Source organism: Brachypodium distachyon, chromosome 2 (assembly GCF_000005505.3).
Source record: "Brachypodium distachyon strain Bd21 chromosome 2, Brachypodium_distachyon_v3.0, whole genome shotgun sequence".
NCBI classification, from domain to species: Eukaryota; Viridiplantae; Streptophyta; class Magnoliopsida; order Poales; family Poaceae; genus Brachypodium; species Brachypodium distachyon.
Genome location: NC_016132.3, coordinates 37,945,203 through 38,013,211, shown reverse-complemented (window position 1 = coordinate 38,013,211; position 68,009 = coordinate 37,945,203). Strand labels below are relative to the sequence as shown.

Genomic DNA, 68,009 nt, shown 5'->3' with positions numbered 1-68,009 from the left:
GCGAGGAGGAGGCGCCGCCAGCGACGACACTTCCGACGGCAACAGGACGACGATGTCGAGGTGCGCGCGCGGGGCGGCCATCACAAGGGACGACGAAGGCGCATTCCGCTGTGAAGCTCTCGTCGAGAGGCTCCGCTATATGGACAAGGACGTCGCCAAGCTTCTCCTGGCCGCGGCCAATCCGCGCCACCATCGCCGCCGTGGCCAGCAGACAAGCAAGCAGCCGGCCCCTGCCGCCGCCGAGCGCGCGTTCAAGCCGGGCTCGGAGGGGCCGCCGCAGCTAGCGGAGCTTGAGGCCTTCACCCAGTGGAGGCGCGCCCCAAGCCCCCTCAACGTCGCCGGCAATGGCGGCACGGAGGCAGCCACGCGGCCGTCGGCAAGCCTTGCCGCTACCAAGAAGACAGAAGGATCAATCGGAGGAGACGATGCTGCTGCTGCTGCTGATGATGATGATCGTGCTGGCCCATGGAGGATGATGAGCTGCACCAGATCAAGGGAGAACCCAGAGGCCTGCGAGATTGGCGATCGTGATGAAGAACAACTGGATGGTCATGATCTTGAGCCGTCTTCACCAGAGCAGATCTCGACCAAGATGTTCAAGAGAAGACTGCAAGTGGGGTGGAAGGACTTCGTGATCGTCGTGCAGTTCGTGGCCATCCTTCTGCTCGTGTGCAGGCTGATCCAAGTCAACATTTAATCCTGCTGCAGAATTTTGGGCTGAAATGAAAACACAGCTCCTTCATATGCGGTTCAAATGAGAAGCTAGAGTGTATATCTTTGTCCTTTTACGTCTGTGATTTTTCTCTTCTTTTTTTCTTCTTCGGTATGTGATTCAGATTAGAAAAGAGTATGTTCTTTTTGTTGTTGTTGAATGAACCTTTTTATGTACTCTATTTATCATTGTTTGCCAACTGAATTGGTGCTTCAAGCCTTGAAGAACAGAAGAAGAAGAAGACCAAAATATATATAAAGAAAACTGCAGAAGGAGAAGCGCGTACGTGTATGCATTATCAGTTGAACGAACATGATAGGAACAGTAAATGGTCATTTATTTCAATTTCGCAGCGACAACAATAAAAGCACAATCTTTTTCAGCTTCAATTGAACATGGCAGAAGCAAGTGTACTAAAATGGCTACAATTCATAGCCACACCAACTCTTGATCACAAGCGATTGCATCTGCAGGGATCAAAAGTTTCTCCTTTGCTTTTGGGTTAAAAGTTGGTAAGGGCTGTAAAAACCATTGAATCAAGGGTTAATTGGATTTATGCCACTCTCTATTCCACTAGGTGGAGATATGACTTTAAAAAAACTTGACTTGGAGAAATGACACTCTAACTTTCTTATACTTCTGTCAATGCCATTTTGTCCAATATCTGCATGTATATTGTCTAAATACGTATAGACATAGTTCTATACGAATAGTTTTTTTTTTCAATCCCAAGTCAAACAGTTCTATTCCTCTCAACCCGACGCGCTCCTCATATCCCGTCCCTAACTGTATTGCTAAACATATACTGTCTAAATACGTAGAGACATAGGCATAGAATTTTTTGAACCTTTATAGTGCCTTAAAGACTCGAACGTACTGCTGAACGTTGTAAATAGGGGTATTATGGTAAATACAGTTGTACACGCTGAAATACTTGTATTTTATGAACATTTATTGGTCTTAAGTGGACATAATGGCATTGATAGAGGTATAAGAAAGTTAGAGTGTCATTTCTCCAAGTCAAGATTTTGTAATGGTATATCTTCAACCGGTGGAATAGACAGTGGCATAGATCCAATTAACCCTTGGATCAAAGATTGGTTTTCTGAAGAATAAGATCACATGTTTTTACAAGTGTCACTTTTTTTGGATAAAACATTGTCAAGTGTTTATGGCATGGTGGGAAACTACATGATTCATTGGTTTTCTAGAAAAAAAAGAAGAAGATTTTGGTTACAGGCAGAGATCATGCATGGCAATTGGCACCTTATTATGAACGTGAAGAGAGGTGCTGCTAGTATTTGAGAGAATTGAGATAAAAGATCATGGTACAATGGATCTCTTTCCCAACAATCAACAACAGCTGCTGCTGCTGTTGCAGTTGCAGACAATGAGTTCAGACTTCAGAGGGTGTCAGTTTCTACCATGCTTTTGCCTCCTGGCCTTTCCTCCTTTTCTTTCGAAACGGATTCCTATCGCTTCTTTCTTGCAAATCCTTTTTGGCGGTCTTGCAATCCTGCACTGATGAAGCTGCAGCAGTTTCAGTTTATATATCTTGGGATAACGTTGACGTGCGTATATAGTTATAATAAAACCCAAGGATTTGAATTTGAATTGGAATGTGGAGGAAACGTTAGAAGGGGAAAAGAGACGACAGGTGTCACTATGTAATAAGAATAGCCTTGGTTCATCGTTAATCATGGACTAATGGTAAGATGAAGATAAAAGATGAATCTTTTTGTACCAACCAACGGCCATCTCCAAGCTGTGTATCTGCTGCTTCAGAAGTTCGCAGAAGAGGATAGGCAAGCCTTTTTTCTTCCTTGTCTTGTTGCTGCAGGTAAAATAGAAAAGGTGTGTTGTTTTAGACATGATCTGATCACGAAGGTACAAATTGAAATGCATATCCACATTGACATCTTTATGCTACAGGTACTCATTTACAAAGAAGAAAAAACTCTGTTTTTCCAAGCTATGAATAAAATGAATGGAGGTAATTCCTATTTTTTTACTCTTTTGAAACTTGAATGAGTTGAAGTTGTAATTGACAAAAGAAGAAAAAGAAAAGCTGCAGTACAGACAAGAAAGAAACCATTTGAATTTACTTTTCAGGAGAAATTCAAATGAGTGGCAACGACATACATGACCAGAATCGGGTTTAGAAAAGGAACCAAACCACAGAGATCTTCTCATCTGTGTGTGATATTCTCGCCCTCCTGCTAAACCCCAAACTAAACCCCCACCCCACAGTGTTCTTCTCCGGCGAGCTCTCTCCCTCTTCTCCAAGGCCATGAATTCGGACCGCATGGCGTCGTCTCCGGCGCCGGCGTTGCCGTACGCCGAGGGGCAGCGCGGGAGCACGGCCGTGGCGCGGTCGGCGAGGCCCCGCCGCGTGAACCCGGACGTGTCCGCCGTCTTCTTCCAGTCCAGCGTCCGTCGCCGCGGGCCACGGAAGCCGCCGGCGCAGGCGGCGCTCTGCGAGCGGCGCGCGCGGTACGGCTGCGCGTTCGAGGAGGAGGACGGCGCCGGTGGCGGGGGGAGGTTGGCGCCGTCGCGGCTGGTTTGGGCCAAGGTGAAGAGCCACCCGTGGTGGCCGGCCCAGGTGTTCGACGCCGCGGACGCCTCGGAGCTCGCGCTCCGACACCGCGGGTGCCATGGAGCTACAACCCTGGTGGCCTTCTTCTGGGACATGACCTTCGCGTGGGCCGAAGCCGAGAACCTCCGGCCGTTCAGCGACGGCTTCCCGCTCCTCGCCGGCAACGGCAGCATCACGGTTGCCTGTGCCGTCAACGCCGCTCTCGCCGAGGTCGCGCGCCGCGTGGCCGCCGGCCTCTCCTGCGCCTGCTGCCACCCCGGCGAGAAGCAGCTGCAGCAGGTGGTTGCGAACGCCGGAGTCCGTGAAGACGCGCGCGGCGCCGCGGTGGACGCTGGCTTCGCCAGGGCGGCGTTCCGGGGCGAGGCGTTTGTCCAGTACGTCTCTGCTCTGGCGGTGGCCCCGGATGCCGGAGCTGACAGGCTCGAGCTCACCGTCGCCATGGCGCAACTCGGGGCTTTCAACCGGTGGAGAAGCCCGAGCCTGCCGGAGTACAGGGCCGCCTTTGGCATCGTCGAGGACGGCGCCATGGAGGCCGCTGCGACGGCACCGGCAAGCCGCGCGACGACGACCCCCAAGAGGAGGAGGAGGAGAAGGGCAAGGCGAGGAGGAGGAGGAGCCGCCGCGAGCGGCGACGCTTCCGGCGGCAACCTGACGACGACAATGTCGAGGTGCGCGCGCGGGGCGGCGGCGGCCATGACGAGGGACGACGGCGGCAAGGCTCTCGTCGATTACGTCTTGGCGATGCCTGCCGGAGCCGGAGCGGGAGCCGTCGACAGGCACGAGCTCAAGGCCTTCACCCAGTGGAGGCGCGCCCCAAGCCGCCTCCCCGACCTCGCAGGCACCATCAACGTCGCCAGCAATGGCGCCACGCCGTCGGCCGCTACCAAGAAGATAGGAGGATCAATCGGAGGGGACGATGATCGTGCTGGCGCGTGGAGGATGACGAGCTGCATCAGATCAAGGAAGGATTCAGCAACCTGCGATAGTGACGATCATGACCATGCCCTGGAAGAAGAACAAGATGATGATCTTGAGCCGTTTTCACCAGATCACCCGTCGTCTCATCAGATGATCTCGTCGAAGATGGTGAGCAGCAAACTGGGATGGAAGGACTACGTGATCGTCATGCAGTTCGTGGTTATCATTCTGCTCGTGTGCAAGCTGATCCAGTTACATTAATCTTGTAGAATTTGGGCTAAGCTGCTTCATACTTGGTTCAAATTATAACAGAGGATGCACTTTTTGTTGCATGAACCTCTTTTTTTCTTTTTCTTAATCTCATTTGCCGAGTGAATTGGTGCTTCAAGCCTTAGAAGAAAAGGAAGATCAAACTATAAAGAAAAAACTGCACAAGCAGCAATACGTACGTGTATGGACAATCTTTTGCTCCATCATTTGATAGGAGAAGTAAAAGTGGTTATTCATTACAATTTCACAGACACAACAATAAAAGTACAAACTTTTTCCGCATCAATTGAACAGGGCAGAATTAAGTACTACGTACATGGCTACAATCCACAGCCACAACAACTCGTATGGTTTTCATTCAATCCACAGCCACAAGAGATGCTGCATCTGCAGCCTGTCCATTGCCTTTAGGTAAAAAAGGAAACAGAAAAAGGAAGAATTCATTCTGCGGCATGCATCCGTGCAGCAATAGTCCCATGGACAGATAGAGCGGCAGTGGACAATACAGATCCAACTGGGAGCAATGCCAAGTTGGTAAAGGCAGTAAAAACCATTGAATCAAAGATATGGTTTTCTGAAGAAGAAGGTCGCAAGTTTTTCTTATGTGTAAGGATTTCCAAGTGTTTATGGCAATGGTGTAGTAAATTAACAATAACAAGGGCATGGAGGTTTATAAACTCTAAATTAAGCATCACCTGCTGTTGTTCACCATCGATCGGTTACTGGCATAAGATCATGGTAGATAGTACTATTTGGGAGAATTGCGTTCATGGTACCATGGATCCTTTTTCCCAACAACCAGCAGCAGCAGAGCTGTTGTTGCTGCAGGTGCAGACAAAGGGTTCAGAGGGTGGCGGTTTCTACCATGCTTTTGCCTCCTGTCCTGCTCTTCTTTTGAAACGGATTCTTATCGCTTCTGTCTTGCAAATCCTTTTTTTTTTTTTGCCATGATCCCTCTTGTTATGTGATCTTGCAATCCTGCCCAGATGAACCTGCAGCAGTGCAAATGCATGTATCTTGGGATAATGTTGACGTGCGTACTTATAAGCAACCCAAGTATGGAGTATTTGAATTGGAATTGGGAGGAAAAGTTGGAACAGACAGAAAAAAAAGCAAGCTAGAAAGAAAGAATTCTGCTGGATGCATCCGTGCAGTAGCAGTACCATGGACGGACAGAGCAAATAAGCATCACCTGGGTTCATCGTTGATCATGGTAAAGATAAGATAAAGACCAAAGAAAGATGAATCTTTTGTACGAGAACAACCTCCAGCTGTGCGTGCATCTGCTCCTGAAGAAGTGCACAGAAGAGAAGAGAGGCCAGCCAGGCTTCTTTCTTCTCTTGTCTTGTTGCTGCTGCCGGTAAAAGAAAAGAAAAATAGATGTGTTCTTTTACTTTTGGACGTGAGCACGAAGGTACATAGAACAACTCTACCCTTGGAGCAAAAATTGAAATGGAGATCCTCACAATGACATCTTTATATGCTGCAGATACTCATTTACGTAGAGAAAAGAAAAGATGAACACAACAAACTCTGTTTTTTTTTCCAAGCTGCAAATAAAATGAAATTTGTTTTACTTTTGAAGCTTCAATGAGTTGAAGTTGTAAATGACACAAGAAGAAGAAAAGCAGTAGAGTCCAGACTCCAGACAAGAAAGGAACCTTTTCTCGTTTAACCCCTCCATTTTCCGGTCTTCTCAATCCCACCCTCGCTCTTCCTCTTCTTCGTCTCCTCCTCCTAAAACCCCAACCAAACCTCTCCGTCTCCGTCTCCAAAGAGTTCCCTTTTTCTCTTCGTCTCCTCCTCCTAAAGGTCTTCTCAAGTTGAATGTGTTGCTGTTTCAAGTTTCAACGACGACAAGGCCATGGAGGACTTGCGTCGGTACACGCGCAAGCTGATCATTTGTTTGTTTACAGGTCCCATGGCCATGGCGTCGCCCGCGGTGGTGCTGCCGGAGGAAGAAGGCGCGGTTTGCGAGAACTTCGGCGATGGCCGCCCAACGAGGCTCCGCGTCGTGCGCCCGGACGTGGCAGAGCTTCTTCTCCAGCGTGGCTCCCCGCGTCCTCGCCGCCCGAAGACGACGAAGGAGAAGCAGGCGCAGGCCGGGCGCGCAAGGTACGGCTGCGCGTTCGAGGAGGAGGACGGCGGGAAGTTCGCGCCGCCGCGGCTGGTGTGGGCGAAGGTGAAGGGGCACCCGTGGTGGCCGGGGCAGGTGTTCGACCCGGCGGACGCGTCGCCGCTCGCGCTGGACGAGCGCCACCGCCGCCGCCAAGGCTCCACCCTCGTCGCATACTTCTGGGACAAGACCTTCGCCTGGGTGCCACCGCCGTCATCTTCATCGTCGTCCTCGGCGCCGGCGCGGGCGCTCCTCCGCCCCTTCCGCGACGGCTTCCCGCGCCTCGCCGCCGTCGACTCCCGCGTCCACGTCAGGACGCGGACCGGCGCCGCAACCATGACGTTCCTCGGCTCCGCCGTCGACGCCGCGCTGGCCGAGGTCGCGCGCCGCGTGGACGCCGGCCTCTCCTGCTTCTGCCCCGGCTGCGACGGCGTCGCGAGGAAGCAGCCGGTGGAGAACGCCGGCGTCCGGGAAGGCGCGCATGGTGCGATGGTGGACGCCGCCTTCGCCCGCGACGCGCTCCGCGGCGACGCCTTCGTCAAGTACCTCTCGGCGCTGGCGCTGGCGCCGCTGGCCGGAGCCGACAAGCTCGACCTCACCGTCGCCATGGCGCAGCTCAGTGCCTTCACCCGCTGGAGGGGCACCAGAGGCCTCCCTGCGTACACGGCCGTCTACGGCATCGACGACCTCGCCGACGGCGGCGCCATGAAGGCCAAGAGGAGAAGAGCGACTGCAAGAGACAACGATGCTTGTGTTGCCAAATGGAAGATGTCAAGGTGCAGAGCAAGAGAAGAAGAAGATGATGATGATGCCATGGAGCTGGATGGCTTCGAGCCAATGGTGCCACAGCCCCTGTCTCAGCAGATGTCCACGAAGATGGGGAAGCTCATGAGCCGGGCGGCGCAGCAGCTGTCGCAGTCACCGGCAGCAACCCGCAAAGCGAATTGCAATGATCATCATCATCATCAGGTGAATTCAGGCCTGAGGATGATGGAAAGGGCTGCTTCTGCTGCTGATCACACCATGACTGCTCCTTCAGTGAAGCTCCAGCACGGTGGCGAGCCTCCGGTGGCAGGGCTAGTGCTGAATTTCACCAGCCCGGGCGCCGTGCTTTCCATGACTGACCTCGTCAAGATATTCAGCCACTTTGGGCCCGTCAAAGAGATCAGGATAGAGAATTCAGCTGCTGTGGTGATGATCTTCAAGAGGAGAGCGGACGCCGAGACGGCATTTTCGGGCACGGCCAAGATCGGCGCTCTCAGCGCGAACCTCGTCAGCTTTCGCCTCACCTACTCGCTGCTGTCGGGTGCCACACCAATTGGTTCTCCAGGGACCCCAGTGAGCACTGATGAAGAAGATCACCTCGAAGCTGCTCAGTAGTTTGGCCTATGTGTTCTGGGGAGTCACTGAGGTTTCTTTCTCCTCATTCCTGACAATGTACTTCTCTTCTTGTCGGGCCATAGTCTTCTTGTTCTTGTGTTACTCAGGGTCAATTTTTTTTTATCTTAAACAGGTTGTTATGGAAATGAGGAGGCAATGAAGAAGAGTTCAACCAGACATCAAGCAAGAAGCAGGAAATATTCAGAATTCCTAGGAACTATAGTTACAGTTTCAAGTTACTTTTCTTTTTTTTAGATTGTGTGGTGCCTTGGCTTTTTGGCTGTCTGAATTATATGATGATGAGGATGAGTTAGTTACCTGTGGTGCAAAAACATCTAAGTTGATGACACTTTTATATCAAACATTTCTGGATTATGGATTCATTATGTTATGTCCTCTGATTGGTGGTGAGTGAGGGGCCATTACATTTAAGCTATGAAATTTGCCGCTTAAATGTATGTTTATATCGATGATCATGATGTTTTTGTTTTGCTATCTGAATGTTCCTTTTTCTCTTTTTGGTGCACATAGATGTCAGACTACAAACACCTGAATTGGATGTATATATAGCATGTTCCCGTTCATCATAAATTCTAGCAATCCTCTATCAAACATACCAGTTTCAAAGCAGGAGAAATCTTCTGTATTCTTTGATTGTCAAACAGTACAAATATAGTCATAGCTAAGACTTGGGGACGCCAAGTCAACACATTACATACATGTAACAACTTGAAAGAGTCAATGCCGGCTGCACAAAATTAATCAAAGGAGAGGGAATAAAATTGGAGTTGCATCTTTTGCAACTGATCCCCAGCTAGGAACATAAACGAAGCAAACAAACAATAACCTAAAATCAGCTCTGACATGCGATTCCTTCGGAACCGTCGATGATGAAAAAGCCTGTCTACCCTACCTAGTATATGTACATTGTTTGTCTATCCGTCTAGTACCCTTCTGTTCTTGTCATGACAAGTGGAAGGAGCCTAAACCCTCTGCAAGGGCATATTTGAGCTTATTTCTCATTATTTCCTGTGAACCAGAAACACAAACACGTAAGACGTCATCCACAGGTTTGCATCATTGTAGAAATATAAATATGCATGGAAGTGTATTATCATGGTACCTTCGAGGAGTAAGGAGGAAGCTTAATGAAGTGCCGACAAGTATTGACACTTGGCAATTCATTGTCGACATTGCCATCACATTTCTGTTGAGCACGACGCATGTTCAGATCAGTTTCATAAAAAATATTAAGCATCTACACCGTTGACTAGTTTCTTATGTGAAAAAGAATTGCAAACCTTTCGCACAACGGTGAGCTTTGGATCAAGCGAAGCGAGGCCACCAAGTGGGAGTTGAGGAGCTCCAGTCGTGAATTGGATGAATGCTCGCTGCTCCTCTCTTCCAAACTCCCGCAAAATCTCAAGGAACTGCAGTATTGCATTGCATTTCAGTTCCTTGTTAGCTTCTCTAAAGATAAAAATATTTGAGATAGATACTTTGGTGTCTCCTTTGGACTTACACAAATTATTGGTTGACTGTTTACTTCATAGCCATGATCAAATTGGATGTGATCCTCAAGTTTGCTTGACTGCAAGAAGCATACCAAGTAAGAAGTAAGAACCATGAAGCAGAAACTCTTTTGTTCTTTTGTAGAAATGAAGGTCAAAAAGAGCGTAGAGAAATACACATACAGCCCAAGCATCCTGTTTGCCGCAAAGTATACGCTCAATCTCCTCCTCGTTAAACATTCCAAGAGTTTTAAGAGATAAAACCTGCAAGTTGTCGAAACAGGTCAGCGCCTTTTATAAAAATAGACAAGATACATTTTGATCTAGTGTAAACTAACCTCATTAATTGCAGACTTGAAAGCTTGTATCTGTTTGTCAATCCCACTCTTCAAGGTCGCATCAACAATCAAATATACATACTCCTCCAAATTGTCTAGTGTCACCATCTTCTCTGAGCCTCCAGGAACAAGCTCATATTCAGGATTTCCAGGAAGAGTAAAGTCAAGGCACAGATCCTCCAATCTCACATTTTTATAGGACAAATATGCAGAGGGATTGGATGCCCTTTCTGAAGATGTCTCCAAGAATTTCTTCCTTTTAACAAGTGCTTGAAACTCTAGCACAGTCTTGCCCAGCTCGGGATCAAACGTTGGAATGTCATATATATCAAGCTCCTGAAACCAAAAAACAATCCATGATAAGAACAAAGAGAAGACAATTGAGAAAAGAAGGGAGGAGATAAACAGTTATTGGACAACTGTTGAAAATCTACCTGTCCAAGCATGATCTTGTAGAATGCTTTTGAGAGAGGGATGTCCAGAATCCTTCCATCCAGAACTGCTCTCGCTACAAGATGGCCAAGAAGCTTGAATTTTTTTACCACATCAGACAATTCAATCCCCCGTGATGAAGAGCTTACTGAGGACCATGGCTGCGGAAAAAGACCAAAAGTAGCATGAAGGAATACAGTTTCTCCTTCCGGTTTTCTAGCATTATCTCCTCTCCACATCCCAGTCCCAACCCTCTGAAGTTCATGACTAACTGTAGTATAGAATTCAAAGGTCGGGCCTCGCCCAGTCCCAACCTCTCCTTCAAATACCACCTCAAGGGTTTCGTTGCTTGACGCATGTGTGCTCATCATTGATGCAGCATCTTCAAGTATGTTACCTCGCATTACTTTGTGCTTCTTAGTTCGTTTCGCAGTACTTGCCTCATCTGCATCAGTACTTGCCTCATCTGTATCACTACTTGTTTCGTCTGGAGGGGTACTTGCCACATCTACAGCAATATTTGCCTCTGTGTCAGGACTAGCCTCATCTGGAGGAGTACTTGCCTTGTCTGCCATGAACGAGCGATGCACAGTCAGGCAGAAGTACTTCCACCGTGTGCTGAAGGACAATAAGAAGGGGCAAGTTTCCACCAGATAGACACACCACGAGGGTATCAACCCATCCTCAAACAAGCTCTCTTGCATTTGCAGCTCCAGCTTATTCGTCAGAAGGCTACTCAGGAAATAATGCTGTGGTATTGGAGAGATTGTCACCTTAAGGTCATCCAAATCTCGGAGGCAGCCTTCAGCAAATTTGGATATCTGTTCATCCATTGATAGTTGATACGAAAAACGGTTGAGCCCTTCAAGAACTTTCAGCGTGAATAACAAATCATAGGATGGATCAGATTCATCCACATCACCAGGAAGCTTGCCAAGGAATATGGTACAGAAAGCTGGGTCCTTTAGCCATGACTGCTCAAGTTTCTCATGCATGGCAGATAACTGAGTATTATAGGAACTCCAAGAAGAGATTTCCCTGCTTACTTTTGTTCTCTTATACGAGATTTTGTGTTCTTCATCCCAGAAAGATGGGTCAATCATGACATAAGATTGCCCCTTATTCATTAAACGGACAAGTGACTCAAAAAATGTTGCGGATGGCTGGAGTTTTGTGCCTTTGTAAGAAAACATCAATCTTGAGGAGCTCTGCCCGTCCTCTGTAGATTCACAAATCTCAGGCCAGAGGACAGCTTCAATGTCATCCGGCTTTGAGTAAAGATCAACGGGGAGAACATCATTATAATTGTGCAACTCTTTCTCCCTGCATGCCCTGACAAATTTTATATACAGTGATCCTGATTCCTCATTTCCAGAATGCCTCAGTGGAATCATAGTGCTGTCACGAGTACGCAGTTCATAATCAGATAACATTACAGGAAAACTGTCATAACACATGTGCAGAGCATCTAGCAGCTTCTCCACCAAGATCCCAAGGGGTTTCTCAGAGCTTTCGTTGGACACCATGAGAGCCAAATGAGTGAATTTTTGCAGCCGAATTTGCACCTCCTTAAGCTGCTCTACGAAGCTCTGGCAATTATTGAGATTTGAATTGAAGTATGCGCCGTTAGAGAGATAATCCGCTAAATGTTTGGTCGATCCGCTCTTCACAAATGTAAAAGTAGAAGTACTTGGAAGTTGATCCGATAATAACCTCCTTGAGACATCAGATAACTCTTTGCAGAGATCCGGATTTCGGGTGCGGGTTGTAATGGTATAACCATTCAACTGAGCAAAAAAATCTCTAATGGTTTTAATCACACACCCAAACCGATGGGGAGATTTGTTACTTGCTTTGACAAGCAAGAAACTCTTCTTGATCTCTTCTGCTAGATTGAGAATAGCATTGTTCTCAATCTTGCACCCATCTGCTGAGGAAACATCCGAGTCTAGATCAAAGCAAACACAAGTTTCTTGCATAGTGCTATTTCTTTTCGACTTGTGATTTTCTTGTGCGTGTATAGCATCAACTGTCTGCTTCACTCCCTCCTTGGCAAAGGCCTCGAAGAAAAAATGATGATGCTTTTTCAAAAGGGTCTTTGAAACTTTAAGTGTTTCCAACACAACATGGCGGTTCTTCCGGGCCAACAAACAAGTAAGAAAGCTGATACAATAACAAAAGGATAAACATGAGAAACATGCAAGATGACAAACGTCATGTTTAAGACTACCATATCCAGTAGGAGACAACAAACTGTGGCAAAATTCACCTCGAGAGATTTGCTGTCTTTTGTAGTTCCACCAGGAACGTAGGCGTGCTTAATTCAACAATGTTGCCGATGACAACAATGCATCTGTAGCAAACTGATGATACTGCGCCACACTTCGCAACCTACGTTGGAGAGCAGAAATATGTATGTCAAGGGACAGTTCTATGGACACCTCGTTTTCTTAGGAGAATGTAATGTATGTCAAGGGCCTCCTCATACCTGTATTATAAGGGTCACAATGCCAGCAAGCTGGTCAATGTATGTACTTTGTTCTATGATGATGGCATTTAGCCCTGTCCGATGGTCAGATGTTTCAAGAGGTCGCATAAGCTGATAGATGAACTCTACAAGCATCTGCAACTGAAGTTTGGAACTATATGTCAAGACATTTTTACCAAGAGGTTCACAAGCAGCATGCATGGTCATTCACATATCTAATGTAGTGGGGCATATCAGACACACATCCATAGTAATTTTTAAAATATAAAACCTAAATGGAAAGGTTTGTACCCTTCAAAAGTACATAAAATATGTTCTCTGATTTATCATAAAAATGTGGCACATGAAGCTGACTACATATAAATGCATAACTTGATGAGAAAACACCACTGTAAATACTCCAATCTCCTTGTGTGTCCAGAGATAGATATACTGATGCAATTGAAACAGAACAAGTATAGTACCTCATGACTGTCACTGTGCGAGCGGCTGTAGTAAGTTATCATCTGCTTGAGCAGATCGCAAACACGCAAGTCAAAGAGGGACTTCACGGCCTTCGTGGAGACGGAAGCAAGATTTTTTAACAGCCCAAGGATGTCCTGTCACAAATACACAGCCAATTCATCCATGAGTCCTCACGGGTTAATGATAAGACAGAGAGCAGCAGTAAAACGTGAACTGGTAGTGACTGAGGAGACATGCAGAATCATGCCACATACATATAGAGTCTGGTCATCGAGGCTCTTCCACCCGTCATTCTCCAGCAGTCTCATGGCCACCTCGACCACCTTCGAGTCGCAAAGCTTGTCCATTTGTACGGCATTCCCGCGGGCGCCGACGGCGATCATCGCCAGGCAAGAAAGAGCCGACTCGAGTATCTGGCATCCACAGAGATCGCATCAGAACAGCTGGCCGTGTCGTATCAAAAGGGAAACAAGCGACCAAAACCCAAAAATCAGCATAAAACAGGCGGTACCGTCTTGTCGGAGGACTGCAGGAGGGTGCAGAGCGCCGGCGCAGCGTCCATGGCCTTGGGCACGTCGGTTCCGCCGCAGCCTTCGATGACGGTGGCCACGATGTTGAGCGCCACTTTCTGTCGGCATTTCCACAAACAGGTGGTGAGCACGGCGCGCGCGCGCGCAAGGCGGGAGAAGGCAGCAAGCAGCGGCGGCGGGGGACAAGAACAGGAGGACGCAGCTGACCTGTTTGGCGGCGGAGAAGAAGTCGAAGAATTGCAGCACGGCGGCGGCGATGCCCAGGCGGAGGCACTGGGCCGGGCATTGCGTGGATATCGCGTCCAGAGCTCGCAGGCACTGCAGAGCAAAAGCAACGGGCAATGCATAAGACAATCGACCAGATAAATAAATAAATAAATAAATATACATGCTTGTATGATTCAATTCGTCCCGCTTTGCTTTTTTCCCCTTCAACTGATCTGATAACAGCGCATGAAATTTTGATGTACTTATAAATTACACCCTCTCCGTTTTCAAATATACATACATTTAAATTTGTCATAAGTGACCGAATTTTATAGAAACAAAAAACACTAATACATACAACACCAAAATAATATAATTTGGATTCATAAAAGTATATTTTTTTCATATTAGATTTGTTGGATATCATATGTGTTGGTAATTTTTCTACAAGTTCGGTCAAAATCGACAAAAGTTCGACTTAGAATAAGAAACCGGGTAATAGTTCTTCGACTCTTACATTTTTTTATTAATAATTACGTATTACTAATTAAACATGCATGGTTACTATACTCGTAAACGGAGCAAGAGCGATCGCAATGCAAAACGTTACAGTATCTTATGATCGACATGCCACATCGATCAGTTAGCATAGAATTAAGATATTAACTCCTCAATGCGCCGTATCCCGCTTTATTGGCTTTACTTTACAACATGGGTCGTATCCTAAATAAGACACGGTAATCTTCTCTTCCTTCTTCTTAATTATCACTCCACGTAAGTACAAAAAGCCGACGTACGTGCCAAATTAAGATACGAAGTACAAGTGTCGGGAATGGCCTAACAGTGGGATTAACTGATTAATGGTCTGTTAATCAACAATTGATGAATCAATTGCCTATACGATCGACGATGTATAGCGTACGTGATGATGATTATGTGTAGGGTTTAAGCGGAGGTTTAGGATTTAGCTAGTAGATCTCGATCAAAGCTGTAAGCTAGGCGTGCCAATTTAAGAACGAATTAAAGGAGCGAAATTACGTCGCTTGATTGGAATCAAATAAATTAACAAAGCATGTAGTATTAGACACACGCGCGCGCGCGCGCGCACACACACACGTACCTCTTCGGCGAGGTCGATGTTGTCGACGGCGAGCAGGCGGTGGCGGAGCGCCTCGACGGCGCCGGCCCTCTGGAAGGAGCGGGCCCACTGCGGCAGCGCCTCGCAGGCCTCGGCGATGGCCCGCGCCGCCAGCAACGGCACGTCGCTCTCCATATTGGTCTCGATCTCCCCGTTGCTGGGCTTGGGCTTTATTAGGGCCGGGAGGCGGGCCGCGAAGAAGTCGACGGGGAACGCGGCGAGGAGCATGTCCGTGTCGGACATCGCCAGCGTGTCGCAGAGCGCCGCCAGCGCCGCCGCCTGCGCGCCCGCGTCTTCTTCCCCGGAGGACTGCAGCGCCGCCATCACGTACCTCAGGATATCCGCCATCGGATCGACGATCGGACGGCGCGTGTCGTGCGTGCCGAGCGCGTCGAGAATTTTGCTTGCGGAAGAGGGGTTTAGCGAGCCAGGGGGATTAGGCTTTTATTATGGGCCGGGGTGGCGGCGGATTAATTAGTTAACGAAGATCGAGTAGGGCTAGGAGAAGGAGTCCATCACGGTCCCGCCCGAGTCGGCGTACGTGCGTGCGTGGTAACGTGCCTTTTTTTCTTTTCCGGTTTTGCTATTCATAAGTCGCATGTTTTAACTAGAAATCAATCAACATGTTAGCCATCGGATCTTGATCCAACGATAGCAAGTGAGAGATGAGAAACTATGGATGACCCTCAGATCTTCATCCAACGATCTCTGAAACATCGATTAATATTTAATCCTCATTTCTTAAAAACAGGCGACGAAAAAATAGCCACATCTTTTTTTTTTATCTCCTCCGGGTTCTTGTGTTCTGGACAAGGGTTAATGGGTCGGTTAATTAGTTGTATTTTTTTCACGCAGATACTTACATGTGGACCTCACATGTTGAATACACAGCTAAACCCACTATACACGGAAAGTTTTGGGATATTTGAGAAGCCACAGCTGCCTCAAGAGTTTTGGTTCGGTGAGAAAACTAGTGTTAACTGTCCTTCCATGAACCCCCTCCCTAACCATAAAATGTGTGGTTTCTGTATCAACAAACACTTGTCTCCTGTACTGTGTTCAGCTAGCATATATATACTTCCTGTCCAATGTATATACCTCTTGACATTTGTGAAACGTCAATGTCACCCTCTGTCCCAAAATAAGTGATTTTGATTTGTATAGATTCTTATAAACAAATACATGTCACTTATTCCTGGTGGGGAAATGGGGGACTTTGCCCCCCTCTATCTCCGTCCTTGTATATATGAAATCTCCATTCCAAACTAAAACCATGTACACAAGTGCGCGCGCCGCACGTATCAAATTCATTAGGAGGCTAGGACAGGCGGCGGATGCGTGCCCGCCGCCGTCTCCATCTTTCATCTCCTCCGACGCCGGCGAGCTCCAGCGGCTCATCGATCGCGAGGCTGACGGCGGCCCTCGTCGTGGCCCGTCGTGGTCGCAGTGGCGTTGCTCGCATGGATGGCGTGCGGCACCGTCGACTTCCTCCGGCAATAGCATGCGGCACCGACGGCACCTTCCGCGCCCGTTTGGAGGCCGACAGCTTGAAGATTAGCACGAGTATTGCCGCTTTGTAAAGATTAGCTAGCATATATATGCTTCCTGCCCAATTAATATACCTCCTGACATTTGTGAAAATGTCAATGTCACCCTTCGTCCCAAAATAAGTGATTTGGATTTGTATACATTCTTTATAAATCCACGTCACTTATATCCGGTGGGGGGGGGGGGGGGTGGAGGGCTTTGCACCCCTCCTTCCGTTTATACACGCAATCTCTCTTTGAAACAACTTTTACACAAGTGCGCGCGCCGCACATAGCAAGTTCATCAGGAGGATAGCTAGATGGCTGCGCTCGTCGTCGGGGCCGCCAGGCAGGTAGTGGCGGCCTGCTATAGTCCCCTAGCGCCGCCGACTCCGTGCATATCGCCTTCCCCCTAGCGCCGGCCGCTATGTGCCCGCCGCCGTCTCCGTCTTTCATCTCCTCCAGCAACGGCGAGCTCACGGCGGCCCTCGTCGTTGCCGCCATGGTCGTCGCAACGTCACTCGCATGGATGGCGGACGGCGTTGTGGACTCCTTCCGGCAACAACGTGCAGCGGCGGCACCTTCTGTTCCCGTTTGGAGGCCGACAGCTTGAAGATTAGTACAAGAATTGCTGCTTTGTGAAGATTAGCTAGCATATATATGCTTCCTGTCGAATGAATATACCTCCTGACATTTGTGAAACGCCAATGTCACCCTCCGACCCAAAATAAGTGACTTGGATTTTTATAGATTCTTATAAAACATCCACGTCACTTATTCCTGGTTAGGGGGGGGGGGGGGATGAGGAAGGGGGGCATTGCCCCCTCCGTCTCTGTCCCTGTATATATGCAATCTCTCTTCCAAATTAAAAACATGTACACAAGTGCCCCCCTCGGTCCCATTATATATGCAATCTCTCTTCAAAAAACTTGTTAACAAGTGCACGTGCCACACGTACCAACTTCATCAGGAGGCTAGCTAGATGGTTGCGCTCGCCGTTGGCGTGGCGGGGCAGGCGGTGGCGGCCTGCTATTGTCCCTTGGCGTTGCCAGTTCCGTGCTTGCCGCCTTCTCCCCAGCGCCGGCAGCTGTGTGCCTGCCGCCGTCTCCGTCATTCATCTCCTTCGGCGATGGCGAGCTCCAGCGGCCGGTCGACCGCGGGGCCGACGGCGGTCCTCGTCGTCGCCGCTGTGGTTGCCGCGGCGTCGCTCGCATGGATGGCATGCGGCGCTGTCGACTCCTTCTGACAACAGCGTGCGGCGGCGGCACCTTCCGCGCCCGTTTGGAAGCTGACAACTTGAAGATTAGCATACATATGCTTCCTTTTGAATGAATATACCTTCTGACATTTGTGAAACGTCAATGTCACCCTCCATCCCAAAATAAGTGACTTGGATTTGTATAGATTCTTATAAAAAATCCACGTCACTTATTCCCGGTGGGGGAAGGGGGGGGGGGGGGGCGTTGCCCCATCTGGCTCCGTCCCTGTATACATGCAATCTCCTTCCAAATTAAAAAACATGTGCACAAGTGCACGCGCCGCACGTACCAAGTTCATTAGGAAGCTATAGGCGGTGGTGGCCTGCTATTGTCTCCTAACGCCGCAGGCTGCGTGCCCGCCGCCTTCACCCTAGCGCCGGCCGATGCGTGCCGCCGGTGTCTTCGTCTTTCATCTCCTTTGGCATCGGCGAGCTGCAGCGGCCCGTCGACCGCGGGGCTGACGGCGGTCCTCATTGTCGCCCGCTGTGGTCGTCGTGGCGTCGCTCGCATTGATGGCATGCGGTGCCGTCGACTCCCTCTGGCAATAGCGTGCGGCGGCGGCGGCACCTTCCGCGCCTGTTTGGAGGCCGACAACTTGAAGATTAGCACAAGTATTGCCGCTTTTGTAAATACTATCTAGCTTATATATGCTTCCTGTCCGATGAATATACGTCCTGACATTCTTGAAACGTCAATGTCACCCTCCCCAAAATAAGTGACTTGTATTAGTATAGATTATTTTACAAATACACGTCACTTATTTCCGACGAGGGAGCCTTCATATATGCAACCTCCCTTCAAAAACACGTACCAAGTTCATTAGGAGGCTACCTGGATTGCTGCGCTCGCCGTTGGTGCCGCCAGGCAGGTGGTGGCGGTCTGCTATTGTCCCCCGGCGCCACTGGCTACGTGGCCGCCGCCGTTTCCGTCTTTCATCCCCTCCGGGGATGGCGATCTCCAGCGGCCGGTCGACCGCGAGGCTGACGGCGGCCCTCATCGTCGCTGCCGTCAGCGCTGCGGCGTCACTCGGATTTGTATAAATTCTTATAAATGAATCCGCGCCACTTATTCCCGGTGGGGGGGTAAGGGAAGGCTTTGCCCCCCCTCTGTCTCCGTCCTGGTGGGGGGGTAAGGGGGTGCATGGACGACGCTCGGCGCCGTCGACTCCCTCCCGCAACAACTTGCGGCACCGGCGGCACCTTACATGCCCGTTTGGAGGCCGACGGCATGAAGATTAACAAAAGTATTGCCACTTTGTGAAGATTAGTTAGCGCTTATCTATATATATACAGAACAGAGAGACACACCATTCGTCCATGCCTCGTGATTCGGACGCTGTGACCATTTCTCTCTCCTCTGATTTTCCACCGGTTTCTCAACTGTTTTAATCGTTCGATAAAGCGACTGCCTCGCCTGCCCCTCTGCACCGTGCAGAGCCCCCCAGCCTAGGCCGTAGCATGTTATCGTTGGACCCTCAATTGTTTGGCTCAGCCGGCGGCGACCAGGGATTCCACACACCACCAGACCACCCCTCCCCATTCCCCACCCACCCACCCCTCCCCCACGCAGATGAGCCGCGGCGACGGTAGCGAACGAGCCGGCGGCGGGGGTTCTGCTCTTCTTCCCCCCCTTCTTCGTCCAAGGAATCCACGAACGTCACGCAAGAGGAAGACGTACCATGCCCGGGAGCTGCGTGTGCGACGACGGGAGGAGCTGCATCGTCTTCAACAAAACCATGCCCAGGAGCTGCGTGTGCGACGTCCTCTCCGGCTCCGGCGCGTCGTGCGGCACCGGCCGCGGCTGTGTGGTCACCGGTAGCTGCGACGCCACGAGGGCACGCGAGCTTGTAGTTTCGCGTGGAGCAGCAGCGGCAAAGCCAGCCAGCATGCCACATACTTCTGCTGTTCTGCATCTCCAATTTCTTGATTTTTATTTTGTTCGATTGGTTCTTCTATTTCCAATGGTGATTAGATTCGTTGCCAAGCCACATACTTCTGCTGTGCTGTATCTAGTTTTGGTTTCTCTTAGATGTATTTTGATTTTGCTTAGCTCAAGCACAATTTTTGCACGTCACCTGTTCGATGAAATGGTAGACACCAGTCCCAAAGTTGAGACCTTCTTCTGGCTTAAGGCGTCTTTTTCTTGATTGATTTGTTGTTGTTCTGGTTTTCCCTCTCTGGTGATATTTCTTAGTTCAAGCGTTAGAGCTGCACGGTACATGCTCGTGAAATGTCTGGCAGCTCTATGATTCCATTTTACTAGTTCGGTAGTTAGTATCTCTTGATTGATGTGAATTTATTTGGTCTGGGATATTTTAACAAGGGATTTAGGTTGTGCTTGTTCGAGTTCTATCCTTCAGTAGGGGATTTCTTATCTAGATTTGGGAGCAATCCTTGTTTAATCCTTGAGACTTCTTTTCTTGCATAGCTCTAATTTGGGAGAAATCCTTGTTTAATCCTTGAGACTTCTTTAACCGCCATGAGGCAATTTTAGTTAGTCTTTTTGGGACTTCATTTCTTGCATAGCTCTAATTAGTGGAGGTGCACTGCACCTATTTGACGAATAACAGGGGCAAGAAATGGCCACGACTGTCCATGGGGAGGTGCAAATTGATGATCAAGTGACTGCAGTTTGATGAACCTGCTGTTTGCTGAAGCCTCAAGTCTTCTGGGCCTATTTTATCCTAGGTACCGAGTACCTATTTTATTAAGGTACCGATTCGATGAATTCCGGGTACCTAATTTTTTTGATCAAGATTAAACTTGTCTCGACACACGTGATTATCGGTTGTTGAATTTTCAGATATATTATTGAACAACCGATTAGATGAATTTGATGTACCAAAGATTTTTGTTGAGATTTTACTCTATTTAATAACAATCGATCGGGGTACGGATAGTTCCGACCCCGATGGATTGTTATTATGTAATACATCTTTTAAATTTACCTATAAAAAATTGTTCCAATCCAGATCGAATGCCAAAGTTTTATATTGGGCACACTAATATTTTTTGTCACTCGACTTTTAACCCCGAGCAGCGAAAACATGTTCATTGAGGAACCGAGTCGTTTGGTCTTGGGTACCGAACATTTTAATGGGTAGCCATAAATATCAGAGGATTATTACTATGCACTGTTATTTTGACCCCGGGTACCTAACACATATCGATAAACTTACCGAACAATTTAACACCGGGTACCGAAGATTATTGCTAGGTAATTAAGTCCTGACATGAAATAATTGGGTTAGGTAAAATTTTAGTAAGCTCTGCACGATTCTTTTAAAACACGGGCACCGGATGCTGCACGAGTCGTTTAATCTCGGACACCGAGTCGTCTTGTGAATGATGAATAGTCATCGAGGCATATTTAACATGAAATAATTTAATTTGTCGGGCATCGAATTTTTTTACGCCTGGCACCGGAAGCATCCTCATGGAGGTACTGTCAGGGGATGACCTCGGATAGGGTCATGGCAACACAACTCTAGCCGAGATAACGGAGGGAAAGCCGGCACGGCAATGTACGCCGGCATCATAAAGTCAAACTAGCAATGAGCTGGCATCCTGGGCGTATGCCGGCTTAGTTCTTTTATCTTGTGAGTTTGCAAGATAAGGATGAGCATGTTGGTCTCGACAGCTGCCAAGATCCCTCAACGGTCTTATCCTGATCACGCGGTGAAAGAAAAGCAGCGCCATCATCACCCCAGGGAAAGCGGTCAGCGCCTGCATGCCGATGTCAGGTGACCACGCTAAAGAAACACCGAAAGAGAATCTATGACGGAAGCCGGCAGAGGATAGCTGTACCCGCTGCCGGCTGGCAGGAATAGTAAAGTTGCCTTGTCCCCTGCGGCGCTGCTTGGAGGGAATCGAGTCGCGTGCACAGTGGAGCCCAAGGATGGTGACGTTAGAGTCGGCCCACATGGCAATGTACCATGTGCGACCTATAAATAGAACCTTACCCCTTTGTAGGGAGGGAGAGAAGAGAGCATTCTAGGGTTTTCCCCTTCCTTCTTCTTCTTCCTCAAGAATACAGCTCAAGGAGCACCATTGTAGAGCTTGTCTATCTCGGCTAATACAACGAAGCAGGAGTAGGAGTCTTACCTCGACAAGAGGGCTCCGAACCTGGGTAAATCGGTGTGTTCTCGTGTGAATTGTACGTGTCTTCACGTCCTCCCTCCTCCGGTTCCTCCATCGTCCATCGGCCCCAAGTTAAGCCATCTTATGGCATCTGCCGTGACACCACCACGACAGTTGACGCCCACCGTGGGGCCAACAGCGGCGCTGGCTGGAGTTTTCATCCGGACGGGAAGCTTCCTCGTCATCGGAGAGCGCGTGGTCTCCGGTTTGGTCCAGAGATTCGGCTCTCTAGGTTTCATCGACAACAACGCGGGCTGCTTCAACAACGTTCCGCTTCCCTGCGCAGGCCGCTTCATCAACTTCGGCATGCACGAGGTCTATGTTGCTACTGACAGCCCTTGCAGGTACCCAGAGCAGGTGGTGATGGCTGAAGACCCTCCTGCCCTCCGCACGGCTCGTGGCCGACATGTCGACTGCCCCGCTGACCGAGTGGAGGTCATGGTGATGGCTCATGGCGCAGATGCTGGAAGGGACGCTGCGGGAAGTGGCGCAGTCCCAACCAAATCAGGCAGAACGGCGAAGCTCCCCTGGAGAAGCCGGAGAACATCGCTGCTCAAGCCGACCCAGCTTCAGGCCTCCATCGAGCTGTTAACTGCGCCGGTAACGTCGAACGCTAACCCGACCCAGCTGCAGGCGGAGTTAGAGTTGGAGAGGCAGAAGTTGCTAAAGGAGGCAGTCAACGTCGCCAGCGCTCGGCGACAGCTCGAGATCTCGCTTCGTGAGTATAACAGAGCTCATGGTCTTAGTTCTACTGCGCTTACTAACCTAGCAGAGTGGGAGAGGTGCGCAACCATGGCAAGAACTTGAATGCCGAGATGGCAAGAGATGGCAGGGGTGTGTCAGCTGTGTCGGTAAGTTTTGCCTCGGCACTTAAGCCGAAGTACAATACCCCAGCCAAAAATCTCAGGGCTGCCGAGGCTGCGGCCGAAGAGTTGCCGAATCTTACGGGAGAGGCACTTCGGCAGCAGCAGCTGCGCGTAAAAGAGTTGCTACAAACAGCAAATGAGCAGAATGAGGCATACATGAGAATGCACGGTAAACCTGGTGCATCACAGGTCATTCATTCGGCCGCAGACGTTGGTGGCCGGGTTGACAAACAAGCGTCCTCACCTGGTGGCAAACGGGACAAAAGCGTTAACTCTGGCCGGAATAAGCAGTTGGAACGCTATGGCCCGGCGCTGGCCGAGAAACAAATGGTCAGAAGGGTTGATGACAGCCAAAGTGGTCTGCATCCCGGTGGCAACCGCCGAGATCAACAGGAGCGTAACTCATATGATCGGGGGCACCGATCGCAAGATCCGGCACCCAATACTGCTGCGGGACAGCAGGGTGTCGGGTGCGACCCCATGTATCGAGGTGAAGATCGCCGTTATGACCGTTACAATGACGGATACTCGGCCATGGCTGACGAGGGTTATATCAGGCGAGAGCGTGACAATCTCGATCCGCTCGGAGGCCGAATTGGGAACAGGCAGGTTTCACCCCTGGATGCTCGACACCGGCTTGATAGAATTTATCTATCCGAGCTTCTGGAGGAGCAAGGCCTTCCGGGACCACGTTGTTTCGCACATCGGATCACGAGGGAAGACCAACCCTGGGTTTCCAGCTGCCCAGGGGCACGAGAATGTATGACGGCAGTACTAAGCCGGAAGATTGGCTGGAAGACTATGTCATGGCAGTAAGCGTGGCAGGTGGTAATCGCAGATGGGCAGTGCGTTACGTTCCCCAGATGCTTGTAGGACCGGCAAGGATATGGCTGAACAACTTGCCGGAGAGCAGCATCAACAGCTGGATTGATTTTGAAGAAGCTTTTGTCAGCAACTTCACCAGCACTTACAAGAGGCCAAATCGTCCTCAACAGTTGTCCATGTGCAAGCAAAGAGACAACGAGACTGACCGGGATTACCTGACAAGATGGAACAATCTCCGCAACTCTTGTGAGGGGATAGTAGAATCACAAGCCATAGCGTGGTTCGCCCAAGGATGTCGGCACGGCAGCATGTTGTGGCAGAAGATACAAAGAGAGATGCCAGCCACTCTGTCGGAGATGATCAGGATCGCCGACATGTACGCGCTTGGTGATCCGACTCAGTCATTGCTGATGCCGGCAGAACCACAAAGGGAGCAGCCGACATACAATCCTGCTGGGGTTTTCCGGAGGAATGATCATCAAGATCACCGCAACAAAAGAAGGGATGACCGGCAGGATTACCGATATGGGCCAACCCATGTCGCTGCGATTCAGGATCGACCTGATGTCGGTTCCAACCAGCGTCAGAAGACGGGAAATCAGCAGTGGGTCAAGAAGGGAGAACAAAAGAAACCCTAGCAAGATAAGCTGAAGTATACCTTCTAAGTAATGTTGGATCAGCCTTGTCGTTTCCACACGACTAACCCCAACAAGCCGGCAAATCACACAACCCGACAGTGCAGCTGGATGCAACGGGCCGAGAACGGCGAGGCAAGCCATTTACCCCCACCTCCACCCCTCACAGGCGCAAACGCACAGGTCCAAGGACCCCCTCAGGCAAACAATGCGGTCAATCAGGTGGAAGGACAAGAAATCCCAGGGTATGCCGGGAGAAACGTGTACAAGGAGCCTCACCAGAGCTACATGATTTTCATCACTGAGCCCACTGACAAGCAAAGTCAGCGCAGGCGAGAAATGGAAGTCAGTGCTGTTATGCCGGCAGTTTCAAAGTTCATGTATTGGTTGGAGCAGGAGGTCAACTAGAACCGGGCAGACCATCCCAAAGTTATGCCCAACCCTGGTGGATATGCCCTGGTGGTCGATCCGACGCTCATTGGGCCCGACATTAACGTCAAGTTCACTCGGGTTCTCATTGACAATGGGAGCAGCATCAATATCCTATATCGGGACACGATGCTTAAGCTCGGCATTATAGATAACATGCTTGAGCCTAGCCAGACTACCTTTCATGGTATTATGCCAGGAGTGTCTTGTTCCCTGGTAGGCAAGATCCGGGTGGACGTCCTATTCGGCACCAGGGAGAACTGTTGGACCGAGAACCTAGTGTTCGACGTGGTGGACCTTAGCAGTCCGTACCATGCACTATTGGGAAGGCCGACACTCGCCAAGTTCATGGCTACTATTCACATTGGTTATTTGAAAATGAAGATGCCGGGACCAAATGGTACCATAACTATCACGGGCAACTACAAACGCTCAATGGAATGTGCAGCAGCCGGGTCTGCTTTGGCCGAGTCGCTAGTCATCGCTGGCGAGAAGAAGAAATTACAAGAAGCTGTTGCGATGGCGCAAGCGGCACAAGTCGGTCTGCCGGCAATGACCAATCCTCATGGAAATGTGGCTTTTCAGGCAGCCAAAGAGACAAAGAAGGTACAGGTCGACAGCGAGTTCCCGGACCGCACTGTCATCATTGGTGCCGGCCTAGGGGAGAAATAGGAAGGCGAGCTCAGCAGCTTCCTCCGTGAGAATCGGGATATCTTCGCATGGTCAACTCAAGACCTGCCAGGTGTGCCGAGGGAGTTAGCTGAGCACTCGTTACATGTCAGACCAGACGCAAGACCGGTGAAACAACCCCTTCGACGCTTCGCGGATGACAGAAGGAAAGTCATATCAGAAGAAGTATACCGGCTTCTAACTGCCAGCTTTATCATGGAAGTGTTGCATCCCGACTGGCTAGCAAACCCGGTCATGGTCGAAAAGAAGAAAGACGACCCAACTGCTGCCAAAGTATGGCGCATGTGTATCGACTACACCAGCCTAAACAAGGCATGTCCCAAAAACCCATTTCCGTTACCTTGGATCGATCAAGTGATTGATTCCACTGCCGGGTGTGAGTTGTTGTCTTTTGTGGATGCGTACTCTGGTTTTATCAGATACCATTGAACCCTAATTATCAAATAAAGACATCGTTTATCACCCCGTTCGAGGCTTATTGCTATCGCACTATGCCGTTTGGTTTGAGAAACGCAGAAGCTACCTATCAAAGGTGCATGCAGAAGTGCTTGCACGATCAACTCGGCAAAAACGTACAGGTATATGTGGACGATGTTGTCATAAAAACCAAACAGAGCGCCACGCTTCTAGATGATATCCGGGAAACATTCGCAAATCTGCGGAGGTTCCGAATGAAACTGAACCCGGCCAAGTGCACATTCGGTGTGTCGGCAGGAAAGTTGCTCGGGTTCCTGATACCAAGCCGAGGAATAGAAACGAACCATGTGAAAATTGCCGCTATAGAAAGAATGAAACTGTCAAAGTGCCTCAAAGATGTGCCGAAATTCACGGGATGCCTAGCGTCGCTAAGTCGTTTCGTGAGTCGGCTCGGTGAAAAGGCTATGCCCTTATACCAGCTGATGAAGAAAGCCGACAAATTTGTGTGGACGCCACAGCCAGACCTAGCTTTCCAGGAGTTGAAGAAAATGATTGCTACAACACCGATATTGGCCTCTCCAATGGAGAAGGAGCCGATGTTATTATACATCTCAGCAACCAACCAGGTTGTCAGTGCCGTCATTGTGGTGGAAAGAGATGAAGAAGGAAAATTGGTGCAAAGACCGGTATATTACTTAAGCGAGGTGCTATCATCGTCCAAGCAGAACTATCCCCATTATCAGAAAATGGCGTACGACATTTATATGGCGGCAAAGAAGTTAAAGCACTACTTTGAGGCACATCAGATCCGAGTTATATGTGAGGCACGTGTCTCGGAAATCATGAGTAACAAAGACGCAAGTGGCCGAGTCGCAAAATGGGCTGTCAAGTTGGCACCCTATGCGCTGCAGTACGACAGACGAGATGCCGTGAAATCTCAGGCTTTGGTGGATTGGGCCGAGATGGAATATGAGCCATCGCCCTCGGAAACCAATTACTGGAAGATGCATTTTGATGGCTCTAAGATGAAAAGCAGGCTAGGTGCCGGCATAGTTCTGACTTCGCCCAAGCGAGATCAGCTCAGGTACGTATTGCAGATTCACTTTGCAGCATCTAACAATGTTGCCGAGTATGAAGCGCTGGTGCACGGTCTGAAAATGGCAAAGGAAATTGGAGTTCGCCGGATTCAATGTTTTGGTGATTCCGATCTAGTCGTCCAGCAAGCTTTCGGCAACTGGGACGCATTGGATGCCAACATGGCGCTATACCGGTTCCATATCCAGAAGATCAGTGGCCATTTTGAAGGATATGAGTTTCACCACATACCTTGGGCGGAAAATGAAGCAGCTGACACGTTATCGAAACTCGGTTCAACGCGACAAGCCATTCCGGCGGGGGTAGCACTAGAGCATTTACGCAGGCCATCTATCAAACCATCGCCAGAATCGGAGTCTATATTTATCCCGGCGAGTTCAGAGGCCGGCGCCACTCCCATGGACATTGACGGTGGCAACGGTTCCGGTAACCCGGGGACTGAGTGCCCTAACTCGGCGGAAGCAATGGCAGTTGAACCAATGGAGATAGACGAGCCGGATGAGCCAATCTTCACCACTCGTCCTGTGCCTGCATGGGCGCAACCGATAGTGTCTTACCTCAAAGATGGGAATCTCCCGGAAGAAGAGGTGTTGGCAAGGCAAATCCAGAGAAGAGTGAAGGCGTACACTATCATCAATGGTGAGCTTTACAAGAGGAGCGTCACTAACGACGTACAGCGGTGCGTCGAGCCGAAAGAAGGGCAAGAAATACTTCGGGATATTCATCAAGGAGAGTGTGGGCATCACGCGTCTTCGAGAACGCTAGTGGGCAAAGCTTTCCGACATGGTTTCTATTGGCCGAGTGCGCTACAGGAAGCGGAAGACATAGTCAGGAAGTGCAATGGCTGCCAGAGGTATGCCAGCAAGATCCATATGCCAGCATCCGAACTCAAAACCATCCCAATCACTTGGCCGTTTGTTGTCTTGTGCTTGGATATGGTAGGACCGTTCAAGCGAGCGCGAGGAGGCATGACGCATATCCTAGTTATGGTCGACAAGTTCACGAAATGGATCGAAGTCAAACCGATAAAGAAGTGTGACGGTAAGACTACGGTATCATTTCTGAAGGATATCATATTAAGATATGGGTACCCGCATAGTATCATCACGGACAATGGAACGAACTTCGCGGAGGGGCCTTTCGCGCGATTCTGTGCTGAAAAGAAAATCCGATTGGATGTTGCTTCTGTAGCACATCCTCAGTCTAATGGGCAAGTGGAAAGAGCAAATGGCATGGTCTTGGCCGGCATAAAACCCCGGCTAATCGAACTGTTGGAGCGCACTCCGGGATGCTGGCTGGGTGAACTTCCGGCTATGCTGTGGAGTCTCAGGACGACTCCCACTCGCTCTACAGGCTACACGCCATTTTTCCTCGTATACGGGGTAGAAGCTGTCTTACCAGCCGACATTGAACATAACTCTCCACGAGTAACCATGTATACGGAGGCCGAGGTAAAAGAGGCCCGAGAAAACGATGTTGACCTGCTCGAAGAAGCACGGGAACTGGCTCTATCTCGGTCAGCCATCTATCAACAGCACCTAAGGCGTTGTCACAGCCGAAAGGTCAGCCCGCGAGTATTCCGGGAAGGAGATCTTGTCCTCCGGCTTGTGCAGCGCACAGCCGGCATGCACAAATTATCACCCCATGGGAAGGACCTTTCATTGTGAGCAAAGCACTCCACAATGATTCTTATTATCTTATAGATACACAAGATCTTAAGGCGAACAGGATGGACCGGTCAGGCGAGGAAACCAAGAGGCCATGGAACGTAGCGTTGCTCCGTCCGTTCTATACTTGAAAGCTGAGTATTTTTATCGCTTTTTTCTTTATGTTGAATGTTTCAATTAAGACATTGAAATTATCTGCCAGGTTCTTAAAAAAAACTTGGGGACTTAAATTTAACTGCTTTCTTGCAATTTCCTTTTGTATGTCGGCATGGCTTAATTGCGTAATCTTACGTTAATCTAGTAGTGTGTCGGTATTGACAAATCCCTTCTATGACTTCACTGCTGTCCGCAACCCGGCTTCATGGCAAGCTAGAGATGGGTGTAAAATAACCGAGCACATGAAAGATGGCTACGGAAACAAGCAAAAACGCGATCCGAGATACATGCTATCTTAATTCGGCATTTCTTTTTAACTCGGTTATTGCTGAGCGAATTCTTCGAGTTACTTTTTTCGAGAGAGTGGTTTTATGACGTTGCGATTCATACGTCGAGCGCCGACAAGGGAGACAAAAGAACCGAAGTTGTAAAATTTCACTAAAAGAAAACTAAACTCGGGGACTCGGTCGGGAATTCGATAAGCAAAAGACTTAATTGAATTAAAAGCAAGAGGTCTTACAGGCAAAAGTATTCCGTTTACATTTGCACCCGGCATTCCGGAGATCTAAATTCTGAAGTTTTCTAGTGACTAAGCTAAGAGGAGATGAAGGGGTTGGCGCCGGAACTCGGCGCAACATTTCCGGTGGAGGCCGACTCCATAGCATCTTCCTCGGCTGCAGCCTCTTCCTCTTCCCCTTCGGTCATCTCGGCGTCTGCTTCAGAGGTTGGGCCCTCCGCAAATGTATGCACATCGGCATACTGGATGAAGGAGTAGGCCCGCTCCTTGCGCTTCGCTACCAGCTCCGGATCTGTGAGGTAGGAAGAGCCGGCACGCATCGATTGCAGCACGTCAAGGTTGATGCCGTCGTAGCATGATAGTACGAACGACAACGCCTCATCGGCGCCGATGCGTGCGGCCGACTCCCACCAGTCGCTTAGCCGGGACTCCGTCTCCAGCAAACGTTTCGCCAGAGTCGGGATGTCTGCAGGAGCTTCTTCTCCCGGCCACAGCGCGCGGAAGGCTCGGATGACGGCATTCAGCATGTCGACGCCGAACGACTTGAGCGGTCTAACCCGGCTCGCGATGCTCACCGTGTAATCCACCAAGTCGTACTCGAACGGCTCCCCCGCCGCTGCTGCCGGATCTCTCTTCTGACGGGCGACCTTCACGGCCTCTTAAGCATGCTCAAGAGATGTGGGGAAGAACTCTGGTAGAGACAAAAATAGCAGTGAGTCTCGGCACATTGTCGCTGCTACTCAGACAAGGAATTGGATGAGGAATTTAAGTCGAGATAACTTACTTGTCAGTATGTTCTCGATCTTGACGAGTTCACGCTGAACGACCCGGAACAATGCAGTCTTCTCGGCGTCCTCCAACTCAGCAGCAGTAGCGCGGGTCTCGAGCTGGGCAGCTAAGTCTTTGCCCTTCTTCACCTCGCTTTCCAGCTGAATCTTCTCATCGGCTTGGGAAGAGAACGCCCAGGTGAGTTGATTCACCTCGGTTCGGTGCGCTTCGGCCTGTGCCGTGACCTGCGCCTGCAGCCGGGTCACCTCTTCTCGGTGCAGTTCGGCCTGCCGAGTCTTCTCATCTGTTTAACAGACTCATATTACAGAGATGGATATCTAATATGGATGGAACCCGGGGTATGGACGACGAGTTACCCTGGACTTCGGCGACGCGCTTCAATAGCTCCGCTACTTGGGTGCTGTCCCCAGCTGTGAACATGAGCAGGTGTTAGTTCTCGTAGAACATTGATACTTGGACGAAGATTTTGTTCTGGTCAGAAATATTTACCTTGGCTTTCGCGCTCGGTTTTGAGCGCCTCGTGCTTCGCCTCTAACTTCTTATACTTTGCTAGCAAAGTCTTGAAAATGGCGGTGCGCTTGTTCATGCAGAGCTGCAAAACAGTGATTCATAGTTAAGGTTACTACAACAGGAAGTTAGTGGCCTAAATCTCGGGGAATAAGTGTTTGAAGTATTCTAAGCTTCAGGCCGACTATTCCAAACCTGGCCCAAATCTCGGGGAATAAGTGTTTGAAGTATTCTAAGCTTCAGGCCGACTATTCCAAACCTGGTCCGAATCTCGGGGAATAAGTGTTTGAAGTATTCTAAGCTTCAGGCCGACTATTCCAAACCTGGTCCGAATCTCGGGGAATAAGTGTTTGAAGTATTCTAAGCTTCAGGCTGACTATTCTAAACCCGGCCAGAATCTCGGGAAATAGTTGTTTGAAGTTCTTCGGGACAAGCTTCAGGCCGACTATTTTCTACTCGCCCTAAACCTCGGGGACTAGGAATATGGACACTATGCTAAGGGTTTAGAAGTTAAAGTTTTCTGAAGGATTGTTCATACCTCCGCGGCTCGGCCGACCTCGAATAAAGCCACCCGGGCTTGGTACATCCGGGCCGAGATTGACTCCGGAGTTGCTGCGGGCGAAGGTCCCACCAGCGGGCTTTGTCGAGCCGACTGCAAGGAGTTGGAAGTCACCTCGTAGTGGTCGGCGCTGTTCCAGTCCATGCAGACTGGCCCAATGACCCCCAGTTGTGCCCGCTGGTCGTCCAAAGGGGCACCTCCTGCGGCTTGACAGAAGGCCGCGGGGCAACGGAGCCTTGAGCTGCCAACCCTGCTGCAGCAGTAGGGCCTTTGGCCTTCTTGGCCCGGGCGACGGTAGGTTGGGCGTCCGCCGGCTGCAATGGAGACGGAGGCGGCGTCGGGGTCGGCTGCGGCCCTTGAGGTCCTTGTGGACCCGCAGCCGGCTGCTGCGGGGTCTCCGAAGCTGGTGGCTCCGTCGACGTCTCCACTGTAGTTGAGGTAGGAGCGGTCTCGGTAGCGGCCTCGCCTGCCGAGACCCCGGCCGCAGGAGTCTCGGTCTCGCCGACGACCGCGGCATCGGCACTTGGGCCGACATCCCTGGCGGAGGATGTCGGATCCCCGGCAGTTCAGTCCCGCCCACAGCCGGGTTTGAAACCTCGGCACGGGAAGTGGGAGTCGCCGGGATCTCAGACGCGATGCACGTCCGAGATTGCGTGGCCGTTAAAGCCTCCCTGCAGAAATAAAAAGCTTAATCGTTCGCATGATTTTGAAGAAGGAAGCCGGCATTAGAGGTTGAGGTAGTAAGAGCCTTACCCGACGATCAGGGGTTTCGGCTTAGGACCACATGCCGCAGTTTTCTTCCGCTTCACGTTCTGCGGAAGAACTTTCTCGGCGGGGCGCTTTGCAACCGTGCGTTTCTCCCGAACCGGAGCAGCAGCAGCAGCCGGTTCCGGCGCCTCAACGGCACACTCACCCAAGTCGGCTATTTTAGGGATAAAGCAGGAATAAGCATTTTGGTTACGAGAATTATAAGGGTTGCAGGAAGATGGTAGAGACTCTTACGTTCCGTACGGCGAGGGCTGGCGTGAGCGATCGGCATGAAGTCCTCCGAATCCGGATCTTCATGGTCGATGGTCAGGCGCAGGGCTGCGAAGCGTTTGTCCTGGGATTTCCCGTCTTCATCCCCTTGACGGGCGAACCTCTGCAGAAAAAAAATCAGGTGCCACTGAGTTAATTCAAAGCAAGGCCGGTATAACCCTATGTCGGGCGAGAGCAGAAGTTGCTTATAAACAAAAAACTTACCAGGGGCGCACGGTGCTTCCGGCTGTACGCCGGCATACCCCAGCTCCACTGCTCAGGCAGGCTGGTTTTTGCGATTGCTTTGACCCGGCGCCGGACTCTAGCCTGGTCAAGCCGGACGGTTGATACTCGGTCCGGGTCGAGCTGACCGCTGTAGAAGCACATCTTATGTAACCGGCCCTGGAGCGGGCACAGCCGTCGGTATACAAATGTCGCCAACAGATCGTCGGCCGTCATCCCCTCTGCCTTCAGCTCGAGGATGGCGGCGTGGATCTCGTTGACCTCCGGGTTGGTCTCCTTCGGGTCGAAAGACCAGTTCCTCTTCTCTTCCGGGGGGCCGACTTCGAATTCCGACAGATTGATCTTGTCGGCCGTGGAGGAGTTCTTAACATAGGAAAAGGTCTTGAGCCATTTTTTGCATGACTCAAGACCCTGAATCCCGGGGAATGCCGAGTTTCGGCGAGGAACGATGGTGGCGGCGCCGCATTGGGTCATCGGCTTTGTGGCGCCGGGATTGTCCTTATCCGGGAGAACTTGTGGCCGGAACATGAAATACCGGGACCACAGATCAACGGAAGGCCAAAGGCCGAGGTAGCCTTCGCAACAGGTGACGAATGCCGAAAGGGTGAGAATGGCATTCGCCAGAAGGTGGTGCGGCTAGAGGCCAAAGAAATCTAGGAATGTCCTAAAGAAATCACTGGCCGGAAGGGCAAACCCGCGTTCGAAGTGCGAGAGAAAGACGACGTGCTCACCAGCTTCTGGGGTCGGCACGAGTTCTCCGCCGGGAACCCGGCACTCGACCTCCTCCGGGATCCGCCGGGAGCGGCGGAGCCACTGGATGTCCGCCGGGGTCACGTCGGAACCCTCCCAGGCGGCGTGCTCGGAGCTCGTCCTCTCCTCCGCCTGAGCAGCAGGGTCGACGGCCGGATTGCGAGAAGAAGACGCCATGGAGGGAAGTAGATCTAGGGTTTGAATTTCTGCGAGGTAGCGCTTGCGCGAAGGCCTAAGCTTGCAGGCGGGTGCAGCGGGAACCTAGCTGAGTACCGGCGAACTGGCGGCTGCGAGGTTGGAGGCGAGCTATCACGATGGGAAGCAAGATTGGTGCTAGCAGTGGCGGTGAAGTGCGCAAGAAGCAAGAAGACAGAGGAGAACGAAGGGGCGAGGAGTGCGAAGGGTTTTCTGCCCACACCCTCCTCCTCCTTTTATACCCGAGGCGAAGTAATGGGGCGCGAGTTTCCCGAGCGCACCACCTTAGTGGTTAACGGGAAGATTGCGCACGATTTGGGACAGTTACCCATCAAGGCGCACGCTCGGTTACTGTGTGGCGTGCCGTCGAGAATCCCGCAAGATCCAGAGGATAAGTGTTCGCGTGGGAACCGAAGTTCTATCCTTAATGGCTCGTCGGCTTTACTGCCTGGCAAGACGGCACGCTTGCCCCGAAAGGCGGAACGGCAGTAACTCGAGCCTTATCCTCCCGTCAAAAGTGGAGAGTATAAGTCACGGACGGCGCATATATCGGCAGAAGCGAGTTTCCAACTGTCGGTTATGAGCAAGAAAGAATCTCGGCTGAGAGCTGGATAGACACGCCAACCCAGAGTCCCGGGGTGAATTGATCTCGGCCAGGAAAACCTGGGGTTGTCTCGAAATCCTTCTCGGCTGGACCCAAGTAGATGTTGGTGGTCTATCTATGGGAAACTGTCGCAGCCCGACATCCTTCTATGCCGGACCACAACAGCTTCGGGGACTAGTGTCAGGGGGATGACCTCGGATAGGGTCATGGCGACACAACTCTAGCCGAGATAACGGAGGGAAAGCCGGCACGGCAATGTACGTCGGCATCATAAAGTCAAACTAACAATGAGCCGGCATCCTGAGTTTTTTTTATCTCATGAGTTTGCAGGATAAGGATGAGCACGTTGGTCTCGGTAGCAGCCGAGATCACTCAACGGTCTTATCCTGATCATGCGGTGCAAAGTAAAGCAGCGCCATCATCCACCTGGGAAAGCGGTCAGCGCCTGCATGCCGATGTCAGGTGACCACGCTAAAGAAACACCGAAAGGGAATATATGACGGAAGCCGGCAGAGGATAGCTGTACCCGCTGCCGGCTGGCAGGAAAAGTAAAGTTGCCTTGTCCCCTACGGCGCTGCTTGGAGGGAACCGAGCCGCGTGCACAGTGGAGCCCAAGGATGGTGACGTTAGAGTCGGCCCACATGGCAGTGTACCATGTGCGGCCTATAAATAGAACCTTACCCCTCTGTAGGGAGGGAGAGGAGAGAGCATTCTAGGGTTTTCCCCTTCCTTCTTCTTCTTCCTCAAGAATACAGCTCAAGGAGCACCATTGTAGAGCTTATCTATCTCGGCTAATACAACGAAGCAGGAGTATGAGTCTTACCTCGACAAGAGGGCTCCGAACCTGGGTAAATCGGTGTGTTCTCGTGTGAATTGTGCGTGTTCTTCTTCACGTCCTCCCTCCTCCGATTCCTCCATCGCCCATCGGTCCCAAGTTAAGCCATCGACAGCCAGGTACCGAATCGTTCGGCCGTGAGTACCCTTTCCGAATGCAGATTATTTGGATCCTGGGTATTTCGATGCATGAACGTGCATTGAAATGTCAACCAAGTAAAAGAAGTACATGCAAATGTCTAATGGATAATAGGGATGAATTCATCGAAATGTCCACGGGATAACAGACACATGAGGATGAATCTCATATCCAGCGTACAATAGCATGTGGCACTGTATTGTCCACTGATTTTTTTAGGGGGTATTGCCCAGTGGGTCACAGAGAGATACCCGAGAATTGGGGCTTTGTGGGATGGCTGGCACCTGGCCCAGTGGCTGAGAAAAAGTAACAAAAGGTACCATTGGACCGTACGGTGGGCTGTTAGCCGGAGAAGGAAGCGGTACCGTGGACGGTGAGGTCACGGGCCTGCAGCTCTGCAGAGCGGTCAGGTCACAGGCCTGGCGGCTGCATTTGGCGTGGTCAGAGCATAGGCCTGGCCCATTTATAAGAGGAATGGGTTTTCAATTTCTGGGATGAGTAAGGACACTGGACTGTCTCTAAATTGCAAAGGATTCAAATAAAAGTGCCATAGGGCAGCTTTTGTCACGGGGCACGAGAGAGAAAGGGAGCAACAAACCATTTCACAAAGAACTAAATGGAGAAAAAACGTTGGAATCCCAAGAAAGATGGACGGTTCCGATGTCAGGCATTGGGGAGGTTGGGCGTACTAAAACCACTTCCTAGGTAGTAACTAGGAATATACCACCTAAAATTTGTGAAACTTCAATGTCCCCCTCCGTATCAAATTCACGTAACTTATTTCCGGACGGAGGAGGAGTAACTCAACAGACCTAAGTCACTCATGCTGAAAAGCTTCTTCATGTGCTGTTTGAAATTTGCAATCTCCTTCTGACACGCTCCTGTAATCACCGAGTCATCCACATACACACTAACTGGAATAGCAGCCTTGAGTTTCCCTCTCCTTGGGTTTGGTGATGTCCACAAGACACAATTGCGAGTTGTTCATCACGTGCCAGACTGCATTTTTTTTTTGAAAGTGGGTTGTGTACTAAGAAATAATGTTTGGATTAAAATCTTGCATGACCTGACACATCACGCAGAACGACACAGAGTCTTGCAAAACACCATCACACAACACACTACGACCCCAACTAGCTAACCCATGAGCAACTTTATTGTCAATTCTATTAATTTTCTGAAAAGCAATCCCCAGATCGAAGGTCTTGATCAGTTTGATATCTTCAAAAATGCCACACAAACTAGACCGATTTTTCAAAGGGTCATTAATTGCAAGAATAACTGAAAGGCAATCATTTTCAATGGTAGCAGGAATATCAGTAAAAGAGCGCAAGAGCTTAGCACCTTCAATGCAGGCGACCGCTTCGGACGCTTCCGCACTCGGACAATCGGTTTTGTGGCCTTGACTTTTTGAAATGTCCCAGGATGTTTCGCACTGGTCAAGCATAAACATGGACCAACAGGAGACAATTACGAGTTCGTTCACCACGTGACAGACTGCAGATTTCGCAGCGACTTTTTATGTTCCTTGCCCGGTATATCTCACACGGCTTAATTGACATGATTCTTACCATGTTGTGTGATCAATTTTCTTTTATTACTCCATCCGTTCCATAAAGATTGGCCGTGCCAACCTTTATGAAACGGAGGGAGTACCAGTTTACATTCCATTTTAATCTGTCTGATAAGAGCTCGACTTTTCATCAAAGTCCATGTCAAAAATACAGAAGAAGAACATCGTCATCCACTTGAAAACCACACATGCCTTTGCATTGACTTGTACAACAAGCTACGGACGAAAGCTTCAAGAGCGTTAGATCTAGGCTTGGTAATGGTTTAAAAACCAGACCAAATCCAAACCAAACCGCATCCACGCCAAACATTATGCCCTTCAATCCAGTCCAGACCAACCCGAACACGATTAACAATGAGTAAAATACACCAATAGTTCATGAACTCGGCAAAAATGAACACTTTAGTTCATGAACTCGGAAAACACACACTTAAACCCACGAACTGGGATTACCGTGTCACTTTAGTCCAAAAACGGTTCGGTGAGGCTTAAACACGCCACGTGGCCGCCACGTCGACTTTGACCAGGACCGCAGGCTGCTACTCCATTTTCTCAGGGCTTTTTTTTTTGCAAAATCACCATGCTGGTTCGCCTCCTTCTCTCCGCCGTTGTTGCCTTGATGATGTCACTCTACTATGATACTGCTGCTTACCAGGGAGGGAGCGCTGTTAATGTGCATACTGTCAAACAGCTAGCCTTTGTGTTTGCTTCCACTAAGGCCCTATCGGAGGGCTGCTAATGTGTATACTATCGAACAACTATCCATTTTTTGCCGACTCATGGCCCCTATCGTGGGGCCAAGAGAGCAGGAGGTCCTATTATGATTCATTTTGTAGTTCTCGCAATTCACAAAAACCTCTCTCTTTTCAATTCAGTTTTGGAAGATTGACGAGCATGAAGTTGGCATGTGAGAAAACAACTTGTCTAAACACCCTCATCAAATTGCCATTAAAAGACGACATGATGGATAACCTAGAGTGAGCTCACTCTAGGTTATTTTACCAAGAAGTCCTCGACCACTGGCTAGTGCAGCTAATTGTATGCAATCATGTCTACTTCAGTCCCCTTTGTCATCCAAGATTGAAACATGCATGTCAACTTTGCATCCATAATGCAACAGGACTAGGTAACTTTCTGGTGACAGTAGTACCAAAGAACTTTTTAGTTACCTATTTTACGGTGATTAGCTTGTAAGGATGTTAACATTGACGTCAACCACCAACCACACATACCCCGATAAGTTACAGCGAGAGGCCACCTTTCAGCTTGTGATTTACAAGGTCCCACATAATGGTTGCAACACCCTCGTATTGAACTGGGCAGAACGAGGAGGGGGGGGGGGGGCGAAGAGAGGGAGACGAACTAATTAATAGAAAAAAGATCACATATTATAGTACACGAAGAATGGAATTAACACGATAGACTTTTTATTTATTTAGATGACCATTGATCTATAAAACCACCAAGTGTTACACACTTGTGATCTCTTTATTTCACTCTAATATTTCTCACACTAACTCATACATTATGATGCCTGATCACTCAAACATGGCTCTGGATGATGCTTTGGGCAAATTTAGGACGGAATGCGCCAATTTCTTCTCCCCTGTTGTTTTTAAGGTTTTGAGCTTCTTGAATAGAGATGTGGTACGCATTGGTGATGACATCAACAGGCAAGGCATGCAGGATAGAGTTCTTTCCTGCGATGCTACTAACCATGGAGTTTGCATTGGTCTTGAATGCGATATACTGGAATCCTTCACGCTCCGCCTTCTTTAGAACAACATAGTTTTGTGGTATAATTAGCAGTTGTCCTCGACGAAGAGGGCCATTGAACACAGTGCGACCTTGGTTGTTAACAACCTGAACCAAGGCATGTCCTTGGATCATGTACACCACACTATGAGCATTAATGTTCCAGAATGGTGAAAGAATGGCATTCTGCAATCACGATGAGTTTGCATAGATCATGTTAATATATTTGTGCAATGAAGTTTAAGATATGTAGTACTAGCTAGGGGTGAATCATAATGCAACATTACATATACCTGGTAGAGATTTACTCTGGTGGCACTCATTTGCACAAGGTTAAGGATTGGAAAATTCTGACCATTGAGGTGGGTTATACTACCAGAATGTGGATTGTATGTGTCAACACGGCTGGGATCTTCGATGTTTAGCCTTGGCTCCAATGAACAAAAATTCTCCTCCAAACCGTTGTGACTACCGCCCGATGTTTGTCCTATCCGATATGGACCTGATTGTCCTTTGGGATGTTGGATTGGTTGGAAGGATTGTTGTTGTTGCCTTTGTTGTTGGGTATCAACGGGCTTCAAAAATTGAAGGCCAAGCTCCACGCGAATTATTTCGCCTCTTTCTCTATTTAGACTCTGAATTCTTCGTGTTGTTTGTTCCCTAATACCAAAGGCCTGGCTAAGCAATTGGACATTGAAACCATTTAATATGTTTTGTCCAGACTGTAGCACTCCATTGTAGTTACCAGCCAATAAAAACTCCTGAAATTCCAAATTGATCAAGTGAAAATTTGAGCATCACGACACCCATTAAAAATACTTGAAACAATCTTGCATCTAAAGTGATTGAAAACAAATATATATCTTTCATCTACGGTTACTTTTTGCTTCGGTTCAAGCTGATTAGCATTGCTATTTATGTCAAAAACATAGACAGCTACAATCGGCACATCACCATCGTTGTAGAACCAATGTGCAACACCAGATGGTAGTGCAATCACATCTCCTTGTGTAAATCGTTGGACTCTCTGGTACGCATCTCCAAACTTGGCTTTGGCTTTTGGCTTTGGCTTTGACCCTGGGAAGATTGGGTTTGTCCAAATTGTTGGAATTGCTACTCGAAAGTCTCTGGGCACCCTGGCAAAGTGAGCCCGAGAAAACCACCACCTACAAGAAGCACATTTAATTTGTATCAATATTAAGATACTTATGAACATTGTTCTAACATTAGGCACATAGAAAATCAAAATCTGATATAGCATCGCAACCGAACTATTCAATTGAACACCAACCTTGGACGATGTAGACTAAGCCAGGTGTGTTGTGGTATCGAGGTAACAAGAGGCCCCGAGGCTTGACAACAGTCGCGTATGACAAATACGCCGGTACAACGGAACTGCTCGTTCTGCTCATCAAAATACTCAATTAGTCCAGCTTCTGACCTCACCTGTCGAACTGGTTCAACTGCTTGCAGCTTATCAAAATTGCACTCTCTAAAACCACCTTGCCGAGGGCTTTGCCATGGGGAGTCCCATGGAAACAGTTGAGCCATGGATCCATGGAACAAGAGGAAAATGCAAAAGTAAGGCAATAGTGATGAAACTAGTAGTTGCCATGATTGTTTGAAGAGATGGAAGGAGCTTGGTTGATGCTAATGTTACCAACGTAAGCTAGCTTTTATAGGCATGGAAAGTGATTTAGGATCCACGTGGTGACATAATTTGTTATGATAGATAAAAGGATATACATGATGACTCGGAGTTGATCTAAAAGTGTGAATAGATATAGTCTTGCTTCAGAAGTTAGGTGTTTCTTTCCACCTACATCCCCAAACGTACCACACAAGGTTATGTATTCGTTTACACTTATTACATCTACAAACTTATCGGATAAGGCTGTACCTCCTTTTTGTGCAAAGCCCTTGTCTACTAGTATGCCATAGTTGATCGAATATCTATAACGGTGTTACTTACTCCTTCCGTCTCATATTAAGTGATTCAAATTTGCCCAAATATGGATGTATCTATGCGTAAAAAGTGTCTACATACATGTAATAGAAAGTCACTTAATACGAGACGGAGGGAGTACCTTTTTGTGATTTATTTGCATTTTGCTTTTTTGCACAACAACATGTATACTCAGCTTTGCTTGCGTGGCAAAAACTTTATGACGGTGTGCCTATCTATATAGCATGAAGTGTAAAGTGGATGAAGCATGTCTATATAGGCAGCGAAAACTTACATATATATATAAGAAAAAAAGAGCAACCACGATGGCTAATTCAAGTCAATATGATACAAATCTCACTCAGACAGACAACAATGAACAGATAGCATCAAAAGCCCTTGCCCGTCGACTGGAACATGTCGAAACGCAGCCCATGAGCTCCTGCACCAACGGGTCGAAATCCCCCCACGGTCGCTAGCTCCTTCGTCTCCTGTACGTCGCTGCCTGCTGATGCATTCCTCTCTGTTTTGTTTCCCTTCAGTTCGTGTTTCCTTGAGTCCTGAAACTTGTCAAAAATTTGTCATGTGTGCTATATTCATGTCGAATTTGGAGTTAGTTTTGTGATGATTAATTCTACTGCAACTTATTCTTGTTACTTTTTTTTGTTGTTGCTCGTAAAAAATGTCATGCCGGACAGGGCATGTTCTGGCAATATTTTTCTTGCCCATAATGTCATCCTTCAGTTTCCTTTTTACTACTCCCTCCGATCCATAAAAAAGGTCTCCCATTTTATACTAAGTTAATACAAATTTTGTACTAATTGGACGAACTTTTTATGAATCGGACGAAGTAAATTAATTCCTACATGTCTTCAGTCATACTACTCATGTTGCATGAATGATGTTTTAAGACTAGGTTATAAATGCACAGATTAATTTCTGAGTTAAGCCGAAAATCTTTTAAGATTTTGCATGAATGGCCAAGCGCTCACGCTTTGAATGTGTCACACCAATTGCCCTGCCTGGCTCCATAACATTTTCGCAATACTTAAGGCGGGGAGTCCTGAACGAAAGGCACGCCGTACACTGACGCTTCTATGTCGTCTTGGTCTCTAAATGGAGAATTCCCATACACATGTTGTGTTATTTGTTGTGCTGCTTCTCATTAACACAATCAAAGGAGGATGCTTTCCCTCTACTGAAGAGGTAAAGGCTATATTTTAGTTTTGTTTTTATTTTGAGGTACACATGTACTGATTTCTAACTCCTGAACGTTTCTCCCCTCAGCAAGGAAACTCGACAGTGCCATGGACCTTTGAAATTCATCCAGAATTGTTCCCACCAAGTGAAGGCCCTACCTCGTTGCCAAAATTGATATTGTCTTACGTAAGTATTCCATGCTGTTCCTCAGTTTACCTCGAATTTTCATTCTATCATGTAAATTCTGGAAGATGTAATTTACTTACATATTGAGGCCATGTTAATTACATTTGGGCAGCATTCAAGTCATATATGGGCCCCAGTAGACGGTCAATATTATGGCGCGGATGTTACACTAGATGTTTATGGTTTTGATTTGCAACCTGGACAAGTAAGCACAGCTGCCATTTGGATTATAGATGGATCTTCGCACACCTCCATTGAAGCTGGATGGCATGTAAGTTATGTTGATCCAGATTTCAAGTTACTCAAAATGACAATGTTTTTTCTTCATATGTTGATTATTAATTAGTCCCACAGGATTTTTTTTCCCTTCTTCTTAATTTTCCTCCTTTGGACTCCATCTTGTATGTTTATTTCCTTATTAATTTCTTGGTAACTAATTAATGAGCCACTGTGTACACCTCGCGTATTGTGAAGATCTGCATGTGTAGCTAGAAGTGTGATCAATATAATTGTGTAGGTCTGGTAGCATTTCTTAGTAGCGTAAAATAATAAACGTACAAGCTATTAATGAATGTTAATAAGCTATTACTACTTTTTTATGATTTTTTAGGCACCTATGTTAACACTAAACAATTTTGTGTAGATTTCCCCAAGTTTGTACAAGGATTCTCATACTCATTTCTACACGGCCTGGACAGTAGAGTGGCTAAATCAGGTGTTCATGAATTGGTTAGTTGTGCAATTATGAAGTGTACTATATCGCTTTGGGGGATACTAACATCATGCCTATTGGACGATACCCTACCTCGGATCAAGTCCTTGGGACACAAATATAGCTTCTATTTATACTGCCGGAGCTTTCTTTATTTATTTATTTTCCAAAAAAAGAACTACGGAGTATATGCAAGCGTTCACATACTAGATGCACAAGCCACCATGATAAGACTCTTTTAAAATTTTCTTCGCAAAAAAAAAGACTCTTTTAAAATTAGCTCGATCCAGAAATATGCATCTAATCACCTGTGGTATAATGTATTCCCTCCATTGTTTTTAAACAAATTACAATAGAAGAGGATCCTATTGCATTTATATATAAGTAGACAAAAAAGTTACATCAATATATATTCACAGAGTATCCTAGCCCACAACGGCCAACTCAAACAAAATGTGTCTATGAAGGTATCAAGAAACTGTTTTTGTCTGTCTTTTGTAAGGTGAAAAAGACAGTAAACCTAAATCACTCTAATAGTAAATACTCCCTCCGATTCATAAAAAGTGTCGCTCATTTTGTACTAAGTTAGTACAAATTTTGTATTAATTGGGCGACACTTTTTATGGATCGGAGGGAGTACATGTTTCTTAGGTATTGAAATATTTCCAACATACAGCTTTAACTGTCACTTTCTATACGTACATGTTTAAATTATTATATGATACATTATGAAGAAAAAACATGACAGATCCAATTATGCCACTCCACAATACCAATCTAAATTTCCTTTGTTAAATATTAGTCAAATTTAGAGATGTTTTAATGTACGCTTTTTACATCTCTTTAACGACGGAGCTGGTAATATATATAGTTGTAAGCCATCACTTCTACAGGACCATGAAAGAACAACTTGAAGAAATTTTACAGTAGGTCATGGTTCTTCACTCGGGGTTCTAGGACATAACTGGGGAATGATATAGTTGGTCGCAACCGCTATGCTTATTCAAAATGCTTAGTTTTATTTGATCAAAATCATATATACTTTTGTACATGGAAAATATGCACTTGCATAAGACTCACGTTTTGTTAATGATATTGGACAGAATGGTGAAAGTGGTTGCGTCAACTTGAATTGCCCTGGCTTTCAGAAGATATCATCACAAATAGCTCCGGGCGATGTCATCAATCCAGTTTCGAGTGTACATGGCCAGAAACGGTATATGAGACTAGAGTGTTCAAGGTACAAATTTGCTACTGCTATATTGTTTGTTTTGAACTCTTGGGAGGAAGGGCATTGACTTTTGGAATTAGTTCATTCAGTATCGAGGTGTCAAAAGTAGATCATTATATTTTCAACGAGCTGGAGTGAAACAAGCTGACATTGAATGACACTAGAATTATGGGCATCAAAATTAAAAGAAATTGTAGTCCATGAAAGTTGTGTAATTAAAAAAGTATGTGGGTTCATGGTAACTTTTCTTAGGAGTGGTCTTGTCTGTGATGATATGGTCAAATTTTGATTAGCATTGCCAAAATAGTAAGAACATGGTATCATCATTGGCATTAATTAGGGGCACGGCCAGCAGCTTAATTATGCCAAGAATTGAAATCTTGAACCCAAGTGATGATCGACGCTCTAGAATATTTATGTTTTGTACATATGAGCAAACCAGCGGCCATATTTTTACACCAGAAATCAGAGCTAGGCAACTTATACTAATCAGTACACATTCATTTATTTGTTGTTTATCCTGGCAGGAAAAATCTTCCGGTAACTGGTATGTCCGCGTCTACGGAGTTAACGGTGAATTTTCAAACCCAGTAGGTTACTTTGCAAAGTCTCCAGGACTCGCCGATAAGTCTGTGATGATAGTTTTTGGTGGCTTTGTGGCTCACATGAAGCCACAGCCGAGTCCTCCAATGGGAAGCAGCTATGTCCAGGCCAGCGGCAATGCGGCATCCGTTATAACCTCAAGCTTATTGATGCGGATGGCAATGACCATATGGTCACAACACATCTGGGCACTTTTGTCGATGGCAAAGGTTGCTACAATCCTTCACCCGTTGATCCTTCAGCCCGATTCTTTTATGGAGGACCTGGTTGTAGTGATTAATTGTGTGATATTTCACATATGTGTACTTGAATATTAATTGCTAATATAATTGTTCCAGAACTAAGCCATTGAAAGTGCCATCTCTGAGAATTTAGATTCCATTCTTCATAGTTTGCTTTCTTTCTATTTCTTGTTAAAGTGCATGGTGTTGGTATATGTATAAGTTCAAGATTAGATGAAAAATCAAATCGGGAGCTGATGCTCCTTCATCTAGAAAAATGAGTGCATGAAAAACAAGCTGTCCAATTTTAACAAGTGCATTTGGCACCGAGCCACCTGAAAATATGCTGTCTATAGAAAACAGATATACACTGCAGAAGATATGCACACGAGAAAACATATCACTACTGGAGTACATTTTTTATGTGTACATGGACGTGCAACGACGTGCTAACTACTTATATAGCTCTAGCTAGTTTTATTTATGTTCCGTTAATTATTCCATGGACGCGTACTTACGTGCCGTCCACAAGATCGATCGGAAGGTCTAACTCGTCGTCTCTAGAATCGCAATCTAAACTTCTTATAATTATAAAAGTTCTGGTGCGATGCCATCGTAGATCTGAGGAATTATTTATATCCAAATAGAATTTGCTTGGACCGTATGGCGATGCATGATTAATCAAGAATGCTCGATCCAATACGGCACGCGTCGATCGGCCCAGCAAATATATGTTCATCAGTTCGTCCATCGCCGTCGACGAACTCTGATGTGTGATCCAATAGCTCATTTTTATCTAGAAAAGGGCAGACAGAGTATTTTTAGTTTTACTGAATTTCAGGATTTCATATACGTATGGTATTTGCAATTTTTATGCTTTGTACAAAGTCCTAAAATAAATTAGTAGCTTCACTTGAATTTCTTCGGTTTTCCTCAGTTTTGATTTTCTTTTCTCATGTTTATGTTTGTTTTCGAGTTTTATGTCGACTCGACTATGACGTGTGGAAAACACACACCGTCATACTCATATCATCACTAAAACCGTTTTTATGGAGCCGCAGTTTCATCCTTTCAGTGAAGTAACTTCAATATCAGTTACCATAATCACGAGGGAGAGTGATTCAGTGGCGTACAACCAGTGCCATAACAATCAGCCCCACCTAATTGGGGCTAAACCCCACACACCAACAATGGTTACTCTTGTGTAAAAAAAAAAAAAAAAAAAACACTCCAGTGTGTCCCTGTCCTAGAGAACTTTTGTTGACAACTGATTCTCCTTTTTGACAACTCCAGACTTTGGTTAATTATAATTAGCAGCCGTTGATGTTTGATCTAAGTTGCCGTCTTTGATCCTTCCAACTTTCAAGCCCAATCTACGGGCAGCAGTGTGCATCCTCCTCCATGCCATAGCCAGAAGTCATATAAACCTTCAAGTCACCCACGACAACACCAGATTAAGCAATTACCAGCTAAACGAAATCCCAACAATTAACTCAGCTCCATAGTCCAGCCAAGCCTCCAACAATGGGGCAGCAGCAGCAGCAGAAAGGAGAAGAAGAAGCAGAAGGCCGCAGCCTCCTCCCGACCTCCACCGCCGGCGCCGGCGCCACGTCGTCTTCCCCGGCGACGGCGGGGAGGCGGCGGCTCCGGACGGCGGCGCTGGTGGGGGCGTGGTACGCGTCCAACATCGGGGTGCTGCTGCTCAACAAGTACCTCCTCTCCGTCTACGGCTTCCGCTTCCCGGTCTTCCTCACCGCCTGCCACATGTCCGCCTGCGCCGTCTTCTCCTACGTCTTCTCCATCTCCTCGTCTTCGTCTCGGACTCCGGCGGCGATGGTGTCGCGGGGGCAGGCGGCGAGGGTGGCGCTGCTGGGCGCCGTGTTCTGCGGCTCCGTGGTGGCCGGCAACGTCTCGCTCAGGCACATCCCGGTCTCCTTCAACCAGGCCGTCGGCGCCACCACGCCCTTCTTCACGGCCGTCGTCGCCTACGCTGTCGCCAAGCGCCGCGAGGCCAAGGCCACCTACGCCGCTCTCGTGCCCGTCGTCGCCGGCGTCGTCATCGCCACCGGGGTAAGCAAGCGAGGATGATGGCTTCTTGAATCTCCAAGACCAAATTAGTTTTGATCGATGGATGAACTGTGAGAATTGATGATCTGGCCTCCAATTCTGGTTCAGGGTGAGCCGAGCTTCCATCTGTTCGGCTTCGTCATGTGCGTTGGCGCCACGGCGGGGAGGGCGCTCAAGACCGTGCTGCAGGGGATCCTCCTCTCCTCAGAAGAGTAATCAATCATTCATAACCATCCAGCCATCAACTGATCACGCTGACTTTGCAAATTATGATGAATTTGGTGTGTTCCATGCAGGGAGAAGCTCAACTCCATGGACCTGCTCCGGTACATGGCGCCGGTGGCCGTCGTTCTGCTGGTGCCGGCGACGCTGGTCATGGAGCCCAACGCGGTCGGCGCCGCCGTGGCGCTTGCCCAGGAGGACCCCAGCTTCCTCTGGATGCTGCTCTTCAACTCATCGCTGGCTTACTTGGTCAACCTCACCAACTTCTTGGTCACCAAGCACACCAGCCCACTTACTCTTCAGGTGACTCATTTGTTTGATCATTCCATCCTTCCTCTGTTCCCCATTGTTGGAGTTTTCAGATGAACATGTACAGGTAAAACCGGCGGTGCTCACAGAACCTTTGTGCTTGGTCTGTGCAGGTCCTTGGGAACGCTAAAGGTGCGGTTGCCGTGGTGGTCTCCATCCTGATATTCAGAAACCCGGTGACCGTCGTCGGGATGCTAGGTTACGGCGTGACCATTGCGGGGGTTGTGCTGTATGGCGAGGCCAAGAAGAGGAGCAAGTAAGCTTCATCGGCCTGGCGAACAAACGTATCCTCTTTTCGCCATCCTCCTCCAGGAAATGGTGACCGCAACATTGCGCACGAGTACAGCGAAGTTCCTGAAGGCAGGATGACGAAGACCACAAACTCTTGTAGAGTATATCTTTCCTCATGCTCCAGAAGTGCAATCTGGATTCTGGGATGTTGTTATCACAATCCATTAGATCAGGTGGATTCATGCTTGAGAATAGTTGTGTGCAATGTATATACCAATTACCAAATGACTGATTATTGCTAATCAGGGAAAGAGATATATATACAGATACCATAACAGACATGCTATGCCCAAAATGCTGTTATATATAACATCATTACTATCATGCAGTTCACAGGTAAAACAACACTCCCCAAATACCAACTGAGAACAAACTGAAATCATATGCGCTTTACTCGCAAATCTGAAATTGGCATACCAGGCTCAAGAATTTTGCACACATAATATCACAGTTTATTTAACCATGCCCTGGGGTTTTACACTAGTATCACACTTTAATTAAAAAGCTAAGACGATAAAAAAGAAAATGGAGGACACCCTTTTTGTACTAACTTCTTTCTGCAGTTGGCCTTCCGAATAGCAAGGATGTAACCAGAAACAACCAGCAGCATACCATGAGAAACCTATCCATTGCCAGACCATCAAGACAGCTGGTCAGTGGCATCCCCAAGAGAAATGGAGGACAGCTTCTGGGTCAACAGAGTCAATGGACTCGCCTCCACAACAGAAACGGAGGACCGCTTCTTGTCCAACAGAGCCAATGGAGTCGTATTAGCCGCCCCAAGAGAAATGGAGGACATCTTCTGGGTCAAAAGAGTAACTGGAGTCATATCCCCTTTTGCTTGGATATTCTGATGTGAAACAAGGATGTTTTCCTTTAATGGACTCAGATCACCACTAAGCTGGATGTTCTGATGAAGGGCCGGAATATTCTCTTTTGCAGTATCCAAGCCTGTGACGACTGGGCAGGTCTGGGGCATGCAAGCTTCATGTTCAATCACCTCCGATGGTTCTACTTCCATTTGTGCAACTCCAAGAGGCAGCAAAGGTGATGACTTATTGTGAGAAGGACGGCTTTCCTCATGAGGTGCCACCATAGGTTCTGATTCTTGCTGATCAAAGCTAGACAGTGACAGCTCAACTGTTGATGGATTTGCATCACCATTATTCTGGATATTATGGTGCAAAGCTGGAATGCTCTCCTTTGCAATGTCCACGGTGACCACTGGACTGGTCCCGTGCATGCTTCCTTCATGCTCTGCTACCTTTGATTGTTCTACTTCAGTTTGTGCAGTTCTGAGAGGCAGTGCTGGCAATGACTCAGTTTGAGAAGCTTCATACTCCTTTGCTGGTTTCACTTCAGTTTGTGCAGCTCTGAGAAGCATTGAAGGTGATGCCTTTGTTTGATAAGCTTCATGCTCCATCACCTTTGATGCTTCAGCATATGCAACTCCGAGAGGTAGTGAAAGTGATGCCTTAGTCCGAGAAGCTTCATGTTCCATCACCTTCGATGCTTCTACTTCAGTTTGTGCAACTCCGAGAGCCAGTGAAGGCAATGTCTTAGCTTGAGAAGCTTCATGCTCCATCAACTTTGATGGTGCTATTTCAATTTGTTCAACTCCGCAGGGCAATGAAGGTAATGCCTTTGTTTGGGAAGATGCTGCTCCCATTGATTTTGGTTCGTGCTGATCAAAGGTCAAAGATGCAGGGCTTGTCCTCTGAGTGGAAGAAATCCGAGGATTTGGTGTAACAGACGGTGAAAACTGGACATTCTTTGGTTGCCCTTGCACCCGTACACCACCAGCTCTGTCAATGGATTTCTCCTGAGGACATACAGAAAAAGCATGTTAGAACATATAACAAATGATTGCATTGTTACACAGCAGAAAACACAAAGCACTTACAGCATCAAAATACCCAATCTTGGGTGTGGGCCTCCGTAAACCAGATGGCTTAAAACCATTTCCTTGGGTGGTCATGTCTTTATTACATTTTGGACTATCACAAGATGTTCCTGAAGACTGACCCTCTGAGACAGTAGGAGGCCTCAGTTTTGTCATTGGAGGACACTCATTGCTCTTTCTGATGGAAGGTGATAATGAAGATGACCTTGTACTAAAGCTCTCAGATGTATAGCTTGCTTTCCCTATAGTGGATGCTGTTGACGCCCCAGAAATCACAGAACTCATGCTGTCCACAGAGCTGCTAGGTGAAATGATTGGCGATACAAGCTCACCATGACTCCTTGTTGGAATCCTATTTCTTGATAATCTTGTTGGGTTAACCTTGCTGACATCAGATTTTGCTGATGAGCGAACAGGAATCCTCTGAGCAGTTCTATTTTTGCTGATTTGGGTTGGTGATTTGGTCTTCACACCCGGCATACTACCCATGGGATTACTTTGTGAGGGAGGAACTGCAGCTGATGAGAAAGCAACTGACTTTGAGGTCGAACTCGCCTTTGTCCCTGCAGCAGGCCGAGACTGCATGCTAGCTGAAGCATTAGCAGATTTACCAGGTGCCTGTCTGTTGGCCACGCCTCCTGTGATTGGAAAAGAAAGTGCATTAGGCTTTCTAGCTATTAGCATACAAATAAACTGTGTTGATTCAAATACCAGTGCTGCTTCTTTTTTCTGAATTCCCAGAAGTGGCAGCTGTGTTAGCTGGTGCTCTCATTGTCGCAACTCTTGGCAGAGCCCTAGGAGGTCTTGAGGACGGTTTTGTTTCTGCAGCTCCCGGCAGAGCCTTGTCAAGCAGAAAGAATAATATGATTATCAAGTACAGAGACACAATGTGAACTTCAACCAAAATAATCAGTTACCAAACCCAAGTCTGCCTAAAAGATGACAAAATTAGGATTCGGTTATGTGCAGTTCCACGATAAAATTTCATTAAACAAGAAGAAATCCTGGTTATTGGGTTTCAGACTCCTTCTGAAGATCCATAATGTTATTTTTCATTAAAAGCAAGATATACTTAGGCTCTTAAAAAGGAGATTCACGTGGAAAATACCAGAATCCTAATTATTACAATATAGCATCATTATGTTCATGTATCTAGCAAGCAGCCTCCCAAAAGGCAGAGCCCTAAGAGGTCTAAAGGATGTTTTGAGTCTGAAGCTCCCAGCAGAGTTTTGTCAAGCAGAAAGAACAATATGATTATTAAATACAGAGTATTATTACACAGCAGGAACTTCAATCAAAACAATCAATTCGAACAAGTCTCCCTAAAAGATTGTATGCAGTTCCACGATATTTTATCGAACAAAAAGAAATCCTGGTTATTGAGATTTAGACTCCATGTGAAGATCCCTAATGTTATTTCAATAAAAACAAGATATACTTGGGCTCTTAAACAGGAGATTCACATGGAAAATTACAGAATCCTAATTATTAAAATTATAGCATCGTTACGTATATAGCAAGCAGCCTCCTAAACCATAAACCTGTAGTTACGTGTAAACAGGAGAACTAAGCAATAAGCTCAGTGGGAAGGTCATTTGGTCTTGTGACCTTGCCAACCAACGATCAACTCATGTCTTAGCATATTCTGGTATCTCATGGTTGCTTCTATCTTAATTAAAAATTCCACAGCCCCCTCACCAATTGGACTAGTTTTCTTTGGGTAGGGGTAAGCTACACAAAAGATCATGATTCCTTAGGAATTGTTACTGTTAGTATGGACATACCCCTCTTCCAGCTGTAGGCTCTTTCAGGGTGATTTGGGGCCTTTGTTTACTTCCAACGCTACTGTTGCTTGATGAAACAGGAGGCCTTATCTGAAACAGCATGAACAAATATTTGTTAGTGAAGACCACAGACGACATAAAGTTGGGTTTAAGACATTGAAGAACTGTGTCAACATACCTTGGTCTGAGGTATCCGTTCAGCCCCCTTTCTTGCTAGAAAGTAGCAACAAAATAATCAAATCAGTCACGAACAGCAGATAATGGTCAGGTCATTCATGTTACAGTATAAGAAATTCATGATCTCGAGACATTTTACCTGCAGCAGGGGGTGCCTTTGCTGTGGCCTTAGGAATTTTTGTGCTAGCAGCAGCAACACCTGAAGCTTTGTCAGTTTTGCCAAGTGTTCTCTGAATCGAAGCACGCACATTGTCAAACAGCTCGGTCTCAACGCTTTCCAGCACAAAGCTTTCGCTTTCCAGCGTGGAGGTTGTGGACTCTGCTGACCTCCTCAATTCCTCCGCGATCCCAGGCAGCAGCCTAGAAACCTGCGCCTTGCGGAAAGTGCTGTTCACAATGCCCAGTTCCTCTGTATCCAGAACACCTGCTCAAACCAGAAAACATTCTGAGCTGCCGCTAACTATCTGTCTACATCAGGATGCATAAGTCTATCATAAAAAGCAGCAATTACAGAGGGGAAATGTTCGGAGCCGGTAACCAACTACATCAGGATGCTGCACAATCCTATCAGGAACAATTACGAGACATAGCGATTTCAGTTTTCACAAGTGTACGCGTGGGAGGGGGGGGGGGGGGGGGGAATGTGGATGCAAAACCTTCGCTGGTGAAGAAGGCGCTGTCCCAGGCCAAGCTCTTGCGGAGGTTAACGCCACTCTTGGCCTTCCTTATCTTCGGGGACCCTGTCGGCTCCGGAACTTGCTCCGTCGCCCCGCTCGGATCCATCACTCGCCCCGCCGCCGGAGAACCGGCAGCAGGCTGATCCGAATCGGCGCCCGCCAGAGATAACCCTGAAACAAAAATAAAATCGCAGCACGCCCCCGTCAGATCCAACAATAATCGCGACCACACGAGATGAAACAACATCGTCCTCCTCCCAAACCCCCAACCGAAATGGAAGAAGACGCGGGGAACGGGAGATCGGCACCTGCGGCGGCGCGGGGGCGCGGCGAGGGGTCGGGGAGCGGGGGCGGGGAGGCGAGGTCGAGGAAGAAGTCGTCCTCGGCGGAGACGTCGATGAGCGAGAGCGACTCCATCGGGGAGGAGGAGGCAGGGGCCAAAACCCTAGATCGCCGCTGATGACGGGGGAGGAGAGGATGCGAGCTAGAGAGAAAGAGACGTTGGGAGGTGAGATTGGGGAAGAAGACGGGGTTTGATTTGGGTATAAAAAAGTTGGGAGGGGCCGTCGAGAGTGACGCGTCCGGGCGTCTCGGGCGAGACTGACGGCTGGGACCGGGGCGGGGGTTTAGCGGAGGGATTTTTAGAATGTCTGGGTTAATGTTTGCTTGGGCGGGATGGTTTGAATTTCGGGGGAGAGAAATGAGCTGTCCCGGCCCACGCTAATTTGGTGATTTATAATTGACATTTTTTTCAGGTAAATACTTGACTAATAAATAACATAATTGTGTTTCTTTCTTTCTTCATTTTTTTGCTGCAAATCCCTAATCCCTAATAATAAAAGCAGTAAGGTTTTCTTCGTCGTCGTCCGCCGTGCATCAATTTCCGTGCATGTCCTGATTTTTCATGTCTCCTTACACTCCATCGAACATTTCTTTTCCTATTTCCACAGCACTGCCTTCCCGGGCCTCCATCGCCGACTCAACTGCCCGCGCAGCACCTCCCTGCGGTGATACGCGTCAGGTGCCGGATTAGATTCCCGTGGAAGAGACGAGTAAAGGGGTCCAGCGCTGACCGGCGCTATCCACCCCCGCGCAGTTCCTCATGCACTGCGTCACCGCATGCTCCGTGACCTTCTTCTGACGCCAGCCATGACCGGCGGGCGGCGTGGACTGGGTGCCATGTCCGTGGCCGCGGCTACTAGCATCAACCCCGAGATCATTTTGATTGAATATTCAATTATATTGTTATGTTTTGTATAAACATGAATTTTCGCGTGCACATGTTTAAGAGGCCGTGGCAACGCATGAACAATGTACCAGTGAATTAAAAAAAACTTATTTGGTGGGGTTGGATACTCCAAATGCATAGGAGTATTATGCACGGTATTTGGATACTACAAATGAATCTAAAAAACTTACTGTTGTGTTTTGCATTGTCATTCCATGAAATCGTCCGAGCAAACAACCAAACCATGCTGTAAAGAGTAACAATGATATCGTGTGACGGTATAATCAACACATCGAGTCTCATTAAACGTACGCTCCACTTTCCTTGTTACCTTTCTTTTGATACAACGTCATTGAATGTTGGTAAATCATACTGCCTTTCCTTATCAGGAACATGATTGTATGTATACTAAAGACCGATATTCTATTGTCTTTCGCCATGTTGCATTCACATTATGAAAACAATCTTCAAACCCATATTGCAAATTTGAGCCAACTTCAAGGGCCTTTTTTGTTGGCAAGATTCTAAAACATGCAAATAAAATAAATTAGAATATGGAATCCGTCGAATGCATGCGAAGAAAAAAAACAGCAAAAGAAAAAGCGAAGTCCGAAAAACTAATGAGAAAATTGACACAATATCAATAAGTCTTTCTTTGGATGCAGACATTGGGAATCTTGACATTGCATTGGCTTCAATGCCAATACCACATGATATTAATATTGAGGTTGAATGACAATATTTTTGTTTGGATGTTTAGGTATTCGGAACACAGATTTTATAATGAGGCTGAATGCCAAATCTTGTTTGGATGATCAAAAATAATGAATCAAAGTTGGGTGAGGGCATGAGGTTATACTGGTTTACGCACATGCCATATGAACATATACATAACCAACAAATCAGAAAATAAATGGATACACTTTTCAGTTTCAATGCTGATGCTCGGAAAAGCACTCATCTTAATCAGCGTGTGCCAAGAGAGCAACAAGAGCGTGCAGCGACTGAACAATCTCGAGTGGCCCTTCAAAGAGCATGCCTGAAAAGGAGGGCGCATAACTTCGTTCACGGATACCAAGGGAGAGCGATGCTGCGTGAAAATGATCCGAGGTTGGACGCCTTTACCCTTCCGCAAACACGGTCTCTCTCGCCCACATGCAGCTGCAGGCCAGACCACTCCATTTACGGAGGGAGTAGTCAGCATCGTAATGTGGTCGGGAAAGGCACATCTTCCAGCACCATGATGAACACCTCGAGAGCCTCTGATAGCATTGAATCGAGCACCGCACTGTAGTACTACTTATCATACACTGTGCACGAAGGCGTGGGAGGCAACCAGGGCGCGCCGAGGTTGAGCAACAGGTGGGAGGGCGCCGCGACCTGCGTCGGCCGCCGTGACGCTACCTGTGCAGTACAGAGACCTGCGCCGGACAGAAGACGGCGCCGCTGCCTGTGCCGGCCGCCGGGATGCGTCTCCCGTACCTGCAGTACAGAGGAGGGTGAGAGGAGAGGGAGAGGACCACAGGACGGAGGTGCGCGCGGGGGATGGGAGTTGTTCACCTTCGCTAGAGGAGGAGGAGGCGGGCAGGAGGGCTTGAGGGATGGCGCCGGCGCTGCCCCGGACGTTGCGCCGCTGTGGAGAGATATGAGAAGGGAGGGTTGGAGGGAGCTTGAGGAGAGGAATCGGGGAAAAAGAAAATACCACTTCTGTTGCGCGGAGCGAGGGTCGAACGTGGGTCTGGGTCGAGAGAGGAGACCGTTCCGAATGTTTTGGCCAGCCAAGTATTCGGGCCTTATTCAATACCAATGTCCAACATCAGGCCTCCATGAATGCATCCAAACACAGTGTATGAGAAATCGGAGACTCCAAAATACCACTAAAAAAAGCCAAGCATTCCACGATACCACTAAAACTCAGTTTTTCAATCCAAAATACCACTATGGACTAACAGCCCCTAACAGACCTTAACAGCCACAAAATTGGACACATATACCCTTATACCTCTTCAAATAGACAACATTTCACAGCAACATTTCAGCTGCAATTAACAGCAGCCAACAGCAGCAAACCACAACATCATTTCAGCAGCAGATTACAGCAACAATTAACAGCAGCATTTCAGCAGCAAACAGCACCAGATTACAGCAGCATTTCAGTAGCAATTAACAACAGCATTTCAGCAGCAAACACAGCACCAAACGGTAGTAATTTAGTAGTAATAAGGGTTCACATAGTAGCTAAACACATTGTCACATCACATGGTACTTTAACCAAAAGGATAATACTAATTCAACTTTACAACCAAACACCATTCACTGCTTAAGAGGGCTGGCTGCTGCAGTTTTGCTCCTTGTAGATGCACTAGGAGGTGAAGAAGCCATTGTCATGGCTACTGCTCTTCGCCTTGTTATTGGACTTGAAGTTGGTGTGGAAGGAATAGTTGTCGCTGTAGTGTTCTTCGTATTTTGCCTACATGTCAATGCGAAGATAAATATGTAAGAATGCACAAGACAAGTATGCAAGTGGCCAATTAAAATGCATACAAATTATATTACCGTTTTGGTGGAGGAGTTGCATCTCGATCAGCATCGCTGGATATCTCCTTTTCTTTGCATATCTTTTGCAAATGGCTAATAGCCCCACATCTTTTGCATATTCAACTTTGCATATTGGCGAGAACTTGCTTCTAGTCCACAAACGGTTGTGATACTCCTTTAAGTAGGCTATTGCTGTCGGGCTAGCAACATCTATCTCTTCCATTAGGGACTCATGCTTCTCAACTTCATAGGTCCAAGCTGCAGGCCACATGTTATCAAGTATAGCTCCCTTGAATTTCTTCTTGAAGTTGAGCATGAGATGAACCATGCATTCTCTATGCTCACAGTTCGGGTACACTTTTTTTATGGCATTCTCCAACCCTTTACATGCATCTGTATGGATTGCAAGCCCTTCTGGCTCACCAATGCACAACTTTAATTGTTGCATGAACCAGACCCAATTTTCTGTGTTCTCCTTGTCAAAATGTCCAAATGCCACGGGAAACATCCAACTATGTCCATCAACAGCAGTAGCAGCAGCCAGTTGTCCAGTATATTTCCCAGTAAGAAATGTTGAATCAACTTCCAAATATGGTCTACAACCTCCCAAAAACCCATCAATGCATGACTTGAAAGCAAGAAACAACCGATTGAAGAAGTACATTGTCTCACCTTTCTTATTAACCTCTGCTTTCATGTCTATTTCACATACACTTCCTGGGTTAGCTGCCAACATATCTGCCTTAAAGTTTCACAACAGCTGAAAATGCTCTTTATATGTACCACTCAATTCCCCTATTGCACGATCTCTCCATTTCCACACATTGGCATACTGCAGTTTCAGATTATATTTCTTTTGCAACTGTTCCCTAAGAGACTTTGCACTAAGTGTGACATCTCTTTGGCTTATGCAGCAATCCAATCCTTATTTGTCATTCTTCCTTTCTCTTTACCTTTCACTTTCTTGTCACAATTGTTGGAAGTTCCACAAGTATGTGCAAATGGAAGTCTCTTTACCTACAGAAACACACAAGATGATTAGGAATAAGTAGTACAAAAAAACAAAGTTGAAAAATTATCATCATACCATGAAAGTATTACAATCCTTTAGCTTGGAGGCATGTATTTTCCATGAACATTCAATATCAGAACAGGAAGCACGAAATCTCTTCGTGTCACTCCATTCTGTGTTAGAGACCACTCTCCTCTAATTGCTTGGAGGCATGTATTTTCCATGGACATTCAATATCAGAACAGGAAGCACGAAATTTCTTTGTGTCACTCCATTCTGTGTTAAAAGACCCCTCTCCTATAATTGCTATTTTTCTCAATGCTAGCTTAAAATCTTTGGAGTTAGGAAATGTGGCGCCCACAACAATTTGAGGACACTCTTTATCATGGATATGAGTGGGAACCACAGTGTTAGTAGTTAAACCATCAGCATTACCGGGCACATATTGTTCATCATAAGAATTATCAACATCAAGTGTTCCCAATGGAACCCTTGCAGCAGCTACCTCCGGCTCAGTTTCATGATGGTTGGCAGCCTCCTCTTCATCATCATTGCCCACAGGCTCATCATCCTCAAACTGCCCATCATATGCTTGATTAGGCCAAGCAAAGAATGGAGCATGAGGAAGCTCATCATTCTCCTCATCAACCTTGACAGGAACACCTTGATTGCTCTCATTGCTTGGTTGCTTGCTTTCGATTGTGACACCAAACCGAACTGTTTTATCGGTGGACATTTCAAACAATTCTACTATTTCTGATTCAGAAATCAAAGGAACAGTACCATCATTAGATCCATACAAAATGGTCATTCTCTGATTGGCAGACCACTGGAATTTCTCCTCCACAGCTGTCCTTATCTGTGCCACGGACAAGTCCCGACCAGCCACAAACTCCCATGTCTGGCCCTTTCGATACAATTTTCTGCCGTCTAAAATTGTCAAGTATGACTGAACGTCTATTTCTATTGTGAATTCGTCCATCAGATCAACGCTAAAACACAGAAACACATCAAATTCTAAATTTGCTGCACGTCCCCGTAACAAAAATCAAAACTACAGAGTCACTTAGGGAGGAGAACGGGCTGCCATTACCTTGTATTTGTAAGCGAAGTGAATGGAGAGCAGGGAGGAACCGGCTGCTGCTGTTGCTCACCGGGGCAAAACGGCGGCGAGGCCCCGTGGTGGAGCCCGTTGGCGCCAGCAACAGTGGGATGGTCTTCGTGCAGTGCAGCAGCAGGGGCAAGGGTGGGGGCGAGCCGCGCGGGGTCGGGGAAGCCGCGGGCGCGGCCAGCGGCAGTGTGGCGTGGGGGCGGGGGCTTCATTTCGGCAGAGCGGAGGCACGAACGAAGGCGGGTGGCGCCGCCGCCATGGATCCGTGGTGGGGTGAGGAGACGGGTTAGGGCAGGAGAAGAGCAGTCTCCTGTTCTTTTCGGGAGAGAAAGAGACGAGAGGAGGCTAGAGGGTAATTTGGGTATACGAGAAAAACTGACAGGATATTTGACGGTTTGACTAACGTGGACTCATGATGGTGGTACTTTGGAACCCAAAAAGTGAATAGTGGTGGTATGGTGGAATGCTTGGCTTTTTTAGTGGTACTGGAATCTCCGGTTTCTCTTGTATTGTGTCAATTTTCTCAAAACTAATTTCGAATCAAATTTTCTCCCAAATCCCCAACCCCTCTCCCTCTTCCCGTCGTCCCCGAGCCGACGAGCACCGACGTTTCCCCGGCGATGGCGAACAAGCTGGTCTCGGAGATGCAGCTGCCTCCCAACCTCGCCCACCTCCTCGCCGCGCGCCGCCTCACCACGGCCAAGGTCAGCCACCCCTTCCACTTCCACACCAAACCCTCCCTTTCTCCTCCTGTCACAATGAAACCGGCCGCCGCCTCTAGCTAACCCGCTGTATCCATCCTCCAGGACGTGCTGTCGCTGCCGGAGGTGGAGCTCATGTGCCTCCTCGACGCCGGCATCGCCGTCGCCCGCGCCGCCGTGTCCCACGTCAGCGAGGTCGCCTGCCCTCCCTGCCAGACGGTAACCCTGCCGCTTCTTCCCGGCCTCTCTCGCCTGCTCCGGATTGGGGGTTTCTGAACAATCGATGCTGGTTCTGGCTGATTTGCGCAGGCGCTCGCGCTTCTGGAGGAGCGTGTGAGGCTGGGCGGCGGCGGGCGGCTGGCCACCACGCTCCGCGGGCTGGATGAGGCGCTGGGCGGAGGTATCCCCGTGGGGAAGCTCACCGAGGTCGTCGGCCCCTCCGGGATTGGCAAGACGCAGGTGAGCCGGTGTTGCCCTTGAGTATTTGCACTCACTACTGAGCATGGCGGCTCTTTGTAGTGTGGATGTGTATCATGTAATCAACTGTATGAACTTTTTTGGTGTATGCAATGCGCTTGCCGCTTGGTGTCTTTCTGAATGCCAACCAATTTGTGTGTCTGTATGCTTACATGGGCATCCAACAGAGAAGTAGTAGGAATGGACCTTATGTGTTTAGTTATGTTATCTGGCATTGCATTTCGGGGTTGTTCTGGGCTGATTGCTGCATTCTGATTCTAGTGATCTCAATTGGACCTCTTCATTGAGGCTACTTAGTCGAAACTTTTTTGTTTACAGATACACGTTTTCGTCCATGCTTTTTTAATCATGTACAGCCCAAAGACATTTACATGGGTCATTAGTTTCCTTTCTGAAGAGAACCCCAAGTATGCTAAACTGATATGTCAAATCTTAAGTTACTTATTTTCTCCAGAGTAATTGTGTTTCTTTGTTGAACATTTAGTTTTGCATCTGATGAAAGTTCTGTACACTCTATAGTTTTGTCTGAAGCTAGCACTGTTAGCAACATTACCAGAATGCTATGGGGGCTTGAATGGTCGAGTTGTCTATATTGACACCGAATCCAAGTTCTCTTCACGGAGGTAGCTTATTTATGCTTACTGCTACCATGTGCTATGTATGTCATTTAAGAAATATATGTAGTCACCAACCTTCTCATGATGTATCGCAGGATGATTGAGATAGGTCAAAAAAGCATTCCTCAAATATTTAGACAAGAAGGCCTAGCACAAAAGGTTATTATAATTCATCGTCTATTTTCACGCATGCTTAATCTTTCTTCTCTTGCATTTCTGTTCTTATATACACAACTTCCTGGACTCTTATTCTATGCCTTCTTTTTTTTTTTGGTAGATGACTGGGAGGATCCTAGTGATGCGACCTACATCATTATCTGATTTCACAAAGAGGTAATTGTGTTTTTTTTCTGAAACTCAAGTAGCGGTAGAAGGTTGATGTTGAGTGATTATCGTTCTAGGGCACACAAAGTATCAAAGACCTTCATTAGTAATTCTTGAAATGCTCCTCTTCTACCCAACATAGTGTGGTCATTGCTTAAAATTCACAATTTAGTTAAATGCTTCTAGATTTATGTGCAAAAGATATTCATCACACAACGCAAAACACTTGAATGTTCTTTTTTTTTTTTGCTGCCTTTTCAACAGCTTGGAACAGATGAAGGTGACTCTACTTCAAAATGATGTGAAGTTACTCATTGTTGATAGTATGGCAGCTCTCATGTCAACGTAAGATATGGACTGTAGAACATAAATTGTTCTTATTTTAACTTTAGCTTCCAAACAATTATAGTATGATGCTTATTAATTATAAGCTTGCTGAGCATATGAGCATATCCATGTTTACCAATTTAGAAAGCCATCTTGCTTAGTCAAATGACATAAAGTGAACACTGGGTTGCCAACTCATTGGTATGTGCCCAACTGTTTGATTAGTAGGAATTTCCATGTGGTATTATTAACGACCTCGAAATATTAAATTTACTAAAGTTCCTGAAACCTCGCCATACCTTTGATGGATTTAGCAACTTTGTGCATGATAACAATAACATAACTAGGCCTCAGATCTTCAGATCATCTAATTTTTTGCATGCGAGTTTCATCTTGTGCTGTTCATTCTTATGTTATAATTACATTTTTCTTTTTAAAAAAGGCATGTACAATTGTAATGTTCTCGAACATACATGTGGCAGGGAGAATGAAAGAGGTGCATCAGATCGCACTCAACACCCTCTAAGATGGGCTCTTTCATTTCTTAAGTGAGCTTCCTAGATCATAATATTCCATACCATTTCTTCCACATTTTTCAGCTTACCATTGTTGATCCTGGTGAAATACTTCTCGCTGTCTTTTCCTTTTTGTCCTAAAGGTCTATAGCAGAGTTCTCAAGAATTCCAGTCATAGTTACAAACCAAGTCCGCAGTCAAAGTAAAGATGATGGTTATCACTATTTGTTTGAAGGTTTGTGCTTTATTCCAAGAAAACAGATTATCTTCTAAATACTTTGTTGGACTGGACTTCATATTTCTATTAATCTGCTGCAGTAAAAAAGAAGGGCGACAGTCATGGTACTGAAAGATTTGAATCTCATCTTGTTGCTGCTCTAGGAATCCAGTGGGCTCATGCTGTAACTATCCGTCTAGTATTTGAGTCTCATTCAGGTTTGTATACTTACATGCACTAATCACCCTTTTTATCTCAATCTAATAGTGTAATCCTGTCAACCTACATTGCATGTGGCAGCTGGCTTCACAAAGATGTTTTACACAATAAAAAGAAGGTTCAGTTCTGTTTTCTCAGTGAAAACCATATGCCTTTTATTTTAACATTTTCAAAATTTTGATTTCACGGATCTTTAATCTGGGACTTAGACTTGATGTATTTATAAGCATTTTGGTTTTGACGACAAATCTTCTATATCTAAGTAGGAGAAACTCACTACTTGATTTCTCTCAACATGCAAGCATGCCACATCATCACACCATTAATTTGTTCACACCTATTTAGTGGAAAACTCATATTTTTTGCACATGCATGCATGCTACTTTTCATCCAGCTATTTCCACTAAGTGAAGAATCTATAATCTATCATACAATTCCATTATACATTTTCACTGGATACTCTTTTGTTGCTACTTTTCACTCATGTATGTTCTCAACAACGTGGGCTCACGTATGTTAACTAAAAATTTCCATAACAACGTGCGGGGCATCATCTAGTTTTAGAAGAGTGAAACAAAAACAGTGTTCCCAAATTGGGAACAGGGCTGTTTGGGTTCCTTAGATGCTGACCAGCTGGTTCCCGGTGGTTTAGGAATAGTGGCAGTCTAACCTTGTTTTCTCGAACAGGCAGTCAAACCTTGGTAAAGACGATTTTGAAAACCTGTTGAAAAACCAGCTGTCCATTTAATGTATAGTAGTGGTGGCCAGGTTGGCTCAGCTTCATCCTTTTTAAGTGCGTAAACAGTCGAGACGCTTCGGCCAAACCAACTTTAGGACAGTCCTACTCAAGCCCGAGGAACTGCAACATTGCTTGTCGACTTTTAACTTGTGTAATAGCCATAAATTGGAATTTAGTCAAACTATTTTGAATCGTGATATAGTTCTTGGTGAACAAACACCAGTTTTGGTGATAAATGATAGGAATAAGCATAAACACAAAATAACATCTTGACATCCCCTACAATGTCTAAATTCTGTCTATGTCCCAAGTTGCCGTGTCCCTTATTTCCTTTATGTTCGGTGCTACCTCTGTTCGTAAATATAAGATGTTCTAGCTTTGTCCTAAGTCAAATTTCTTAAATTTTGACAAAGTTTATAGAAAAGTGTACTGATATCTACAATATCAAATAAGTATTCCATGAAGATATATATCACGACGGATTTAATAAAATTAATACAGAGTTGTAAATGTTGGTAGATTTTTCTATAAACTTGGTCAAACTATAAAAAGTTTGATTTAGGACAAAGCTAGAACATCTTATATTTAAGAACGGAGGGAGTACTTTATTGCTGGCAGTGCCTCCTTTTTTTTCCTTGATGTTTGGTCTCGTTCCGGTAAAAAATGAGAAGTAACTTGTCTCCATTAAAAAATGTTTGATCTCGTTTATTGCTGCATTTGGTCTCCTTACTCTTTCCCTGTTTTGACAAAAATGAAAGTACTTAAAGGAAAAAAAGAAGCAATAACACTCAACGAAACACAAGTGGTAAATTGCAATTTGGTCTCTTTGTGCTAATTTTGGATTAATTAATGCAAACTGCATTTGTGCACAGGTCACAGGTTCATCAAAGTAGCGAAATCACCTATGTCTCCAGCAGTAGAATTTCCTTTCATCGTGGAATCATCAGGCATTACATTACTAAGTGATGAAGGCATTGATGTGTCTGGTCCTGAGATAACCTCAATTCGCCTTCAAGGTACGATTCATATTCTCAGCACATAATCAGCTCAAGCCTGCAGTCTTCCTTCCATTAGTCGTTCTAACACACTCCTTTCTCCAGGGCAAAATATTCTGGGTCTGTGACCATTAGAACGCCACTGACAACAAAATGTGCAATCCTGCATTGTCAATTGGTCGTTTTTGTTTTGACTAGTTGACAAATGAGAACACATGGCAATGAATCTCTTCTCTATTCTCTACTATTAGAAACAGGGAGTTTCGGTCTCTCACTCCCTAGTCCCTACGACCATCCTGCCACTCCCGTTGAATAATAGAGTGGAAGTTACAAACAAAAAGAAATTTCAGAAAAGAAAAAAAGGACAAGTGGAAGCAACTGCTCTGCTCGTCCCCAAAGGTCATGCAACTTATTCAAAGCTGCAGGTATCGCGCGTTCCAGATCTTGAAGCTCTCATTATATTCTTGTAGTGCTAATGCTCGCTATGGAATGATAGAAACAACTTATGTTTATTTGTGAATAGTGCTTACGTGTTGTCAAAATTAAATTGCATAAATTCTAAATGATTACAGTTAGTACTTGGTAGTAATGTAGTGGGTTATTGCAATCAGACCATTTTGTGCTTTTACTGTTTTGGAGAGCATAGGAGCACCAATACTTTTTTTCTTTTCACATTAGATTCCTTACACTATTTGGAAGTTGTACTAACATTCATGGTTATTTATATCTAGAATATCATAGAATTGTCCGGAAATTTTGAACTGTCATTGATTCTTCTCCATATCGCAGGATGAAACATTGGAAAAAAAAATGTAATTATGGTGCATCACCCCATTGGCAGTGGTGTGTGATATCTTGCCAGAACCACGAGTTCGGTCGATGTCCATTGAGAAATTGAGAATTGTCTACAATCATTGTTATATCCTGCTTGTGTAGGAAAAAGGAAAGAAAAATGGTACTCCCTCTGATCCTAAATTCTTGACTTAAATTTGCCCAAATATAGATGTATCTATTCTTAAAAAACGTCTAGATACATGTAATATTTTGACAACAATTTAGGATCGGAGGTAGTACATCTGTAAGTATGTACATGGTGTCGGACATGGTAGCAACTGTCATCTCCTATTTTCGATTATCAAGTCTTAAGTAGAGGCAACCCGTCCACTTGTTTCTGGATTAGCGGTCATTTTACTTTTGCTGATAATGTGACGATCTATGGCCATGAGGCCTAATCGTGTTGCTCGACATGTTTTCTGTTTTTTAAACTTCTATAGATAACAGAAACATGACTGGGTTGTCCGGGTCCAAATTGGAGCAAGTTTATCTCTTCTTTTTCTGAATATAACATGAAGTGATTGTCAGGTACATTTTTCGATCAAGTCTTCAGCAGAGGGAACCATCCATCTTCTGATCATTATGAAAACTTCTATAGTAGGCAATTGTTGTGCCTGAAGGGTCTCTTGTAAACTTTTGGGGAATCCACAAGCCTTTGCAGTAACTATGCTAAATCTCGTCTGGCGCACATTCTTTGACCGCAGTTTCAGCAAGAATTGTTGGCAGCGTATTGGTCTCTCTTGGGCTCTGATCTTGAAATTAGAGACAAAATCATCAGATGCAAATCTATCTACCTCCAGTTTGCAGGGTTATATGGAGATTTTGGCTTGTCGTATCGGAAGCAACAGAATGACTTCATCTTTTAGAGTGTTCTTCCTTCCTCCTTCAGTTTCCAGACGGTTCAGCTGCTTCAAGCTGATACCATATCATTGGGCTTTAGGATATAGTAATTCGATCTGCTCTTCGAGATTGGCTAGATTTAGTGGAGTCTGTAACCTATCCGTATGCTGTTACTCCTCTGCTGTATCTCTGTCTTGTATACATACTGTCATCAGTATCTTGTGGCTTGTATAAGTTGTATCTATGATTTATGGTGTTCCTGCTACCACATGTTTCCCAGACTCGTGACGAATTGCAAAGTCTGAATTGTCATTGGCGATATCAAAAACAAAAAAAATCACATCTGCCCATTCCATTGTCAGCTCATGAGCAGAGGATACATTGACACATAACATCAGTTGTGATGATTTGCAGCGTTCTCTGCAGCACTGAAACCAAATTATGCAAAAAGGAGCCTCTTCTAACATTGCCATCTCATTCCAATCAGCACAAGAATGAACACAAAATCACATTCCATCCCATCGAAAAAAATCAGAGTGCATCGGAGAAAGCTCATGAGAGCAATGCATTCTTATGATAGAAGCTAATGGGTTTGTTTCTACTACACGTAACCCCAATCTTGCAACAAAGTGCAGCATAAATCTACAAAAGAGAAGAAAGCAGTTTTCATTTGCTGCGCTTGTAACTGAAAGACGAAGAAACCTCTGATCACTTCTCCGGCGCCGGCGTAGCCGCCGCCGTCGCCGCAGCATCCTCGGTGGGCGGCGGCGGCGTTTCAGCCTGCGCCATGGCCTCCTGGCGGGCGCGGAGCGCGGCGAGAACGGAGACGGCGGGCATCTGGAGGCAGCCCAGCAGGTACTGGTAGGACTGCACCCTGGTGGGCATGGACTCGAGCTTGGCAAAGTCGTCGGGGCCATAGAGCTTGCCCTCGTAGACGGCGCCGGTGAAGTCGTTGAGCTGGAGCTTCCACTCCTTCTGGAAGTCGCGGTAGGGGCGGAGCGCGGGGGGGATCTCGTCGGAGCGGACGAAGAGCCACGCGTTCATGCCCCTCGCGTGGAGCCGCAGCTGCTCCCACGGCGTGCCCGCCACGGCCGCGGAGAGATCCGAGTTCTTCGCCACGAGGAGCCTCGCCGTCGGCGGGAGAGAAGCCCGGATGCTGCGGAGCTGCGCCGCCGTGAAGCCGTGGCACCAGATCCCCGCCAGCAGCTGGCACCCGTCCAGCTCGCGGCGGAGCGCCTCCTGCCGCGCCCGCTCCACCGCCAGCCGGATCGGCGGCAGCACTCCCCCCGCCGCGCTCCGCACGGACGTCATTGTCGGCGGCTGGCGATTGCGGCGGCGGCGGCGGATCAGGGTTCTTTGCGGCGGCTGTGTGAGAGAGATGGAGTCGAGCATGGGTTGTGTCTTGGGTGTGAGGCTTGTTAGTGATTAATGGGCCTTTATGGGCTTAGATAGCCGGACCGTAGTGTTCAAACAAAGCCCAGTAGCATGTAGGCTATGTAGCACCAATCTAATGGGCTTTAAATTCTCTTCATCTTGCCTTCCGTTTTTACTAATCATGGGTCTTGGCCTGTACCCACACGAAAAGAATTACGGGCCTCCAAGAGAAATTCAAGCCCGCTCGGCTCATATTGTCATGTTTGTTTATCTCAGCTTAATAATTGACACGGTGCGTAATCTCAGAAAAAAAACAATGCATGAATGATGGTATCACTCAGTGGAGTACCACTTCACATGATGGTATCTCTCTTTGTTAATTTGCGAGGTATCAAAGTCTAACATTGCAAACTATTCAGAATATTCGATGTGTGTGTATATATTCATCAATTAAATTGCGTTGAACGATCAACTCTCTGCACTAGTTATTTAATTAAACAATCACCAGGGAAAATGTTGCATTCAATTTGAAACATATTTCACCGGAAAATAATTCAACTCCCAGTATCAGGCGAGTTTCTTGCATCTCGGCGGGATTCAAAATTCTGTATATCTTTTATCCAGCAGCTAGCTCCAATATTCATGGACTAGTACGACTGAAATCAAGATCATTAGTTAAGGACAGTTTTAATTAATCATAGCTAGCCAAGCTGCCTTTTTTTAGGACATGCTAAAAGTAGTAGTACTACATGTGTTCTGTTCATAGTATATTAGTAGTACTACACATCTGCAGGGGCAGTACATACATACATATAAAAGATTATCTCCATTAAACAACAGACGGTACAAACAACAAGACCAGCTTTTAAAAAGAACCCTAGCTCCTTCGAGTACAACTAATCCAAGGAATCATCATCAACCAGCTCCCCAGCATCAACAAATGTCATTAGGCCTAATATAGTACTAGTACGACCCACCATCAACAATTTTAATAGTCTCCTCCGATCCATATCATGCAACAAGATTAATTATATACAAATCAGGTTGCGAATTAACGTAAGCAGTGACGCAATTCCGAGATGCAAAAAAAAAATAGAAATATGTTTCCTCTCAAGGAATCATGCCAAAAGGAGAGAGAGACCCACCACATGCATGGAAGCATAAAACAAGGACAACCCCAATCCTTAAAAAACCCAAAAATGGGATTTTTGTTTTATTTTAACTAGTCACTGACATTGTAGCTCTTAATAACAATTTCTTTTTACTGTTCAAAAAAATCATCTACCTTTTTGTTTTCTGTAATTTACTCTGTAAAGAGAAATTCATGGGGTCAAACTTTTATTTATGAGGCACATCAATCCAAATCAAGCAAAAAAAATTAAAGGTTGAACTAATTAATTTGATTGGGGGTTGTAGTCTCTTGCTGCTGATACTTGAAATGAAGATTGGTGTTGTTTGTACTTTAAGCTTTGAGCTAGTTTTTCAATGGTACCTGATGGTCCTTTGTCGGTGATCTAATGTTGCTGTTGTTTGAATATTTTTCTAGGTATCCTTTCTTGGAAGGAATAATGAATTGACAGAACTGACGATGGCATCAAAATACTATAATGTTACACGTCGACACCTGTACGACAGTTATCATAGCCATTTAGAAATTGCATAATCTTTCCACAATTTTTAAGGTGTATTATTGCAACTAGCAAATCAACCATAGCAGATATTTTGTGTCTCTACATCTGATGATTGGTTTGACTCTCACAATCACATATTAATTGGATGGTTTTACATTGTTAGTTTTTGGGGTTTTGCATATTTAAATTGATGGACATGGTTGTGAGTCTTAATACTAACAATATACTGATCGATTTTTTCCGCTGTCACAAAAATAAACAAATTCGAGCTGTTAGCAAGAAATGAAATTAAACTGTACAAACCTGTTTTTTTCTACCTTCTCGAGAAAAATCACAAGGTAACCGAGTGACAGAAAGGTGCCAATTAAAGCGCCAAGTAGAGCTGCAAAACTGTGACCCTTAGGGTACCCTTTGACATTTCTTAGTTTAACGAAATGAACTAAAATTTCAGAATGACACAACTTTTTGAAAAACTAGTTCATTTGTTTGAACTAA

At 46.9% G+C, this 68,009-nt stretch overlaps 8 protein-coding genes and 1 pseudogene across 11 annotated transcripts; 4 read left to right on the top strand and 5 right to left on the bottom strand.

Annotated features, from left to right (window-relative positions):
- Window positions 1-8,612: 8,612 nt before the first annotated feature.
- On the bottom strand, window positions 8,613-15,449 carry LOC100821597 (E3 ubiquitin-protein ligase UPL4). The gene is made up of 14 exons (XM_014898610.2): window positions 15,084-15,449; window positions 13,964-14,191; window positions 13,738-13,854; window positions 13,481-13,639; window positions 13,226-13,360; window positions 12,762-12,902; window positions 12,543-12,664; window positions 10,276-12,436; window positions 9,842-10,177; window positions 9,687-9,767; window positions 9,515-9,583; window positions 9,294-9,422; window positions 9,116-9,199; window positions 8,613-9,021 (listed from the first exon to the last, which is right to left on the bottom strand). The coding sequence occupies exons 1-14, from the start codon at window positions 15,447-15,449 to the stop codon at window positions 8,956-8,958; spliced, it is 4,194 nt and encodes a 1,397-aa protein (XP_014754096.1). The 3' UTR covers window positions 8,613-8,955.
- Window positions 15,450-25,525: 10,076 nt separating this feature from the next.
- LOC112271007 lies at window positions 25,526-28,403 on the top strand (the record flags this gene model as incomplete). The annotated part of the gene is made up of 1 exon (XM_024459881.1): window positions 25,526-28,403. A coding segment is annotated over exon 1 (2,442 nt), but the record flags the coding sequence as incomplete, so codon positions are not given.
- A 9,577-nt stretch (window positions 28,404-37,980) lies between these two features.
- On the bottom strand, window positions 37,981-39,908 carry LOC100820997 (12S seed storage globulin 2-like). The gene is made up of 4 exons (XM_024459735.1): window positions 39,579-39,908; window positions 39,168-39,453; window positions 38,581-39,048; window positions 37,981-38,473 (listed from the first exon to the last, which is right to left on the bottom strand). Exons 1-4 carry the CDS (start codon window positions 39,836-39,838, stop codon window positions 38,075-38,077), a joined length of 1,413 nt encoding a protein of 470 aa, XP_024315503.1. The 5' UTR covers window positions 39,839-39,908; the 3' UTR covers window positions 37,981-38,074.
- A 735-nt stretch (window positions 39,909-40,643) lies between these two features.
- Window positions 40,644-44,444, top strand: LOC100846805 (annotated as a pseudogene).
- A 721-nt stretch (window positions 44,445-45,165) lies between these two features.
- Window positions 45,166-47,553, top strand: LOC100846497 (probable sugar phosphate/phosphate translocator At3g11320). Its single transcript, XM_003566604.4, has 4 exons — window positions 45,166-46,455; window positions 46,561-46,664; window positions 46,749-46,977; window positions 47,097-47,553. The coding sequence occupies exons 1-4, from the start codon at window positions 45,910-45,912 to the stop codon at window positions 47,241-47,243; spliced, it is 1,026 nt and encodes a 341-aa protein (XP_003566652.3). The 5' UTR covers window positions 45,166-45,909; the 3' UTR covers window positions 47,244-47,553.
- Window positions 47,554-47,644: 91 nt separating this feature from the next.
- Window positions 47,645-52,339, bottom strand: LOC100830111 (endochitinase A). Its single transcript, XM_010233491.3, has 8 exons — window positions 52,124-52,339; window positions 51,795-51,986; window positions 51,278-51,562; window positions 51,140-51,174; window positions 50,962-51,051; window positions 49,889-50,018; window positions 49,178-49,815; window positions 47,645-49,096 (listed from the first exon to the last, which is right to left on the bottom strand). The coding sequence occupies exons 1-8, from the start codon at window positions 52,230-52,232 to the stop codon at window positions 47,915-47,917; spliced, it is 2,661 nt and encodes an 886-aa protein (XP_010231793.1). The 5' UTR covers window positions 52,233-52,339; the 3' UTR covers window positions 47,645-47,914.
- Window positions 52,340-55,218: 2,879 nt separating this feature from the next.
- On the bottom strand, window positions 55,219-57,950 carry LOC100829803. Of its 2 annotated transcripts, XM_024459813.1 has the most exons (5): window positions 57,687-57,950; window positions 56,669-57,585; window positions 56,254-56,598; window positions 55,600-56,177; window positions 55,219-55,513 (listed from the first exon to the last, which is right to left on the bottom strand). In XM_024459813.1, the coding sequence occupies exons 1-2, from the start codon at window positions 57,914-57,916 to the stop codon at window positions 56,772-56,774; spliced, it is 1,044 nt and encodes a 347-aa protein (XP_024315581.1). In that variant the 5' UTR covers window positions 57,917-57,950; the 3' UTR covers window positions 55,219-55,513; window positions 55,600-56,177; window positions 56,254-56,598; window positions 56,669-56,771. The 2 variants fall into 2 exon arrangements, with proteins under 2 accessions (XP_024315581.1, XP_024315580.1); XM_024459812.1 differs by having other exon boundaries at window positions 55,600-56,598.
- Window positions 57,951-58,090: 140 nt separating this feature from the next.
- LOC100846195 (DNA repair protein RAD51 homolog 2) lies at window positions 58,091-64,779 on the top strand. 3 transcript variants are annotated; one of them, XM_010233485.3, is made up of 14 exons: window positions 58,091-58,408; window positions 58,511-58,624; window positions 58,715-58,864; window positions 59,402-59,505; window positions 59,595-59,658; window positions 59,777-59,832; window positions 60,088-60,168; window positions 60,633-60,698; window positions 60,809-60,900; window positions 60,984-61,100; window positions 62,713-62,856; window positions 62,941-63,260; window positions 63,625-63,790; window positions 64,198-64,777. In XM_010233485.3, the coding sequence occupies exons 1-12, from the start codon at window positions 58,325-58,327 to the stop codon at window positions 62,961-62,963; spliced, it is 1,095 nt and encodes a 364-aa protein (XP_010231787.1). In that variant the 5' UTR covers window positions 58,091-58,324; the 3' UTR covers window positions 62,964-63,260; window positions 63,625-63,790; window positions 64,198-64,777. The 3 variants fall into 3 exon arrangements, with proteins under 3 accessions (XP_010231787.1, XP_003566651.1, XP_014754791.1); XM_003566603.4 differs by lacking the exon at window positions 63,625-63,790 and having other exon boundaries at window positions 64,198-64,779; XM_014899305.2 differs by lacking the exon at window positions 60,088-60,168.
- A 186-nt stretch (window positions 64,780-64,965) lies between these two features.
- LOC100829194 (50S ribosomal protein L10, chloroplastic) lies at window positions 64,966-65,914 on the bottom strand. The gene has a single exon (XM_003568984.4). The coding sequence runs from the start codon at window positions 65,899-65,901 to the stop codon at window positions 65,218-65,220; it is 684 nt and encodes a 227-aa protein (XP_003569032.2). The 5' UTR covers window positions 65,902-65,914; the 3' UTR covers window positions 64,966-65,217.
- Between the last annotated feature and the right edge of the window lie 2,095 nt (window positions 65,915-68,009).

Excerpts from the sequence above, each read along its gene's own strand:
- LOC100830111 (XM_010233491.3), bottom strand. The coding sequence starts at position 52,232 with ATGGAGTCGCTCTCGCTCATCGACGTCTCCGCCGAGGACGACTTCTTC. Across the intron at positions 51,175-51,277 it reads AAAGGCACCCCCTGCTGCAG|CAAGAAAGGGGGCTGAACGG; the intron begins GTAAAATGTCTC and ends GCTACTTTCTAG. Across the intron at positions 50,019-50,961 it reads AGCCTACAGCTGGAAGAGGG|GCTCTGCCGGGAGCTGCAGA; the intron begins GTATGTCCATAC and ends CTGCTTGACAAG.
- LOC100846497 (XM_003566604.4), top strand. The coding sequence starts at position 45,910 with ATGGGGCAGCAGCAGCAGCAGAAAGGAGAAGAAGAAGCAGAAGGCCGC. Across the intron at positions 46,665-46,748 it reads ATCCTCCTCTCCTCAGAAGA|GGAGAAGCTCAACTCCATGG; the intron begins GTAATCAATCAT and ends TGTTCCATGCAG. Across the intron at positions 46,978-47,096 it reads CCAGCCCACTTACTCTTCAG|GTCCTTGGGAACGCTAAAGG; the intron begins GTGACTCATTTG and ends TGGTCTGTGCAG.
- LOC100821597 (XM_014898610.2), bottom strand. The coding sequence starts at position 15,449 with ATGGCGGATATCCTGAGGTACGTGATGGCGGCGCTGCAGTCCTCCGGG. Across the intron at positions 13,855-13,963 it reads TCTTCTCCGCCGCCAAACAG|AAAGTGGCGCTCAACATCGT; the intron begins GTCAGCTGCGTC and ends AAATGCCGACAG. Across the intron at positions 12,903-13,225 it reads CGCACAGTGACAGTCATGAG|TTGCAGATGCTTGTAGAGTT; the intron begins GTACTATACTTG and ends TCCAAACTTCAG.
- LOC100846195 (XM_003566603.4), top strand. The coding sequence starts at position 58,325 with ATGGCGAACAAGCTGGTCTCGGAGATGCAGCTGCCTCCCAACCTCGCC. Across the intron at positions 60,699-60,808 it reads TGGGCTCTTTCATTTCTTAA|GTCTATAGCAGAGTTCTCAA; the intron begins GTGAGCTTCCTA and ends TTTGTCCTAAAG. Across the intron at positions 61,101-62,712 it reads AGTATTTGAGTCTCATTCAG|GTCACAGGTTCATCAAAGTA; the intron begins GTTTGTATACTT and ends ATTTGTGCACAG.
- LOC100829803 (XM_024459812.1), bottom strand. The coding sequence starts at position 57,916 with ATGAAGCCCCCGCCCCCACGCCACACTGCCGCTGGCCGCGCCCGCGGC. Across the intron at positions 57,586-57,686 it reads ACTTCGCTTACAAATACAAG|CGTTGATCTGATGGACGAAT; the intron begins GTAATGGCAGCC and ends TCTGTGTTTTAG.
- LOC100820997 (XM_024459735.1), bottom strand. The coding sequence starts at position 39,838 with ATGGCTCAACTGTTTCCATGGGACTCCCCATGGCAAAGCCCTCGGCAA. Across the intron at positions 39,454-39,578 it reads CTTAGTCTACATCGTCCAAG|GTGGTGGTTTTCTCGGGCTC; the intron begins GTTGGTGTTCAA and ends TGCTTCTTGTAG. Across the intron at positions 38,474-38,580 it reads CCAGAGTAAATCTCTACCAG|AATGCCATTCTTTCACCATT; the intron begins GTATATGTAATG and ends TCGTGATTGCAG.
- LOC100829194 (XM_003568984.4), bottom strand. The coding sequence starts at position 65,901 with ATGCTCGACTCCATCTCTCTCACACAGCCGCCGCAAAGAACCCTGATC.